This window comes from Psammomys obesus, unplaced genomic scaffold, assembly GCF_907164565.1.
Source record: "Psammomys obesus unplaced genomic scaffold, mPsaObe1.curated_primary_1811, whole genome shotgun sequence".
Lineage (NCBI taxonomy): Eukaryota > Metazoa > Chordata > Mammalia > Rodentia > Muridae > Psammomys > Psammomys obesus.
This window is the reverse complement of record NW_026585689.1, coordinates 11,016,757-11,088,845: the sequence shown is the minus strand read 5'-3', so window position 1 is coordinate 11,088,845 and position 72,089 is coordinate 11,016,757. Positions and strand designations below refer to the sequence as shown.

Sequence of the window (72,089 nt, the reverse complement as noted above, 5' to 3'; positions counted from 1 at the left end):
ACTCAGTAGGATTTCAAGCAGTTACCAAAAAGCCAAGGCAAATTCTTTGTTGGTATAGGTCTTGCCATGTACAACCATAAGCTAAAGCTTAGGCCAAAAAGTCACTAGTAACTTGGGATAGAGACCCTGAGAGAGTTTTCCTAGGTTTTCCTTTTATGACTGATCATGAACTCTAATTGTCCCCAAGGGCCCAGTCATTACCCATAAGAAGAGTGCTCTAGGCTTAGAAGGAGATGGTTGTTTGGAATCTCTACTTTTTAAAGTATTCCACAGGGCTTGCTTCCCACTTCTCTGATAATAGGGTAAACTGAAGAATATGGAGGTGGTATGGCGCTCTGTGGAGTAGGAGAGGTAAGATATTTTTTCTTAGCTCCTATTACCTGTTGCTTTCTCTTCAGATGTTTGTACACAAACAGAATCATCTAGTATGCTGTAAGTTAAAGTTTCTCTTTTTATTCTCTCTTAATGTAATCCCTTATCTTGTTAGAGGGCTATAATGGCTTGAATATAAGGTATGTCAGACCATTTCCCTTGATTCCTGCAAAATAAGTCTAGCTTTAGGACAGTGTTGTGATTTCAACTTCTATACATTCTCATACTTCCCCATCAATCAGCTTGTTTTGAAACCTAAGAGAGCAACAGGAAAATATTAGTTTCTCTCTCTTTAGATTCTGAGAATAAGGTTATCCCATCTTTCTTGTTGTTGCTGTTTTGTTTTTCAAGACAGTTTCTCTGTGTAGGAACTAAAGTCTCCCACTAGGTCCCATCAGTGTTGGGTCAATATGTGATTTTAGTGGTAGTTGTGGGTTGGTTTTGTTTGTTTGTTTTCATGAGCTTGAGTGCTCTCATATTTAAAATTGTAACATTCCTTTGGCAATTTTTTCTTTGAATGAGTATGGAATGTCCTTCCCTGTCTCTTCTGATTAGTTTTGGTTTAAAATCTCTTTTGTCATATATTAAAATAGCTATGCCTGCTTGCTTCTTGGTTTCATTTGCTTGGGATTTCTTCTCTCAATCCTTTTACCCTAAGATAATATCTGTACATGATGATGAGGTGTGTTCGTTGGAGTCAGCAAAAAATATGGATCCTCTTTTCTAACTAGGTCTTCCCAGCCTATTGGAGGCTGTGTAAGAAATCTGTGGACTTACTGTGAACTATGAATGGGGCAGGGGCAGAATGTGCTTCCCACAAGCTAACTTTCCAGAAAGAATTGCACTTGAAAGCACAGGCATGAAGAGAACACCCTGGAATATCCACATTGTCTCTGTGGGAAGGCAAGGGGCTGGAGGAATAGTCTTCATTCTTTTTACATAACCAAAGATGAAAGACATAACACTAGGTATATTCTCTCACTGTACTTGCCCTTGTTTAAGCTGGCTGTAAACATCACCTCATGTTTTGCTTTCTTCAATAATAAAAATGAGAAGTACTTTGTTTGTACTATTCTTGATCTCAAATGCTTGGAGTCCCCTGCTACCCTCCAGGTCTTTGGAACATTCTTCGATCTGCAGAGACTTAGCCTTACTGGCCCCGGGTGGGTTGACATTAGTTTGTGTCTTTATTGGGGAATTGAGGCAATTGATATTGAGAGTCACTATTGAATAGTATTTATTAAATTCCTGTTATTTTGTTGTTTTTTTCTTTTGATTAACTATTCTTAGATTATTTATTCCTTGTATCATTTGGATATAGTTAACCTCTTCAAATTGAAACTTTTCCTCTAGTGTCCTTTGTAAAACCAGACTGTTGGAAATTGCTTTAAATTGTTTTTATTATGAAGTATTTTTCTTTCTCAATTACTTGTGATTGATACTTTTCCTGGGTATACTAGTCTAGGCTGTCACCTGTGGTGACTCAGAATTTCTAGAACATCCATCCAAGTCCAAATGACTATGCTACAAGTGTTGTCCGAATAGAACAACAGGAAGAACTAGAAGGGTTCTTCTTTGTCTACACCACAGGACTGAATGAGTCCAAAGGGGATGGAGGTAGGCTGGGAGGAGGGGTTTAGGTGTGTGGGAAACAAAAGGTTTAAGGGACTGTCTCTGACACAATCTGATTGGCCTGCTCTTTGATCACCTCCCCCTGAGGGGGGAGCAGCCTTACCAGGCCACAGAAGATGACAATGCAGCCACTCCTGATGAGATCTGATAGGTTAAGATCAGAAGGAAGGAGAGGAGGACCTCCCCTATCAGTGGACTTGGGGAGGGGCATGCATGAAGAAGGGGGAGGGAGGGTGGGATTGGGAGGGGAGGAGGGAGGGGCTTATGGGGGGATACAAAGTGAATAAAGTGTAAAAAAATAATAAAATGAATGTAAAAAAAAAAAAAGAGTACTCTGGAGAATAAAGAATGGAGAATAGGATTCATACTTGAGTCGCAGCCAAATGTGGGGTTCCTGATAAAGAGTTGATCCATGGATCGGCAAAGTCACAAAAAAAAAAAAAAATTGAGCTGGACCAGAAGGAGCGACTGAAGGAGAGGCAAGGGAGAACTAGGGAGAGCCTCTGTTTTCCTGAATATCCAGCTTAATAACAGGTACAGGACCTTGAAATACATGAAATAGAGGATGTGAGCTGAGCACAGCATGCATCTATCACTATCCTGCCAGGATGAGCTGCTTCTGTCACGGTATTTCACACTGTACTGTATTTTCTCACTAGTTGTTTTTGGCATAAGTACGATGTGTATGAATGTATGTTATGTGTTAAATATCAGCCTATGTTTTGTTTTAGGAAATTTTCAGCATTAACTGAGAAAAAAAGACTGGATTTCAGCAGTTCCTTTCTTATCTGTACTGCCTCAGCTTCAGAGTGAGCAATATACTGAACCTGAGCAAGATGAATGATTCGGGAGTTACAACTGGGCAGGCAAACTTACAGGTTAGTTATTTCACTGTGTGAGTCCAGTCACTGTGTAGCTCAGACTTGCCTCAAAATCATGGTTATTGGGGTATGTTCAGGTTTTTTTTTTTTTTTTTTTTTTTTTTTTTTTGCTTATTGATTTGGAAAGAGAAAGAATGTTTGACTTTACTGGGTATTTGCAGCATTGTACAAATCACTTACTTTGAACTTGAGTTGTCTTGTTTGTGCTGGGGCTGTGACATCATATCCAGGGTGGTGAGGACTCTATGGGGTTTTATTAGCAGAGATCCCAGAGTTGTGCCTGTTCTGTGGTAGAATGTGATTAAAGATGGTAATCTCGAACTTGTCAGCTTTTCTTCTGGTCCCCTTGTCTAACGCTGAGGAAACAGGCTGTCATACTTGACCAACAGCAAGTGACTGTGGAGACAGCTTTTCATGGATGCGGCTGGTTGAGACAAACCCCAGAGCAACCTCCTTGTAATGATTCTAGGGAAATGTCTTTTCTTTTATGTTGGCCCTCACATAATAGGCAGAAGAAAATATGGATCTTTAGTGCTGACTTTTATTTCACTTGAATTCTGTGGCATCCTCCTCTCTGGACTTCCAGGATTCTGACAGCTGTTGTATACGTAAGGTCTTGCCACTGGCTCTAAATTTTTACCTGCCCCCTTTGACCAATCCATCCATCCATGTGTCTGCCACTTATGAACTGATACAGCTATCAGGTGTTCTAAGAGTTCAGGAGTCAGCAGTTAATAAATAGAAAAATAACTCTGGATTTCTGGGAGATTTGTTCTAGAAAGGGCATGGAATAAGCACAAGTAAGAAAACTTTGTATCATATTAAAAACACCCAAGCCCCTCAGCTTCCCAATCTTAATCATCTTAATCTTCTCAATAGTCTTCATGTTACTCTTTCTATTTGTCTTTGTAAATAAGCGTGTTGGAATGGGCTGTGATTACAGTAAAATGTTTCCACATTCCTTTAAAATTTTTTTCTCTCTCTCATCTATCTAATCACTTTACCTCTGGATCCCAGCCTCCTTCCTCCTCTCCTCTCAGTCCCACCTTCATGCTTCCCTCTCCCATTCCCCCCTTTCCTTCCCAGAGACGGCAAACCAACCCACTCTGGCATTTCAAGTTGCAGCAGAACTAAATGTATCCTCTCCCTCTGAGGTCTGGCAAGGCAGCCTGGCAAGGTGAAAGAGATCCAAAGGCAGGCTAGAGAGTCAGACAGTCTTTACTCCCATTGTTAGGGGACCTACATGATGACCAAGTTGCACATCTGTTACATATGTGTAGGAGGTCTAGGTCCAGCCTATGCATGCTCTTTGGTTGGTGGTTCAGTCTCTGTGAGTCCCCATTGGCTCAGGTTAATTTAATTGACACTGAAGGTCTTCTTACAGTGTCCTTGACCTCTCAAGCTCCTTCTATCTTTCCACCGATTCTACCACAACACTCCTATTTGGTCTATTGTTTGGCTGTGGGCCTGCATCTGTTTCCATCAGTTGCTGGATGAAGCCTCTCAGAAGACAGTTATGCTAGGCTCCTCTCTGCAAGCAAAGCAGAGTATCATTAATAGTGTCAGAGGTTGGCTCTTTCCCATGGGATGGGTTTCAAGTTAGGCCAGCCATTGTTTGACCATTCTCTCAATCTCTGTTCTAACTTTATCCCTATACTTATTGTAGGCAAGACAAATTTTATGTGGAAGGTTTTATGGTTGGTTGGTGTCTCCTTCCCTCCACTGGAATTCCTTCCTGGTTACAGGAGGTAGGGACTTTGGGCTCATTAACCCCCACTGCTAGGGTCATTCCCACAGACTCTCCAGAACCTTCCCTATAGATGCACGCCCCATACACACACAGGTTTTCATTTTATTTTCTGGTACCCCTCAACCCCTGGTCTCCCCACACCTGATTCCCACCTCTTTAACCTTCCAACACCCTCTTTCACCCAATTCCCTCCCTCCATCTACTTCAGATGTCTAATTGATTTTCTCTTCTGGGTGAGATTCAAGCATCCTTCCTTGGCTTCTTTGGGTCTGTGGATTGTAGCATGGTTGCCTGTACTTTATGGCCAATATCCACTTATAAGTGAGTACATACTATGCATGTCTTTCTGGTTCTGGGTAACCTCACTCAGGATGATCTTTTCTAGTTCCATCCATTTGCCTGAAAGTTGCATGATGTTTTTTGTTTTTAATATCTGAGTAGTATTCCATTGTGTAAATGTACGACATTTTCTTTATCTATTCTTTGGTTGAGGGACATCTGGGTTGTTTCCAGTTTCTGGCTATTACAAATAAAGCTGCTAGGAACATAGTTGAGCAAGTGTACACATTCTGCTGATTTCAGGGTCCTTGAACACGTCCTTGTTGGTCTGAAAATAGAAGGATGTCACAAGCTTGGTCCTGAGGGGTTTGGTCCCAGGTACAGCTATGTGCGTCACCTTCAAACTGGGAACAGATGCTGCTAGGAGGATACCTTGGGCTATTAGCATGGAGAAAAATGCAAATGCAAGTTGGGGTTTGTTTCTCGAGAATACCTGGTGACTGAGCACCTATCTTGTTTCAAGCAGCCAGCATGAAAATAGAAACCTTGAAATTAAGGTAAATGAGGATGATTTCCAAGAAGAACAAGAGGGAGAATGATGACTGAGGACAAAAAAGTGGGGGATTCATGACACAAGGGAAGTTTCCCCAGCTGTAGCTTGCCATTCAGGTTATGATGATTCTGGTTGCAAGCAAGGCCAACTTGCCTGTGGAAGAGATTATGGAACTGGAAGGCTCAGTCCTAGAGTAGAGTCTAATGAATGGCTCATTTGAGTCAGACACACCTGGCTTTTGATGGGGAAACCGAAAAACTTCCTTGAGCTACTGTGGGCAGATTGGCACACAAAGCCTTGCTGTTACTGCTGATAAGCATGTCTGTTCCTTTTCCCTTCTCCTCTTGTTTATTCTCCATATTTTCCTTATGTAACAATGGCAAAGAATACACAGGGTGAGGGTTGTTGTTTTCTTTATAGGTGTTTTAATGATAGTGGATGGTAGGCAGAGAGAAGGGATTCCCATTGATAACCATCTCCTTCCCTGTACCATTGAGTCATATGAATAGTCAGGTGCCAAATTCCAGTGAGACAAATTTCGTGGGTAGTGTCAATTATGCCCTTTCCAAGTGAAATGAAGAGCAACCTGTAAAACCTCTTCTGAATCTGAGAGCGGGGACTTCTCACATGAAGATCAGAGAAGAGGGAATCTTCTGAGGCAGGATTCGTTTTGTATTAAAAAGTAAACCTTGTTTTACAGAAGATCAGCCTAAAGCCAAAACATGACGAGATTGGTGACATACCTGAGGATGAGATAGTGGGAAATATAACAGTTCTTTTAATGTGATAGGGACCTTATACATCCCTAGAACCCTACTCGTAAAGGTAATGGGGCCAAGACTTTTCTTGCTGAGTCCATTGGCACAGCCATGGACTCATAACATTAAAGGAAAGAAGCAGAGGTGGGTGGAGAGATGGTTCAGGGGTTAGGAGCACTGACTGCTCTTCCGGAGGACCTGGGTTCAATTCCCACCACCCACATGGAAGCTCACAAATTTCTGTAACTCCTATTCCAAGGGATCTGACGCTCTCACAAGGACAAAAAGACGGGAAAAATACCAATGGACATTTAAAAAAATAAAAAAGGGTGGTGCTGCACCTCTGTAGTCCCAGCACTCAGGGAGGCAGAGGCAGATGAATCACTGTTAGTTTCAAGGCCAGCCTGGTCTACAAAAAGAGTTCATGACAGCCAGGGTTATACAAGAAAACAAATGGAGGAAAAAGAAGAAGAAGAAGAAGAAGAAGAAGAAGAAGAAGAAGAAGAAGAAGAAGAAGAAGAAGAAGAATTCAAGAGCAATGGTGGCAAATCTTCAAGCTGCTGTTAACTCATTTTCAAGCTCTGTTCATCGCTGTCAGACTAAAAATAAGCCAGAAACATTCTTTCAGTGAGTGCCAGAGTCCACAGGCTGCTTGTAAGATAACCAGTGAGAGAGTGAGGGTATGCTGATGCCATACCCATTCGCTAGGTGCAGCAAATGCAACTAGCTGTTCCTTCCTGGCTCCAAACTAATTAGCCATTCAGTCCTGGCCTTCAAGTAATTTCACTGAGAGACATAGTTCTCACCTCCAAAGGAGTAAAAGACACCGTTTATTCTGTGACCATGGCCCAGATCACAGAGTTAGGCTATCCAATTTTCCATGTTCCAATGTGAAAGCAGTATCATGAAGATTTTTATAGCTTTACGGAACAAAGAGAGTCCTAAATCAAGGCAAGTTTAAAATATATTGGTGGGTACGTCAGAGAAGCGGTTCATCAAGATTCAGGGAGCGTTTCTGTAGGCCTACAATGATATCTGATGACATTCTTAGCTTTTGGGTAGGTGGATCTGCTAAGTTAATAGATTCCAAAAGGCTTTTATCTATTAGTCACAAGATATTAGTTCCTGTGCAGAGGAAACTCATCACAGTTCATCTTAACCTTGTCAGGATATTTGGAATTTGTAGCCTGTGCCTTGGACACTGGAATCTTGAGAGACACCGTTATGGAACGCTCGAGTTTCTACTCACTGTCATGTTATTACAAACCACAGGACACGAAGCAATGACTCGTGTGTGTGTGTGTGTGTGTGTGTGTGTGTGTGTGTGTGTGTGTGTTTTCTGTGGCTCAGTAAACAGATTCTTTACATACATATTAGTGGTAACCTCTCTCCCCTGCAAGTTAACAATAAACAAAAATCTTTGGAAAGATGAAGAGAAAACACAAGAAAACTGTCCCCTCCAAAAACAATGACCCGGAAATATTTCTGCTACCTTAATGTGTGTTTGAGTCATTGGGGACTCTTAAAAGTTTTCATTTCTAACCCTCCTCGGTGACATTCCCACAGCATGTGATAACAGATTTGATGGAGCGAAAACTAAAAGACCGACTTCTGTCTTTAGGGAACAATCATGCTTCCCTTAGAAAATGCATGCATAGATCTCAGTGAAGTGTTCGATACAGACAGGGCGTCTGACAAATAGTCATTGCTCTCTCTGTGGCTGTGACCCCTGATTGTTAAGGCATGGAGAATAGGAAAAGTGAAGACTGAATTGCAATGAGGATTGAGAGATGCAGATGGAGATGGAGGCTTAAGAGCTCAGCCTTGCTTGTGATGAGCTATTTGGCTTGAGCAAGTTACTTACCCTGACACGGTCATGCCAAATATAAAATGGGGGTGAGGTCAGTTCCATGGAATTGAAGCATTCTGTAACTGGAGGATAGGTGATGTCCAATAAATATAGTTTTTTGTGTTATTCGTTTTAGACAGATTTCTGTTTGACACTTGGCTTTATTATTACACAATGCAAGGTGTATTATAATCTCTGTGGCATTAAGCTCTTAATTATCTTTAAATAATTATCTTTAAATAAGAGGTGGTGATTAGGAGCATTAAGTATGCACATGTAAGACATCTTGACATATGTTGAGAATCTAGTTGCTATCCACCCATATCTATTCTTATTTCCTTCATTTAGCAGTGCAATTGGTATGGACAACCAAACTTGCAAAGGAGGCATAAAAGAATTGGTATCTGAGAGTTTAGAAAGAAAGGAAAAAATAAAGCAAGAAAGAAAGGAAGAAAGAAAGAAGGAAAGGTAGGTCAGTCTCAGGCCTCACAAATGGAGATTTTGATTAATAAATCTGGGGTGAAATTAGACATTATGAAAATGCTTTATGACTCTTCAGAAGTTTGCATATGGCTCCTCAGATATTTTATTTACATGGCCAGGCTGAGAAGGACTACTCAAGCACACATCAAAGCCTTGACCACTGTTGACCACACAGCTTACTAAATCTTTCCCACTGGCAGCTCCAAAGACTGGTCCAACTTTCTGGGTTTTCGTCTTCTGCTTTATGCATTCTACCATGAGGAGAATTGCAGCTGCTGTGCTAATACTGCCCTTCCCTTGACAAACTGGAGTTAGCATTTCTACAGCCTACCTCAATGACACAAGGCAGAGGAGAATCTGTTCAGTGTCTCTCTATCCTTTGCTTCTTAATCTGGACCACATTTTGTTCCTCAGTCCCTCCCCTTGGAAAACTATACGATTTTTAGACAGAAACAGTTTTTGATTTTAGGCAATGACTATGTCACTAAATATGTTTGTATGCCTTCTTATCCCCAGCTGTACGAGAGAGTTTTTTTAATATCATTGTTCACATTTTTATAATGAGGTGAGGCAGCTTAAATATGTGTTCTGAGCCAAAATGCACAAGGATGAAGCTGCCCTTAAATGCAAATAACTAGATTCCTGATCTGAGCTCTTAAAGGTCTTTTAGGAGGGATTAAAACATTATGACTCCTGGATCCACCCTGAATGCTGAATCAGAATATCTGATTTGACTCAAGTACTGGCAGGTTTTTAAGTGCAATGTATATGTTTTTATTTATTCTTCTTTCATATATTATATCCAACTTCAGTTTCCTCTTTCTCTCTTCTTTCAGTCCCTCCTACCCACCTCCCTCAGATCCATTCCTCCTCTGTTTCTCTTCAGAAAAGAGCTGGTCTCTCAAGGATTCACATATCAAGTGAATATGTCATAACAAATTACAAGAAGAATAGGCACAAACCCTCATATCCAGGCTGGATGAGACAACCCAATAGAAAGAAAAGGGTCTCAAAAGCAGGCATTTTCCTATGTGCCACAGAATACTACTCAGCAATTAAAAACAAGGAAATCATTAAATTTATAGGCAAATGCTGGGAACTAGAAAAGATCATCCTGAGTGAGGTCTCCCAGAAGCAGAAAGACACACATGGTATATATTCACTAAAAGTGGGTATTAGACATATAATATAGGATAAACATACTAAAATCTGTACACCTAAAGCAGCTAAGCAAGAAGGAAGACCCTAGGTAAGATGATCAATTCTCATTCAGAAAGGCAAATGGGATGGACACTGAAAGAGGTAGAAAACAGAGAACAAGACAGCAGCCTACCACAGAGGGCCTCTGAAAGACTGTACCCAGCAGGGTATTAAAGCAGATACTGAGACTCATAGCCAAACTTTGGATAGAGTGCAGGAAATCTTATGAAAGAAGAGGGAGATAGAAAGACCTGGAAGGAACAGGAGCTCCACAAGAAGAGCAACAGAACCAAAATATCTGGGCCCAGGGGTCTTTTCTGAGACTGATACTCCAACCAAGGACCATGCATGGAGGTAACCTAGAACCCCTGCACAGATGTAGCCAATGGCAGCTCAGTGTCCAAGTGGATTCCCTAGTAAGAGGAGAAGGGGTTTTCTCTGACATGAACTCAGTGGCTGGCTCTTTGATCTCCTCCACCTGAGAGGGGAGCAGCCTTGCCAGGCCACAGAGGAAGTCCTGATGAGACCCAATAGGCCAGAGTCAGAGGGAAGGGGAGGAGGACCTACCCTATCAGTGGACTTGGAGAGGGACATGGGAGGAGACGAGGGAGGGAGAGTGGGATTAGGAGGGAATGAGGGAGAGGACTACAACTGGGATACAAAGTAAATAAGCTGGAATGAATGAATGAATGAATGAATGAATGAATGAATGAATAATGTGAGGGGCGGAGCTAAGTTTCAATAGCTTGGAGGACAGAAGGATCACGGAAGAGGAAAGAGGCACAGGAGGAGAAAGAGCCACATGGGTCAATATGAAGAGAAGCACATGGCTGGATTGGCATGGATGGAGGAAAGTGGCCCAGATGAGAAACATAAGGAAGTATTTATAGAATTACGTTCGGGAAGCAGTTCAAACAGAAATTATTAGAGTGATTGGCGTTGAATGGAGGCTGGGAGGATAAGGATAGTTGTTTAGCAGGGAATATCTGTCCAGCCCCAGGTAAAATAAGGCTTATCTAAAATCTATCAGGTGCCTGTGTCTTTTATTGATTTGATAGCGGGTTAAGTGAAACCGCTGTAATAATTATAGGCTTTAATAATAAACATTATTAGCCATTTCGGTTTACTATAACATCCTTGTTACTTAGCCTCCCAGGGTCTGGGGATTGTAACATGATTATCCTTTATAGCTAATGTCCACTTAGGAGTGAATACACACCATGTATGCCTTTCTGGATCTGGGTTATTGCAGGATTTTTTTTTCTAGTCCTATCAACTTGCCTATAAATATCATGATTTCATTTTATTTTAAACAGCTGTGTACTACTCTACTGTGTAAATGTACCACATTTTCTTTATCCATTCTTCAGCTGAGGAACATCTAGGTCGTTTCCAGTGTTTGGCTCTTATGAGTAAAAGCTGCTATTGTTATGGGTTCAGGACTAGCCACACACTGACCACTCAGACACCAGACTCAGACTGATGAAACTTTATTGAATGCTGAACGAAACTGACCGGTCAGGGTCATAATCTGGACTCAGGAGACTATGACACTGGTCTGTTTCTAAGGCTGTTTTTTGTTTTTTTTTTTTTTTTTTTTAAATACAAAAAAAAACCATAACCAGGTAACAACCAGATAACCAGGTATGGGAAGTGAGGGGAGGCAGCATTACATCATTTTGACTAGCTAAACATAATTGATTTTATTCCAAGTGTGTTGTGTTGTATCTAGGTAGCTAGACAAAGCACTTTAAGCTCATTGGCTGGGATTTAGGGTGGCAGAGTTGTTGGAGGCTTTCCAGCTTTCTGGGAGTAAGGAACACATCAAGATGTTTTGGTCTTCAACTCAAGCAAAGCATGCATTTAACATCTATTGTTTTGTTCTAAGCAGCAAGTATTGAACTGTTGAATTATCCTGGTCTCAGGCATGTAGGCCTGAAAACATGAACTTAATTTCACCGTATGATCAAAATGGAGACATGGAGGCAAAATGGCTTCTCATATGATAAAGGCTACAGTAGGTGTTAAAGGAGGTATCACAATTATGTGGAGAACTAAAGTAGGTCTCAACAGAGGGGCTACAGAGTTTAAACAGGTCACAGCACTATGAATATAGTTGAACAAGTATCCTTGTAGAATAGAGTGTCCTTTGGGAAGTGCAATATTTTTTATTAACTCTTTGAGAATTTCACATATATGCATACAATGCATATTGGGTCATATTTACACCTATACTCCTCCCCTTAATTTCTTCCAGATTGGGCCTTCAACACCAAACTTTGTGTTCTCTCTCTATCTCTGTTTCTATGTCTGGTTCTGTGTGTCTGGTGCTTTCCACAAATTATCCACAGTGACCAAGTTGAACATTCCCTATGAGTCTAGTGCCATCTACTGGAGTGTGGTTGATAGGCTAAGGTACATACCCTTAAAAAAACAAACAAACAAACAAACCAATCCAAATCTCTCTAGGATTAACAATGTCAATGACACCTCAACTAAGAGTATTCTATTCCCACTTCTTGCTGGAACGTTGAATAGCTTGATCCTGTGAGGTGATGGCAGCTACTATAAGCTTAGGGAAGGATCAGTCATACCATGTCCAGAAAACACTATTTTGTTGTGGTCGTCTCCAACCTCTGACTCTTAGAAGCTTTCTGTCTTCTCTTCTTTGGTGTTCAGAATCACAGGAGAATGGAGGCCAGAGTCAGTGTGATATAAATGTACTATTTATGGCTGAGCACATCAAAGACACTTAGTCTCTGGACTTTGATCAGTTGTAAGTTTCTGTATTAATCACTATTTACTACACAAAGAAACTTCACTTATCAAGTCTGGGAGCAGCATTAATCTATGTGCATATAGACAGGAATTTAGAGTGTAATTTTATACTGTGTCCATTCAGCAAAGTATTAGTAGAATATTCACTCCTGGCACCTGTGAACTCCCAAACCGTGGATTCTTAGTCAAATTTATACTTTGAGGTTGTTTCCTCCTGTGGAGTATGCTATAAACCCAATAAGATAGTGACTGGTTACCTCCATCTCATTTATGCCAGTATTTCCCCACGGACATATTTTGTCACATTGGCTTTTATTGTAGTTCAAAGCACTGCAGCTAGGTAATGTGGATGATAAATGTCCTCACCCCAATCTGTCCAATATTAAAAAAGAAAAGGAAATAATGGAGAAGAAAGTTTTTAAGCAGGGAGAAGGAAGAGTAAAGATGGGAAGAGGGATGGTAACTAATAATAAAGATGTTTGACAAAGCCTAATGGAAACCTACTATATTATAAGCTTCATATGTAGTTTGTATATTTGTAGAAAAAAAGCTTAATTGGAATAAGCCTACAGAGGGAATAATGCTTCTTTAAGAAGCCACAGCTCGTCAAATAAAAAGCCCAGTGCCATGTGTGGGATGCCCCTCCTGGAGTTACTTGTCAGAGCCCAACACACTTTAGTCATAGGACATGAAAAAATCAAGTTGATACTAGGAAGAGTTTTCCTCCCTCCATCTTTTGCTTAATTTCATCTTAACTAACTCTCAAAAGATCCTAATGAGAGCTGGTATTGACACCAGCCCACACAGCTTTTTTTTACCCCACCATATTAATTTAAAACTTACAAATCCACAGTGTGCTTCATTCCTGTTCTCAGCAATAAAAAAAGTCCTTATTAAAGTCAGAGATTCTTCCTTTAATTGGTGTTCTTGAGGGGAGCTTGGATGAAGAATGATACTCAAGAATAAGATTTTCTAAACTTTGGAAATCAGGACTAGGTTGCTTTGTGTGGTAGAAAGGGTTTTGCAGGTGGGATTAAGGATTTGAGGTGAGGAGATCAATGGTATCCAGTTGGCCCAATGTAATCACAAGGTCTTCATATGGCAGAAAGAAGCAAGAGGGCCAGTATCACAGGAGAATGGAGGTGGGGTTCAGTGAGAGAGGGCTGAAGATGCTGTGCTGCTGGATTGAAGTTGGAGGAAACACAGAAGCCAAGACATGCAGGAGGCACCCAGGTGTAGAAAAAAGATAGGGAAAGGGACTCTCCACTAGCGCCTTTAGAGGGATCCCAGCCCTGGCCACTAGACTCTGCCTTTGAAGCCTTGTGACTGAGCTTAAAGACAGTAAACATGAGTTGTACTTTATTAGATCAACAGTAAAACATTAAACCAGGAATATTTTTTGTTGTTGTTGTAGAAGGTACACCATTCCTCACCACTCTACAGGTTATATTTCCTTTTGAGTTACCATTTGTTTATTGGCTGTAGATGTCTGAGAAAATCATCAAATGTCTGTTAACTAAGCCCACGCCTTCCAGCAAACAGCCAGTACTGGAAGAGGGCAGAGCTGACCTCTTCTTTTCACAAATGCCCTCCTGAAGGCAACTCTATTCTTCGACACCACTCAGCTAGGCTCAGCACTTCCAAAGTAGCTCTCGGTTCTTCCTCTCTCAACCACACTGCCCTAGATTATTTTAGCCCTAGCTGAAATTTTCTTTTTCTTTATAATAACTCTTGTCAAAATCAGAAATCAGTCATTCCTACCTTAAGTTATTTTTTTTAATTAGTTAAAATAATTAACTGTGTGTGCGTGCACACGTTACGTGTCTGAGGGCATGCGTGTGTGCAACGATGTATGTGGAGGTTGTGTGATATGTTTGGGAAATTGGATTTCAGTTTCTGTCTTGTTGTTCTGCTGTTACATAGCATACTCCATGCTAGCTGGCCTACCATATTCTAGAAAATTCTACTGCTACCTTCTCCCATCTTGCCATGGAAATGCTGGGATTACAAATGCAAACCACTTGAGTTCCAGGGACTTATCTTGGGTCATCAGGCTTGTATTCTCTACCTAGGTAGCTCACTACACGGCCACTTAAAATTAAAAATAATAAATAAAACATAAATTTCCCAACACCAAAGGACTAAGAGATAATTTTTTAAACTTACACACCAATGAAAATTGACCAGTGTTGTGATACCAGCAGTAGAAATTTGACTTTCACTGTATTTGACATGTAAAGGTTCCTCTGTGTCCTCAGTTCTGTTGTTTGAAGCTACACACACAGCAAGGTGCCAATTAACCAGTTCTGTTTAGAAGTGAAAGCCTCTCCCCCAATCTTTACATGATTGTATGTAGGACAAATATAGTGAACAGGTATGTCATTCATTCAAAAGTTCTGGACCTCATATAAACTATATTGAATTTTAAGTGCCTCTTCATTATTAATTGTAACACTAAACAACAAACTTGGACATTCTTTGCAGAAATTTTTTTACTTGGGATTGTGAAATCATCATTTTTACACATTTTTTATATAAGTTGAAACATTTCTTTTTATATAAATAGAAATAACTGTTTGGAAAAAAATGCCCACAATCTTGGTTAGAATTACTGTCATAAACTACTTACCAACTTAATATGTTAAATTATTTAAAAAAAAAAAAAAAAAAAAAAAAAAAAAGTGTTTTGATGTGAAAAAAAAAATGGTTTTCTAAACCAGCATTTTCAAAGATTAAAAAAAGGTCTGGTAGATCATCATTTCTCAATATACAAAAGGAACCCCTCCAGAGGACATTTATTAATATATAGATGGTTTTGAAATAAAATTTACATGCTATGGATTGGTGTCCATTGAATAGATTGAACCAAGCTCTTTTAAGACTACACGTCTTTAAGGATTAATGGCCTCAGCTCTCCAATCAAAAAATACAGGCTAGTCAAATAAAATTTTCTTTGTGTTGTCTACAAGAAACTTATCTTAGCTTTATAGATAGGTACCACCTTAAGGTAAAAAGCATGGGAAAAAAATTATTCAAAGCAAATGGAGTCCTACCCTTAACCAAAGAATTTCAGGGAAAGTGTTTTGGGATCTAGACAATTCATTTAAGTTCTTTAAAATATGTGCCTCAATTTAAAATAGTAACCCTTTCCCAACATTTATGCTGACAAAATTAGGCTAGAGATTGCACATGAAACACTTGACAGGTGCCTAATATATGATTCTTATTGGCTGAAATTTTTAATTTTTAATGTGTTATTGCTAGCATAGTGAGATCTACTGTGTACCCATGGCTACCAGAAGATAGTTTGCTGTGTGGAGATGGGAATGATTGGCCAGGTTCTAGAACTGAAATCTTCTATTTTTTCTTATCTGTGCAGAGCACAGGGAATTTCCTAGGTCATGCTCTCGCCGGATCCTTCTTGATTATCTTGGGTCTTTGGTGGAATTCGACAGATATTCTGAGGTATGTTTGCAAAAAGAAAAAGCAGACTTACCATCATTTTAAAGCATGGATTCATCGAGCAGAACTTTTGGGTGGAATTATAGTAACTGTCCTGGTTTCAGTCGGTGAGTGCTTTTAACGTCAGAGTTCTATTTTCTTTTTGCGTGTATATTTTCATGTGTATAAAAATGATTTAATAGAAAATAAAGTACTAAAGACAATTTTGTTTGCAAAATACCTCTTTATATATTTAAATTATAATTTCAAGCTGTTGTTATAATTTTTCAAGAAGGTGATTGTTGATGTGTACTCAAAGGCCATTCATTCTTTAGTGAATTAGTCACTAAATTAGTAGAATTTAATTTACCCTTCCCGTTTTGGTGAATTTTCTTCATGAAATTATTGGAATCAGTAAAATAATTTTGTATCAATTGCAGTGATCCATGATTTAAAAAAAAAAAAAGAAAAACTGCTTGCTCTATCAAGTTCTTCTGACTCTAGGAAGGCTTCAGTAACATGTCAGTGCTGGAAGGTTTGCGAAAGGAGTCAGTGCTAGGGAGGGCCTTGCTTCATGCACTCATTTATCTTCTCTTATTTTCTGAATTGGAGAAGTAGTCAGACTGGATACTTGGTAAGGCCTTTGAGAATTAAAATCAAACAAAAACAAAACTGCCTTTGGAGTTCTGCAGCTTCTCCATCATAAAAGACAAAATATCCTATCTTCCTATTACACACTTCCTTCACACTTTATTAATGTCAATAGATTGTTGCTATGGACTTCAAATTATAGACTGGTCATTATTTGAAGAGAGGAATTTCTTTGTCAATTTCTGTAGAGCATTAGATAAGGCAGTATTCCTAACAATGTTAACTTGTTTATGGAACAGTCTGCATGCTGTCTGTCAGGGCTGATAAGTTGTCTGTAATTATGGAAAGCTGAAAGTACAAGTATTTTATTGAAAAGAAGAGTGGCCTTATGTTAATGAAGTAATATCTAGAAATCAAAGACTCAGCTGCTGTCAGGTTGATTTCTTAAATATAAACAACCTAATCTTTTGAGATTTCACTAAATTAGAATGGGTTCTTGAACCAAAATGATTGGTATTCAAGAACTGCTTTCCTAAGAGGACAATAGATTCAAACATGCATCAACACATCCTCCTGCATAATAGGAGCTTATGGAGAAGGTTCCTTGTACTGTGATATGCTCTTTTACAGGCATAACTGGCCTACAGTTATATGCTGGTCACTCAGAGACCCAGTTGTCGCGGCTCCTGCGCTTACAACACACAGTTATGTATGCCTTCTATGGGCTGCTTGGTGTGGTGAGAATCTTGAACAGTACCATTCATTCACTTTCGGTCTCCTTAACCACGCTGGCATTGTCAAATGCCTTCTTTTTACAGAGTAAGTATCAGTATGTTTTGGGGGTCATTATCAACTCTATCTACATCTATGTAGCTTTCTATAAGGCATATTTGGTGTCATGGTATAGCCTTGATTGAGGAGACCATTTCTATATGGGCGATAGTCAGATATTTGGGTGTCAGAATGTCAAAGATCTTCCTTCCTTCCCAGTTTATTTAATAGACCTGAGCCAGCAGAACCATTCAGTGTACTTCATGTTTTACCCCTATCTTAAAGGCTCCCCAGTAGTGGTCATTTATTCTTTGGCTTTCTTGGAGATTATCATTATTTCCACTTTTCATAATAATTATTAAACAAAACCACAAGTCCCGAACATCTTGAAATAGAAAGACTTTTAACATCTGGATATTTCTATCATTCGCTGACTAAAATTATTCATGGAGCAAAACTCTGTTAGTGTGTAATAATAACTCAAATATCCAGTCATATAGAAAGTGAGGTTCTTAGGGCTACAGATACAGGACAGTTAGGAGTACTTGCTGCCTTTGCAGAGAACCAGAGTGTGACTCCTGGTACCATGTCAGGTAACTTGCAGCTGCCTTCTTCTCGTCTTCTGGGACTCCACAGGTGTGCACGCACCCCCGCCCTGACACACATGGATTAATTATAAATAGATCTTCAGAAATGAGGTACAAATTTTGTTCAATGACAAACTGCGCATTGTGTCCACTTGGTCTCTCATCTTATTGTAGGGGGAAAGAAAGCAAGTGTGTAATGCCTTGTCATCATTCCCAGCATCATCATGTAGGAAGCACATTGATTATGGAAGCTTGCAATCCCCAAATTATCAGAAGGGAGCCACTTCCTACCTCTTCCCCTTGACTTCCATATCTGATGAAAGAATGTTTGCCTGTTACTCTGAGGACAAGATCCAGATAGAAGATGTGTCCCAACAACGTGATCCTGTTAGATCAGAGTGTTGCTATAGTATACATTTCATGAATGTGCTTTCCTCTTTCAGTGAAAATGTTTCAATGACTTTGGATTCTATTCATGGGATGAAACATTGCACTCTTTTACCACTTCTTGGGAGCTAAGAACATTGCAGACAACATTGCCATGGCTACTTAGATCCATGCTTGTGGTTTATGTATGTGCTTACATCTCTGAGTAGACTAACTGACTTGATGTGAGGCGTTTCCTTCAGCTAATTTATCTGTATTGTTGCATGACTTGCAGCCCCATTAGGCTTCTTATCCATCATTCCACACAGAGAATTCTTTGACATATAGGGAAGATGCCAGGTTGTGTAAAAGGCAAAAAAATAAATGTTAGAGGAGGGTTATCATTCTAACATTCAACTTTGAAGAAGCAGTGATGACAGCATGCATGAGCATGGATATCAGTTGGCACTTGTTTCAATGGGCCATTGTGTGTTTGTTTATAAGTGTTGTGGACAGAGAGAGGGAGACAGAAGCTATGAATAGCTTTTGGTTCCATAGGAAAAAGCAAACTGTTTTTTTCTCCTCTGTTAGCTTTTGTCTTGTACAACCACAATCATGTCGGGGCCATAGTGGAAGTTTATTTGCACAAAATACTGGGCCTCATCAGCTTTTCATCAGGCCTGGTTTCCTTCATGGAGGTCATCACAAACAATAACGTAACTTTGGGGCTGCTGCGGTCAAGTCTCACACTACTCCAAGGGACCTGGTTCTGGCAGGTAAGCTGGGACTATGAGGTGATGGTTATGTGCCTGCTTTTCAGCTTCTCTCATTTTGGTGAAGCATGCTGCTCTATAGTTCAAAATCTCCATGATAGATTCTCTGCAGTGCTAATGTCGACCTCTGAGAAATTATGTTTTTTGTGAATGTTTAGTGGTCCTGGGAAGGATTAGCAGAAGAGCTTCTGAGGAGGTGGGTGGCAGATACACAAACCTGAGTAGAAACTCTGAGATGATGCTTTTACTCAAAAGCTGCTTGTGATACTTAGACATTTTGCTGCCTGATGACCTGTAAGGTCTAGACATTTGCTGAAGGCAAGACATGGAAGAGATCAATCTTTGCTGTCAAACAGATAGATGGTGGATGTAGGAGGACCTAGGTCACTGCCACCTCTGAGCAGTTCTGGGTGGTGTATAAAATCAGGCTGAACAAGCCAGGAGGAGGGAACCAGGAAGCGGCATCCCTTCATGAGCTCTGCATCAACTCCTGTCCTCCCTACGTTTTGCTTTTGGTCGTGGGTGCTCTATCACCGCAATAGAAATCCTCACTAAAACAGTCTAAATTGAAATGTATTTGCATGTGGGGCCCAACCACATGCGTTGAAAAAATATTCTTTATTTTGAAACTCACCAAATTTCAGATCATGGAGCTTAAAGTCTGTTTTCTTGGGTTTTATAGTTTTAGATACAATGTTTGTATTTTAAGGTAATTTTTCACGTAGTAGGAACTAAGTTTCATGTCGTAGGACCAAAGTTTTCTTAGGAAATGCTCCTGGCAGGCTCATGGCTTCAATGCTTAGTCCAAGCTGGTCGCTTAATTTCTGCCATTGCATCTTGGAAATACTTAGTTTTGCTTTGGCCTTTTTTTTCTTTTTTAACTTTTATTAATTACACTTTATTCATTTTGTATCCCCCCGATAAGCTCCTCCCTCCTCCCCTCCTGGTCCCACCCTCCCCCCCTTCTGCACGCATGCCCCTCCCCAAGTCCACTGATAGGGGAGGTCCTCCTCTCCTTCCTTCTGATCTTAGTCTTTTTAAAGTGGCTTTCAGCTAATTGCCTGCCTTGAGGTTCACAAAAGGCTATGAGTTTGGATTTTCACAAAAGATTGTGAGTTTGGACTTTCAAACGATATTGGTACTATTAAAAATTTAGGGATGCCAAGAGATAGTATAAATGTGTTTTTTTACTATGAGATAAATGGCTATGAGCCTCAGGTCCCCACGTAGTAAATGGTCAGCTGTAAAAAACATACATATAAGCAATGCTATATGAACCCAATAGGTTATATTTGGGAATATGTATGTATGTATGTATGTATGTATATGTGTATACTATATACAAATACATATATGTGTGCAGTAACAATAAAGACAAAAGAGATAAGCAGGGAGAAGTAGATGGGAAGGTTTGGAAGTGGGAATGGAAAAGGAAAAATGTTCTACTCAAAATAGAATCTCAAAAATAAACAATAATAAACTCAATTAAATATGTCTCTCACAGGCTCATGCTTTAAATGTTTGGTCTGCATATGGCAATATTATTTGGGAGAAGCACTGGAAACTTTAGGAAATAGGATCAAGTTTGAGAAAATAGGTCTCTAGGGGCAGGGTCTTGGTAAAGTCCTGTCTTTAGTTCCCTCCTCTGATTTTCTCTGCTTGCCTTCCACGTGAGGCTCTTCTCTAGCATGCCCTCCTGCCCCACTGTGTCCTTCACAAGTACATGGACTGAACTCCCTAGCTCTTCTGATTAGTTTTGGCTTGACATCTACCTTGTCAGATATTAAAATGGATTCATCAGCTTGCTTCTTAGGTCCATTTGCTTGAAATATCTTTTTCCATTCCATCTGGAGTGATGTCTGTCCTTGATGATAAGGTGTTTCTTGGAGGCGGTAGAAAGATAGATCCTGTATTTGCAACCATTCTGTTAATCTGTGTCTTTTTATTGGAGAATTGAGGTTATTGATGTTGAGAGATATCAATGAACAGTTTTTGTTGATTTCTATTATTTTGTTGTTGTGGTGGTGTGTATGTGTATGTGTGTGTGTGTGTGTTTCCACTCTTTTGATTTGCTGGAATTATCCATTCATTTGTTGTATTTTCTTGGATATGGTAACCTAGAAAGAAATAAGGGAAACAACACCCTTCAGTTGGAATTTTCCTTCTAGCACTTTCTGTAGGGCTGGGTTTATAGATAGATATTGCTTAGATTTGGTTTTATCATGGAATGTCTTATTTTCTTCATAGATTGTGATTGAAATTTTTTCTAGTTATAATAGTGTGGAATGGCACTTTTGGTCTATTATAGTCTTTGGAACACCTTTTTAGGCCTTTCTGGCATTTAGGCTCTTCATTGAGAAGTCAGGTGTCATTCTAATATAGCTACCTGTTTATGTTACTCAATTCTTTTCCCTTGGAGCTTTTATATTATTTCTTCATTCTGGATGCTTAGTGTTTTGATTATCATGTGCCAAGGGAAATTTATTTTTTGGTCCAGTCTGTTTGGTGGTTTGTATGTGTCTTGCATTTTGATAGGCACCTCTTTCTTTAGGTTAGGGAACTTCTATAATTTTGTTGAAATATTTTCTGTGCCATTGACTTGGGATTTTTCCCCCTCCTCTATTCCAAGTATCCATTTCTTCTATTGTGTCTTCATTGCCTGAGATCCTTTCTTCCATCTCTTGTACTCTGTCTGTGAGATTTGCCTCTGAGGTTCCTGTTCAAGTTTCTAAATTTCTCATTTCCAGATGTCCCTCAATTTTAGCTTTATTTATTAAATCTATTTCTACTTTCAAGTCAAACTGTTTTATTCATTTCTTTTCATTGTTTGTGTTTTCATATATTTTAAGGGATTTTTTTTTACTACCTCTTTAAGAACCTCTGTTTATTCATACAGGCTGTTTTAAGGTCTTGTGCTTACCTGTGTTGCTATTCTCCAGAATTAGCATGGAAGCAATGCTGGGCTCTGGTGGAGAGATGTTGTCCAGGATGTTATTGTACTTTTACACTGGCATCTGCACATCTGGGGCAAGGATGATTGTACGCTGATATCTGCTCTTGTTTTGTTGGGTGGGTGTCTTGTTTCTTGGTTTCTGTTGCCTTGGTTCTTAGTACAGCTTGGTGCTGTATGCCTGGTAGGAAATTCCTCTGGGATCTTGCTAGGTGTGGGAACTAGGGCTTTGGGGGGTGGCAGGCTGTTTCTAGGTGTTGAGAGCTGGAATTTAGGAATAAAGATGGTTTAGGAGGGCTGGGTGGTTCATGGGAGGCATGAAATTGGGGTGTTCCACCATGCTCTGCTTAGTCCCCTGGGAATGGGGTAGAGAGTGAGGAGAGGCCAAAATAGGAAGTCTTCCTCAGAGCTGGTGTTGAGACTGGGGGGTTGGGTCTGGAGGAGAAGAGGGAGAGCTACTATCTGATGCTTGCCTACCCTTTCCTCTTGGTTCTCTGTCAAGTTTGGCTGGTAGTTTCCCAGGGAATGCCTGCTGGATCTGGGAGCTGTTATAATGGGATGAGTGTGGAGGAAGGGTGGAGAAGAATTGTGTGATCTGCTGGAGATAGGGACTGAAAGGAGAGGGAGGCCATAGCAGATTGTCTGCTATGGAGGTGGGAAAGAGACTTGGGGATTAGATTTGGAGGAGAGGAGGAAGAGCTGAAGATCTGCACTTAGCCTATCTGCTTTCCTGGCTGGACTCTATTTTACAATCTTATGTACTCTAACTTTGAAATAATAGAATGAATCTGTATATGTGAACTCTCTGAGTATCTTCACATAACAAATAATGCTTACCATTCATATCTTGAAATTTAATCATTAAATTTCCTTAAATTCTTTTATAAAAACTGCCATTTAATAAATATTGTCTTTGTTACTAAATCAGGTCAAAACGTGGTTTTTATCTGTGGCATCTCAGATAATGGAAGTTATCTTAATCACCAAACATTTTTAAATGTGCCATTGTTACCAATATGTTTCTGTATTTTAATTTTTGGGGTTTTGTTTTTGTTATGTTTTAACTTATAGATAGGTTGTGTTGTATATTACCCAAGAGAACATCTTGAATGGGATCTGATGGATCATCACAACAATACTCTTCTTTCCATATACTTTTGTTGGCATTGTTTATTTGCCCATATCATCATTGGAGTGAATTATGCTGTTATCAGCTGGTAAGTTAGTGATTTTTATTTGTGGATGTTTCTTTTTTTTTTTTTTGGCATATGATCATTACGTTTTAATAATACTGGAAGGAAAAGCTTGAAAAGGTCATCTTCTTCCTGCCACAGCTCAGTGGATTTCCTGATGGAGATCACAGACCTTGTGGTCTGTCAGAGTACAGCTCTGACTGCAATGTTCTGTATCTATGGTGTTTCTAGTGTTCCACTTAGTAGCCACTAGCTCTTGAGCACTTTAAAAGTGGCAAGTACCACATTCATTTCTGTAAATATAAGTATCTAATAAGGCATAACCTCTTATTTAATATTTTTTCTAAACTACACATTTGCTTTCCAGTCAGTCCTCATCCCTAATGCATTTCATTCTAGACTTTCCAATCAGGCACTTCCTGCTAGTCAAATTAAGTGGTTATTGCTTCTTTCAAAGTTCCTGTGATTCCTCTAAACTTATTCATCCACCAGATGTTTAATCAGTCAGCGGTGCTGGACATTAGTGCATTTATGGGAGTCGTCCCCACTATCTCATGGGGTCAGAAGGACACACTGCCAAACATGTAGCAGATACACAGTCAATTGCTTGTTTGCTACTAAAAGATCGGTGTTCTAGATAAAATTAAATAGAGCACACAGCCTTCATTTGTTTTGAAAATGTCTTGTGTGCTTTTTAGTTTTGATCTTATATTGATATTGGAAAGATAATATCAAGGTTCAATACTAACCTTTATGTGATTGAATGTCTGGCTAATTTGGTAGTTAGGATTTCACCAGGGGTTTGAATCTCATCCACATGTGATGAAGTATCAAACATTGTGTAATTGGTTTGGCACAGCACAATGATTATCATATAGTCTAAGCAGAATATAAAATTGCCAGTCCAAAGATCCTTAAATGATGAGACTATCTGTGCCAGTTTCCTAAAGTAATGGTTCAAAGAACGCCTCATCCTATCTCATACCTGCAGTCTCAAACACAATGGCTAATATCTGGGAGTTATCTGCTCAGAAATCTTGCTATGTGCTTAATATGTCTTTCTTCTACTTAAGGTCCACTGTTGTGGGTTATTAATATTTATTATTGACTTATATTTTACTAAACTAGCTGTATAAACAAATCACCACACAGAGACTAGGATATTTTTAATTAACCTAGAGCACAATGCTGGGCAATGATTATTCCATCCTAAATCTCTAAGCCCACATAGTTTCTTACCATTCAGATTTTACCCATTATACTTGCTTTTAGTCATATCTTAGGTCCAGTTCGTCTCTCCACGTGATTCCAAGTCCTGTCCTGCCAACCTCTGTCTCCTCCTTTCTGCTTCCTTTCTCCTCTCCAGTTGTTTAATTGACAATATAGAGAACACATGGTGGCATGTTTACACAAACTTTCGACAGGTGATGCTTAGAATAAGCATCACAATGCAATGTCCAGATTGAAACCAGATAGTGGAGTAGCGAAATCAGCAATTGAATGAACAAGGGTAAACTGTATACATTCCAAAAGAACGTTTATACCAACAGTCCACCTTCACATAGAACTAAGATCTCCTCTATATACAGAAATTTAACAACCAATTAAAAACAGGTTTTCCAAGTGATGACTAATTTTGATGAGCAAAACAGAGATTCTCCAAGTGCCAGACATATGATAGTTAACTGACAGAGTGGCTCTTCTCTTTCTCATATATGTGAAGGGAATATATGGAATCAAAAGAATATATCCGCTCTGATTTTAGCTCCTAAAATTTGCCCCCTTCTAGTGACTAGTGGTTATTTTGCCATTCTTGTTTGTTAACTTTCTCTTGGCCCCCTGAAGGCCATTTCTCTAAACTTGGAGCTACTAGAAGCAACTAGAACCTAGAAAGGTGTCTGAATGTGACTGAGTCTGGTGGCTTGTGATAAGGGCACACATAAAGCAGAGAGAAGAGAGATAGGGTCACTAGGGATATGTTAATAATTAACTCACGGGCTAGAGAAACGGCTCCGTGGTAAAGAGCACTTACTGCACTTCTAGAGGAATCTAGTTTGGCTTCCAGCACCCAAGTCTTTCAGCTCCTGACCACCTGTTACTCCTGTTCTAGCCTTCAGGGTGCCCTCAGACATGGTATACATACCCAAAGAGACATAAATTTTTAAATTTAAATTTAAAAATTTAAATAATTTGCTATAAGCAACTGCGTGTACTTTAATTCTCCACAAGAAATCTCAGTAATGGAACTAGTCAGCGAACAAGGCAATCCTTCACATTTTATGTGTTACAGGTGTGCAATGAGGAAACACTGTGTGGTTTGAAAAGACGGAAGTTCTCAGGCTTTTCACACGTTGCTGCGTGTTGGCCTTTCATGACGAAGTAGTTTGAAAGTTTGAGGACAGTGAGGACAATATTAGTATTCAATAATCAAGGTAAATTATTTTGAGCCAGTGTCCTTGGCTCCGGAGTTAACAGACACTTCAGAGATTATTGAATCATTGTTTATTGGAGGAGTTAACAGCGATAGTCAGCAGAGGGTAAATGCTTAGCTTCTATTCACAGAGAAGTAATGTGACGCCCTGTCAAAGTGTCCAAAACGTTACATGCCAGAATCCGTTCAGGCTGGCTGGGTTTAGGATGACAGATGGGATGAAGCCTCTGCTCTGCTGTAGCTTTAGTGGGACTGAGAGCTCAAGTAAAAGCACGGAACGCTGACAGGGGTGGGCAGAGCTCCATCAGAAGGTGGGCAGAAAGGGAAGGTCAAGTGTGGGTGGCCTGGTGAACTTTCTCTTAAAAGAGTGATCTGGAGCACTTGTTTTGACAAGCATCTTTCCATGGTCTTCTGTGTTGTTAGAAATCTTATTCATGTGATCAAAGCCACGGTGTCCTTATGAAAATCGCACACGTGAGAAGATTTGCATATGTCTTAATACCTTTTCTCAGCAGAGGCTCAGAAAACCTGCTGCGGGTGAGCCCCTAAGTAGCTTCCGTTCTTCCAGAGTAAAAAATTCATCATCACTATTTCCCGCTGAGGTTCTCTTGAAGTGAAAATAGTCACAGGAGCGAAAATAGTTCTCCAACCTTCTGAACTCACCATGGACAGGGCAGCCACCCAGTCCTGAGTGATCCCTGCCCTGCACAAAAACATATTTCTGCAGAGGCAAGAAGGGATTAAAAATCAACACAGAAATGGCATAGGGCTCAACTTGGGCCACCACCCCTAGAGAGAGTCACAGATTCGTGTACTTCCTTTGTAGGAAGTGAATTTTTTTTTTTTTTCAACCCATGGGTAGGTTGTGATTTTGATGCCGAAACTCCACTGGTCTCAGTTTCATCCCCCCTTGCTACAGCCCACAGATTCTTTCATTTGTTTTAGAAACAATCAAAACGTTCTGGTGTGTAGTGAAGCACACTACACTATGTAATTCATTTCAAAGCCATACTCACCTGTTTCCTCATACTCTGCTTTAATCTATACACATTTCCGGGAATCTCTAACACCAACCAGAAACAATGTGCTTTTTTTTGAGTAGCCTCCTCCAAGTACTGAAACAATATAGTGCTAGCTGTATTCTGTGCTCAGCTATTTTAGATTTCACATAACCAAGATTATTCCCCTAACCTCCCCATCCAGGTTGGTGAAATGGAAACTTAGGAAGATCTGCTTCACAAAAGTTCCACTCCTGAAACAGACTGAGCAAGACTCAGAAGAGATGTGAGCTTGATGGAAAGCCATTCTCTCTACACAACCTTTTCTTTATTGTCATCAGCGCTGCTTTCATTTTGCTTTTAACCTGAATTCCATACACAAGGGACCTGTACTGCTTATTGCTCCAAGTTTGTTAAAGTACTTAAATGTAACTATTTTATTTTTATCTTTGAAAGTACTTTTGGTGACAAGTTTATTTCACACGCATGGTATTATAGTCAGAATCATATATAAAAATATTAGCTTTAGCTTGCCGTAGTCTTCAGCCTCCTGAGCTTGCTGAGTCTTGTAAGTCACTAAAATTGAGGCAATGAAAATAAATAAATATAGAAATCTCAAGTCTTTGTTTTCGTCATTGAGCCATATCACATTCTCATGTGATGCAAAAAAAAAAAAAAAAAAAAAAAAAAAAAAGTGAGTAATCCAGAAATACCTTTTTGTGATGCACTCCTCATGTCCTCATGGAGAAACAGACACAAACCAGGTTAGCCCAAACTGTTTACCCTAGCGCCCCTGCTATGAGATTGGGAGCATACATAAGGTAATCTCTGGAAGCTCTCAGGCCATCTCACCCTATCTACACACGGTGACCATCAAGGAGACTCTATCTCCAGGTGGAAGGTTGTCTTTAGACATCCACACACGGGCCACGGTATGCACACAGCCATGTCCACCCACATACATTCACATGTATACAGACACACATCACACACACCCAAAGGAAAGTATGATTTGCAATGAGTTCTTTTTTTTTTTCAGAAGAAATCCCTTGTGTGAAAATGTAGCTACATGAGTTTAACTTTTGACAGGATTACAGTGGGTGAATTTGGACATTCTTTATAAGGTTTGTGACCAAAATGCTAAAGGTTGTATTGTCGGGAGCCGCTCCCGCCATTACAAGATGGCGCCGGCTTCCTGCTTCCTGGTTCTTCTTGCCAGCATTTTCGCGCTTCTTGTCAGCATTGCTTCCCGATTTGCGCATGCGCAGCTTTATGTTGATGAGGGTTTAGGCTGCAATCCAATTGCCAGCCATATACTGATGAGGACTCGAGCAGAGCACCAATTACAGACGGACAGGTCGCCTTGCTGGCTATTTAAACGGGGCGCTGCCAGGGGTTTGGGTCCTTCACCATCTACAAAAAAGAGCTGTTCAATAAACTTGCTGCTAAAGAAATCCTCGGTTGTTGCGTCGTCCTTATCGGCAAAGGCCGCGCGCGACATTGTATGTTTTCTTAAAACACACACACCACAGGAAATGATGACACATGTAAGAAAAGCATTCTCAGAGAATGCAGATTACATGCTTTAAGCTGTTTTTTGTTTTGTTTTGTTTGTTTGGTTTTTGAGCTAAGGATAGAGATGTAGGAAGGGTTTCATTAGAGGCAGAATGGATTCATTAACTGTTTTCCTTAGAAAAGCCTTTTTTTTTTCTCTTTTGAAACTGCATGGTCTGCTCTCTCATTTGCAACAACCAGGTGTCTGAGGTTTGGGGTCAGCTGCTCTTCTTTTGAAGTCTCCAAGTCACTAGCTTCCAGGAACTTTGACCTCTCATTAGGGTTTTGACTTTGGGAGAAAGTGTTCCTTTCATTTATGGGAATCATCTAGTCCACTAAGAGCTTGAATGAAATAAAAAGTTGAAGAAGTTTGCCTCCTTTTCTTATCTCATGAATTGAGCTGTGCTTTAGTCAGTTTCCATGTCTACGACAAAAGCCTGAAGAAACTGTCTTAAAAGAAGAGGGGTTTATGTCCATGCTTTCAGATGTTATGATCACCTGGCTCTAATAGTGTAGGCTGAAATGTCATGGCAGGAAAAAAGAATGGTTTACCTCATGGAAGCAAGGATCCACAACACAAACAAGATTCATCCTTCAACGACACACTCCTAGTAACTACTGTTTCCAACTAGGCCCCCTATCCCATAATACCTTATTCAGCTATAGACTCATCAATAGACTAGCCCATTGATGAAGTTAGTGCTATCATGATACAGTCACTTGTCCATGACTACTGTGAGCAGGAAGGTCCTTGCCCCCACAGATCACCAGGGAAACCAGGAATGTTAAGCACACATACTATTGTTTTTTTCAAAGGAAAGGCTGTGCATCTTGTTTTTCCATCCAGAAGGCTGGGAATTGGAAGTCATTGGCCTGGTGATCTACATTACCTGCTGGGCCAGGCTGTATCACACTTCCACAGCCATGACCAGAGGTGGATCATAGGTCAAGTGACCTATACACTATTTGTATGCGTGAGACCAGGCCAGATCCTTCCTTAGGCCCTTAAGCTAACACACATAGCATCTCTCTAGAATCAATCTTCTTGAAAGAAATGACATGTACTTTGACTTGACTTTTTTTTTTTTTTTTTTATAATGCTGGCTGATCTCTTAGTGATGAGATGAAATCTGGAAGGTCTGAAGTAACTTTTGTACTTATGATCTTTTGTCCTTCACCTGACAGCTTTAAGAGCTCATCTGGAATTCTTGTCCTTGACAAAAAAAGAAAGTTCCTACCTAATGGATGGTCAGATAGGCGGGAACTCAGGCTGTACTTTCAATGTTCTACAATAAAGCTTTGCTGCTTGCTAGGAAAAGAAAGAGCCTCAGACTCCATATGAATAAGAGAAACTCTCATAGTACAATGGGGAGAGTTTCTGATTGTGATTCAAGAAGCCAATGCGACTGTTTGATGAGTCAAAATGTCTCCCTGCTCTTCACAAGACAACAGGGCTGTAGAGCCAGGTGAAGAGCTGGCACTCAGAAGCTTGAGGAACACTTTTTAAAAAGCATTTATTCTGTTTCATGTATTAAGGAAAGTCTCACTCCAGGCAAGATTCCAATGTTATAACCGAAGAATCACCTTGGAGCCAAGCATGGTGGTACTCACTTTTAATCCTACCTGATTGCCCGTCTGATATAGGAGGGCTGCTAGTTTGAAGCCATTGACTTGACTTTTGATGTAATTATGCCTCCTTGTGCACTGGGGATTCTATTACACCAGGAAACTTTTATTTTTCTAAATTTTACTGTGTTTAAATATGCTGACATCAGACTCCTGAAGTTTGATCAAGCCTGGCTGAACTGAATTTCCACTCTCACCTCTTCACAAATCGTCTCCTTGCCAGCCATGATACCTGCAGGCATCCCTCATGCCTGGCATCACCAGCTAGGAGCAAGCCTTCAATAACAAACTTTTCTGTGGGATGTCTCATTTCTAAACCACAGTAAGCTGGGCCAATACATATTATTGCACACTATGCTTGTTTGTGCTGATATTTGTACCACCATAACTCTCGTGTCCATGCCTGTCAAGTTAGACTGAATCATACCATTGGATTTAAAGCTCTTCAGCTTGTAACTTGGCCTGTTTGGGGGAACTATAAAATTCTCCAATCTCTCTCTCTCTCTCTCTCTCTCTCTCTCTCTCTCTGTGTGTGTGTGTGTGTGTATGTGTGTGTGCAGACATAAGGCTATTGTGTAATTCAAATGCTGATTTCTGTACCTCCCCCATATCTGGTTTCAATCCTTGTTCTGAAAATATCCTGTTTCAATGTTGTATGAACACTGCTTTCTAATTGTTCTCTGATATGCCAATAAAGCACCTTACACTCAATAGATGAGCAAGGGAGAGACTAGGCCTGGAATTCCTGCCAGGGGAGGAGGAGTTAGAAGAGTAAGTAGGGGGATTCAGCCATGGGATTGAGCCACTATCCGATGTCCAGGAGGGACTGGAGGAGAGAGAGCTCATCAAGGAAAGTGACAAAGTGCAAGTATCTACAGGATGCTCGCTGGGAGGAAGCCAAATTAGTTTAAAGGGTTAAGAATAGAGCAGACACTGCTCATGTTTGTGCTGTGAAGCTTGTTAAAACCAATGTAGAAGAATCTTGATTATTTGTGTGATACCTGAGTTAGTAGAGAAACTGAGAAACAGACATGATTTTGTAAAGACAACTTTAAAGTGTGTGAATGTGTGTATAAGGAGAAGCATTGACTCAGGACCCACAAGACCAGGATTTCAGCTCAAAGGAGATGTATTTGCTCTAGAGGGAGAGAGGGCAGGGAATAAGACAAACAAAGGAGACAGGCCAAGAGGGGAAAAAAGGAAGAGAACAAGGGAGAGGGAGGAAAGATATTTGTCCTGGAGGACAAAAGACTGCCTCTTGATACACAGGAGACAGACATGACACATAGGAAAATGCCAGTTTTTAAAGGTACAAGGAGGAACCTGTGTTAGAATGAGGTGTTTAATTTTGATTGGGCACGTTAATTAGGTGAACCAAAGGGGGCTTTTGATTGCTAGACTTGAATACTTTGATAGCTGAGCCTTGGTAGTTGGTAGTCCTCAGGAGGAGGAAGAGGAGGAAGAGGAGGAGGAGGAGGAGGAGGAGGAGGAGGAGGAGGAGGAGGAGGAAGTGGCCAAATAAGGAAAAAGCTGTTGAGGGCTAGACTTAGAAATGTATTCTAATGGCTTTCAGTAAAGGCAGCAGGAATTGGGGATAAAGACAAGGTCTTCCAGCACCATGCTCATCACTCTCAAGCTGGCCAGAGTCCCTTCAGTGTGTCCGTGTAGGTGTGTGTGTGTGTGTGTGTGTGTGTGTGTGTGTATGTGGGTGTCTGTGAGGGTGGGAAGGGGGGAGAGAGAGAGAACTTTCCTTTCTAAGTGTCTCCTTCCATTCTAACAAACTTGTTCTAGTTGTTTTATAGAAAGTCTCAAAGTTACTTAAATATTAGCTCTGTTTCTTCAGAGAACCCTGGCTAGCACAGTGAGGGCTGTAACAAAAAGAGATATAAGGTCAATGATGTCTGTGTCTCTTGGTCAGTAAAGATGCACCAAGGATGAAGCTGTCTACAATCCAGTTGGAGGTGCCTACCAGAGACTTGTGGTTCTGGTGCACTGACCTTGGATTTCCCAGATACCTGAAATGTGCAAAATACAGATGCATTGTTTAAGGCATTTATTTCCTGGCATTTTTTGCTTAGCATCCAGAAATGAAGAAGACCTTCTTTTTGCTGAGCACATATGGAAATTTCAGATTCCCAGAATGGAAGTAGACCTTTATAAACACATTTTGTGCACAGTGTAGGCCACGTGAGCCATCACTGTCATTTAGAGAGAGTTTTACTTCACCTAGTATTAAGCAATCAAATTCCCAGTCATGCTAAATGCCAAAGGGAAAGTAGGGCTTTTTGAATATAACAGGCTCAGGCTTGTGATGTCATTTTTCCCCTGCACATTCTTTGATAACTTCCTTATTAGTCTGTCTATAAAAGGAAGGATTGGCCCTCTACAAATCAGACATTACTAAGATTCTAAATGTCCCTTTTATTTTCTTCAGTTAGATAATATCTCATCTGGTTTTGCAATCCTCTGCCATTAAGAGCACCCACCTACCCACCCACACACAAACCCTGAAAAAAAGGATGTTCCTGGTTGTTTGATGTCCTGTAAGTCATGTAACAGTTTCCTCTGAGACTGAAACATTCCATTCTGAAGAGAATGCCCTTAAGCAAAAAGGTAAATAACTCAAAAGGACTTCAGGAAGTTTCTGAAACTGACCAGATTCACTTGCCCCTCCTTATCAGAGTAGACAATAAAGCAACAAAGAAGTCTCTCAGAGGAGCCAACAACAAAGAGGACTCTGAGGATATTCCAGTGGCCTAGAAGAAGCATACTAGCTGAACTCCTGGGAAGAGGTTTTAGACAAGCTGAGGCGCTTTGAAAGGACGCTCTCCGACTTGTTGAGCTGCCTGAAGGCTGTGCTCCAGGTTCCCAGCCTTGTGAGCTGTCATCCATACTGGGGGAAACTTTGGTGATGCAGCTTTGAGACATTTCTGCTCTCATAAGTAACTTCTCACCCATATTCTTGTAAGTAACCCCATAAAACTCACTGGGTCACCAAGTTGGACAGTAGTGTTATTTGTACTTTGATCTGTTATAGGCTCTCTATCTGGGTTGAAGAGATGTGTATAGAGAGTAGACAAACATGGCCCATAGGAAAATGACAGTTTATAATGGTAAAAGAGGAAATTCCATGTTAGGATGAGTTGGTTCATTTTAATTGGGCATTTTAATTAAGGTGGCTAAGAGGGGACTTTTTATTGTTGGACTTCAACACACTGATAGCTGGACCTTGGTAGTCAGCCTTGGTAAGGGGAAGTGGCCAAATAAGGGAATGGACCTTGGGGGCTAGCTTTAGGAATGTAATCTAACAATTTTTAGCAAAGCAGAGGGAATGGTGGAGAAGGGCAAGGCCTGCCAGAACCATGTTTGCCATGCTCAGGCTGGCTACACCTTTTCCTTTTATTATTGTGTAACTCAGTGTTGGGTAAGTGGGGGTTGTTTTCTCTGGCTGCTTCCTGCTGAGACTGGGTCATCATTGTTAGAGGACCTGGGGAAGCTGGGTTGCTGGTCAAGGCTGGAAGAACAGACTGTTTTCCTTGTTGTACCATAGGGAACTGTAGTCAGTGAGGCTAGACCAGGGTTTAGAAGCCAAAGGAACAGCTTGGCTGGAGTTGGAGTAGCTAGAGTAGTCTGTAGTTAATTTAAAATCTGCTGGGTCAGACAGACTAGAGACCAAGGTAAAGTTAAGGAGTTTAGAAAAAAAAAATTCTTGAATGCACATTTGAACTTTTAGGTTCATGGTCCTACTAGTTAGGAGGAAGAGTCCCAAGGCCAGGGACTCTTCCTACCTTTAGGAATACGCAATATGCAGGAAAACTTAGGCTGTTGGCTGGCAGGAATTTTTTTTTTAATTTTATTTTTTTCTTATCAGTTACATTTTATTAACTCTGTATCCCAGCCGTGTCCCTATCCCTCATTCCCTCCCAGTCCCTCCCTCCCTCCCTCATCTCCACCATGCCCCTTGCCAAGTCCACTAATAGGGGGGACCTCCTCCCCATTCATCTGATCCTGTTTTATCAGGATCTTCAGGACTGGCTGCAAAGCCCTCCTCTGTGGCCTAACAGGACTGCTCCTCCCTTGGGGAGTGGGGAGGCCAAAGAGCCAGTCATTGAGTTCCTGTTAGAATTAGTCCTTGTTCCCCTCACTATGGGAAACCAATTGGTTACTGAGCTACCACAGGCTACATCTGAGTAGAGGTTCTAGGTTACATTCATACATGGTCCTTGGTTGCATGTCAGTCTCAGAAAAGACCCTGTGCCCAGATATATCTGGTCCTTGTGGAGCTCCTATTCTTTCCTCATCAGACTAACTCCCCTTCTCTCTTATGATTCCCTGTACTCTGGCTGGCAGGAATATTTATCTGGAGTCTGAGAGTTCTTGAGAGGAAAATTTAGATTGTCTGTATAAGGTTAATTGGGGAACAACTGTTATATGAAAGCAGGGTCTGGTCATTTTGGGGGAGAATATAAGTAGAGAGGCTTCTGTTACATCAGAATAGACTTTCCTGGGGTTGGTCAAGTGGGTTCTAAAACTGAAATATTTTAGGGACGTGATGACTGGGGAGGTTCTTGTTGAGCAGTGAGAGGATGGTATGCAATAGGTTTTGGGGGTTGGTGTGGAAAGGTTGAGAGAACTTGCCTTTGATTCTCAAAAGGGGGCTTGGATGGTCAGTGGGACGAGCAGTCAGTAGTGGGAATATGGCATTGGTAGTTGGGGTACTGGCAGCAAGAGGGACTTAGACTAATGGAGGACTTTGAAGAAAGATGTAAAGAAAGCAGTGGGAGGCATTGAAGGAGGCATCAGTGAAGTTTAGGAGAGTTTATTGGATGACCTTGCTCCATGTGAAGCTTTGGCCATGAGTGGTGTGTGTGTGTGTGTGTGTGTGTGTGTGAGAGAGAGAGAGAGAGAGAGAGAGAGAGAGAGAGAGAGGGGAGATGGCTTAGGTTTAGCTACATCTTGTAACTGGGAGGATTTATTTCGAGTGTTTGATATCTGAGAACATCTGGATAGTTAATGAATTTGGGGAGTCAGTTGGTGGTGGATGTTTGGAAATCATTTGGGCAGAAGGAGGGTAGAAGGGAGGTTAAACTTATTTTGATTGAAGTGGTCAGCAGTGGGGAATAGGTGGTCTCGAGAGAACAAGGTAGGGATGAGCATGAATGCACAAAACGGTTGTTAGATTATTCTGTGCTGAATCGAGGTTTAGGCATGGTGTTATCTGGGTCATGTAGTAGGGTGGCCCGGAAGGAATGAGTGGGATGAGGTACTCGCCTACCTCTCCCTCTGCAATCCATGGCCATTCTCTAGCAGCTAGTCTGCCTTGTATCCCTGGGTTGCTGCTGCTGCTTCTATGAAGCAAACATGAATTGGATTCATCCCCCAGGAGTTTCTACACGATTATGTTGCACAACTTGCTTTGGTTCAGGATCAAGGCAGAGCAGTGATGCATTCTTGCCTGCCATGCCTGCTACTAGAACTGGCTCACCAACAATTCTAATGAAATGCTTAAAAACTAGCTCCATTTCAACCTGAGTTTCAAACTATGCTGCTGTGTAGAAAAGAAAAATCTGGGAGTCAAGAGGACTTTATTCTTTTCCTTTTCTTCTCTTTTTCTTTCTTTTTTCTTGTTTGTTAGGTTTTTGTTTTTGGTTTTTTTTGGGGGGGGGGAGGAGCAGGGTTCCTCTGTATAGTACCGGCTGTCCTAGACTCGTTTTGTAGACCAGGCTGGCCTCAAACTCTCAGAGATCCGTCTGTCTCCGCCTCCCTGAGTGCCTGGATTACAGGCATGTGCTGCCATACAAAGTTTAGGACTATTTTTATCCTAAGGATTGCTAACCACAGGATGTCTAGATCATGACCCTAAAGGCAACCTCATAAGTAGTTGAGTCTTGACAACAATCTAAAGAGTAAACTTAGCTCAGAGCTACAGTGGTTCACTTCCTAAAATTGTACCCCCTTTCCCTTATTGTGTAATCCTTCCTCTCAAATATTAACCAAATGCTCATTATGCATTCAGAATCTTTCTCATAAAAACAAAACAAAGGCAAAACATGATAATGCCTAATGCAGTAGAAAAATGCTCAGAGTTGAGACAATTGTGATTTGTGCCTCTAAAGAGCCTGCCTTCACCTTTTGCAGCAGCTCTCAGGTTGGTAGAGGAGGCTGTTTGTCACAGTGTTGCTATAAATAAAATAAATCTGTTTTTTTTTTTTTATTTTTAGCTTTTGAATTGAAAAATGTTTTGTTTGATGGTTTTTCTCTGAGGTCTGCAACAAAACGGTCTCTAGGCCAGTACCTTGTTCTTTGAATTTCCATCAGCCATTCTTGGTTGTAAAATGGACCCCTATCCTGAATAAATAATCTTTACGTCAAGCATACCTTCTTGAAGGGAAATATAGGACACACACACACACACACACACACATGCTCTGAGGCAAGATCTTTTATCTGCATTATTGGATTATTTGTGTCTTCTCTGGACTGTTGGACAGGCTTTAAAGCCTTTCAGAACCCCGGCTGTCTGTTTTCCCCTCCAGGAAACATGACTCAACCCAAATATTGTCACATTTACCTTTGAGTGACCCTGACAAACATCTTTGCTTGTGTTGCCTTTTTTCATCTGTGCTTGCTTGCTTTATTACTGTACAAACCCAATTTTTATGCCTATATAAATCCATCAGATATGCCAAAGGCTCTCTCATTTTTTAAAAATAACATCCCAGTATGGGGCTCAGTTTTGTACAGGGTGATAAATATGCATCTATTTGCACTTTTCTACATATAGATATCCAGTTAGACCTGATGAGACCTGATAAGCTAGAGTCAGAAGGAAGGAGAGGAGGACCTCCTCTATCAGTGGACTGGGGAAAGGGGAATGGGAAGAGAAGAGGGAGGGAGGGAGGGATTAGAAGGGAATGAGAGAGGGGCTACAGCTGGGATACAAAGTGAATAAATTGTAATAAATTAAAAAATAAAAAATAAAAAAGATTGCAATATATACTGTAGTCTATCAACAACTTGGGAGAATTTCTTGTATTTGGCACCATAGACACCATTCATCAAGAGGGTATTGTTTAGTTGGAACCCTTGCTCACCCACCTATACTCTAGGAAACCCTGTCTGTTATCCTCCCCTCACACCATCAGCTCCTACTCCCACCTTCATGTTCCTGGCAACCCACCCAAGAGTGCCTGTCCATTTATAGGCAGAAACCCAGTTCTTAGCTGACACAGCATCATCCCTCACCTAAGATCTATAAAACCGCCTTGCATTACCCTGTGATTTCCCTGGCCCTGTTCCTTGGGACCAGTGAACCCATCTGGGAGCAGCATCTAATAAACCCACCTATCTATTTTTAATCTGGCCTAATCTGGCCTATATTTCGTCTAAGGAAAACCAATTATCTTGGTATCAAAACTAGGAAGGAGTTGCGTTTTCAGCCTAGTGGGTTGGGCACCCAGCTGCCTCCCCCAGCCTCCCTGCCTGATATGATAGACTTTTGACACCAGGAAAATTGCCTTTTCCACTTGGATACTGAGCTACCATGGGCTACAGCTGAGCAGGGGTTCTAGGTTATATCCATACATGGTCCTTGGTTGGAGAAACAGTCTCATAGAGGACCCCCTTACCCTGATATATTTTGTCCTTGTGAAGCTCCTGGCTTCTTCCGGTCAACAGGAGCTATTTCTGACATGAACTGAATGACTGGCTCCTTTACCTGCCCCCCTCTGAGGGAGGATCAGCCTTGCTAGGCCACAGAGGAGGACATGGCAGACAGTCTTGAAGATACCTGATAAGCTAGGGTCAGATGGAAGGGGAGAAAGACTTCCCCTATCAGTGGACTTGGAAAGGGGCAGGGAGGAGAGGAGAGAGGGAGGGTGAGATTGGGAGGGAATGAGGGAGAGGGCTACGGCTGGGATACAAAAGTAAATAACCTGTGATTAATATAAAAAAATAAAAATTAATTAAAAATTGCCTTTTCCAGCCACTATCAAGATGCTCTTCCAGGTCCAGGGTCCCCAGTATCCCCTGCCAAACCATGGCTGCACCAGAGCAAGCACGTCCATTCCGGAACAGAGACAGTGTTTGTTCCAGGGAACCTTAGGGATTTGGACATATCCTTTCCAAGGCTAACCCACCTCCCACTGTTTGACCCCAGGCTATCGTGTGGGATACTGTGTCATAGTCTTCAGTCCGAAGCGCAGGCTTGGAAATAGGCAACACTGAGTCTAAACCTAATCCACAGTCTCCTTTGGGGTTCCTGATGCAAAATTTATTAAAATTGGGTTTTTTTCAGATCTTATGTCTGAAACTTCTGATTTCCTTTATTCTGTGATCTAGGTACATGCTAGATAACCAGTTTAAATAGCCACCAGAGGGCACTCTTTTTTAATATAGTTTTTATTATTTATTACAGTTTATTTACTTTGTATCCCAGCTGCAGCCCCTCCAACAGTCCCTCCCAATCCCGCTCTCCCTTCCTCTTCTCCTCCCATGCCCCTCCCTAAGTCCACTGATAGGGGAGGTCCTCCTCCCCTTCTATATGACCCTAGACTATCAGGTCTCATCAAGACTGGCTGCATTGTGTTCCTCTGTGGCCTGGTAAGGCTGCCTCCACCCTCAGGGGGAGGTGATCAAAGAGCCAGCCACCGAGTTCATGTCAGAGACAGCTCTTGTTCCCCTTACTAGGGAACCCACTTGGAGTCTGAGCTGCATGGGCTACATCTGTGCAGGGGTTCTCAGTTATTTCCATGAATGGTCCTTGGTTGGAGTATCAGTATCAGAAAAGACCCCTGTGCCCAGATATTTTGGTTCGGTTGCTCTCCTTGTGGAGCTCCTGTTCCAGAGGGCACTCTTAACTGTAATACCCTAAGTGATACTGAAATTTTCTGTGGGTGAATGGACAAGTGGAATGAACTCCCTTATGCCCAGGCTTTTGGGGAGCTGTGCTCCCATTCCTCACTTTGTAACCAGTGCTCAAAGACCCAAATCTTACTGGTCAGGGTTGCAGAGCTTCCAGATAGCCTTTCATTCAGAGCCTCAGACCCTAAATTTTCAGCCCTTACTGAGTCACTGGCACCTCCTTTTCCTCAAGCACCTTCTACCCCTCTTTCTTCTACACCACTACATGCTCTGCTTCCTTGATAAGCTAGGGTCAGATGGGAGGTGAGGAGGGATCCCCCTTTCTATGGACTAGGGGAGGGGAATAGGGTGAAAGAGGGAAGGAAGGTGGGAGCAGGAGGAGATGAGGAAGGGGGCTACAATCGGAATATAAAGTGAACAAATTTTTAAAAAATAAGTTAAATAAATAAAAAGAAAAGAAAAGTGGTTAGGCTTCCTTTCTAATAACCCATCTGCCTAATCAAAGAGTTCTGCTGCCTTTCCCAGGACTATGACCTAACAGGGCCTGACCTTTATGTCATCCAGACCTCCACTTTCATGCCCAAGGAGTGCAGACAGGTTCAGGCAGCAGCCAGGCAGTATGCAGCCCAGACCCATCTGGTGGATGATATGGTCCCTGTGGGTGACACACTCGTACACTGGTGACACACTATAGAGCCTAATTGAAATTACCAACTGGATCAAAATGGCCACTAGAGGAGGGGCCTCATGGTCTAACGACTCCTTCAGGGTATGGAAAATGTCTCAAACAAAGATGTTAACTTTGATAAGCTCTGTGAAATTACACAGCGAGCTATGAAAATCTGGCCAGTTTTCTAAATCAATTACAAGAGACCATGATCCAATATACCCATCTTGACCCAGCCCTCCCAGCGGGAGCACCGGTCCTGGTTACCCATTTTATTTCCCAGTCATAGCCAGATATTTGGGGGAGGAAAAACTAAAAAACGGCTGAGGGTGGTTTCCAAACTCCTGTGCAAGAGTTGATAAGAGTGGTCTTTAATGCCAGACAAGAGATGGCAAATCTTCCCAAAAGGCAGAAGGCTACGCTCCAGGCCCAGGCCTTGGCAACTGCCCTGAGGCCAACAGCAATCCTGCACATGGAACAGGGTTGGTCTGCCAGGCCCCCTGCCGTCAGGGTCCAGCCAAAGTCAACTTCGCCAGGATGTGGCCAGGAAGGCCACTGGTACTGTGGCTGCCCCAGCTCTGGACAACCCACCCTGTCTGCTAGCAGCCTAGCCATTAGAAATTAGAGTGCCTCCAATGTGGGCTCGTCTTCCATGCCATGTCACAAAGGTCCAGCCCCATCAGCGTAGGCACCTCAGACCCTTGGCCTTCTAGTTCCTTGGCCTGGCGAAGGGTTGATGGTGTCCATACTTGGGGACTCCCATCATCCTTGTAGAGCCCGGGCTGCTGCTCTTATCACCTGGTGGACACAGAGGCTACCTTCTCTGTTTTGAGCTCTCACTAGGATCCCATGGTCCTGTTGCCAATTTCTGTTGCCAATTTCTTTCCAACTAAGACTCTGCCACTTCTCTGCATTCTTAAATGACAATTCTCCTGCCCATCATCAAAAAAGGCAGTGAGAGCAGGAGCTCATGCAGGCTAGCAGCTTGGAGGCTGGAGCTAATGCAGAGGCCACGGAGGAGTGCTGTTAGCTGGAGCATTCCTCATGGCTTGTTCAGCCTACTTTCTTTTATAACTCAGAACCACAAGCCCAGGGATGTCACCATCTACAATGGGCTGTGCCCTTCCTCATTAATCTCTAATTAACAAAATGTCCTGCAGGTTTGCCTACAGCTTGATCTAAAGGAAACATTTTCTCAATTGAGCTCCCACTCCATGATGACTTTAGCCTGTGTCGAGTTGACACACAACTAGGTAGTACACCACCTCATACCAGAGTGAAAGGTAATCATGTATGTTTCACCCTCACATGAATGTCTCAGAATACGTTCCAGGGGCCATGCAACCATTCTCAACTCAGCTTTAGTTCAATTAGGCCCTGTTTTGGTACCAATTCTTCTGTCTTAACTTTACCATAAGAAATGTAAACATCTAGTCAACACAGATAAACATTGATGTAACTCCAAAGAAATTATGGTACCAAGTAAAGCTTAGGGAAACACTGAGTTTATCAGTTCTTTACAGGAGCATGAGTGAAGAGTTATGAATAGAGCATGAATGATTCAAAGACAGCTGTCAATAGACCACTGAAAAGCCCAGCATGAATGATGACTCATGAAAGTTTCGTCCATGGAGCTCCCTGCAATATTCACAGGCAGATTTCCAGCCAGAGACTGCTCTTCCTAGTAATGGTATTTTACTGATTTATCACCTTCTGCAAGGACTTTGAAAATCTTATGACTTTGAGGGGCTTCCTGAGCCTTGTAAGTCCCATGTACTTCCTGAGCCTTGTACGTTTTGTTGACTTCCTAAGACTTATGAGCCTACCTCATCTTCTAGGGGGCAACATTTCACTTTCAAGTAATGACTATAGAGCATTTACCTTAGGAAGAATCAAAGAAAGATCCATCCCAAAATCACATAAAAAAAAAAAAGCTCTAGGAATATTGGCATATCTTTCAAGCCCATCTTCTTTTTCAGATTCAAGAAGGACTTCCATGTGGCAGCTAACTAGGAATCCCTTTTTCTGAAATTGCAACATTTTCTCAAATCTCTTAGAATATCAGCAGGATGATAAAAAGGCTCATGGTTTAAACTTGGCCATGATGCTTAGCAGTAGCTCAAATTTGGACAAATGATGTTCAGTGTGAAGCTCAATTTCTTTACATACAAAGTGTGATGTATGGCTCTCAGTTACAGCATTCTTATAATGAAAATTACATTTCTAAAATATTTGTATTTATATATATTGCACAGTAAGAGTTCTGTAAATGTACCATTTTTAGAAAGAATAGGAAGACTAGGGGATTATAAATATGTGAAAGCTTTATGAACAGAAGCCAAATGTAGTAACCCTTTGAAAGTATTATAGATTGGAAGGGGTTAGAAGGAACTTTCTTGAATACTGAAAATGTTCAGTAATTAGCCAGTTACAGTGGTAGCATAGCAGTATACATACATACAATTTTATTAAGTTGTAAACTGAAGATTTGTATATTTTATATGTATATCCACCCATATCTATGCATATACAGGTAATACTTAGATTTAAAAAGTATCCAATTTGACCTGGAGTCAGATTTTTTCAATGTCATTTTTATTTATTAGAAAAGCATCTAGCCTTGTATCTGACATGCCAAGGTGGTGAGCTGCAGTTGTCTGTCTCTTGGATGAGGACCTATTTCAGAGCCAGCCTGGAGCTGACAAGCATATTGTGAGGGTCACGCTTCATCACCATTGACAGCTGGAGATGCCACCACATGCCTCTGGCAGAAAGGCTCAGCAAAAACCAGGCAGTGGACTGTGCTGCCTACCCTTAGGCTGCAAGGCACAGCCCTGGAAACAGGAGGATTAAAAAGCCTCTCAATTTAAAGAGACAAGGGGGAGGGGAGTGTGGGCTGCACAGTTTATAAATAGACATTGCTCCAGGCTGCCTGATGATGAAGTCGTTGTTTGGTAAATTTTTCTTTTTTAAGGATGCCATTATCAGAGACCATTTCAAACACCAGTTTTGTTTAGTGTTCGGGGTGGATTTCATCAAATCTTGGGTCATATTTCTGCCAGTTTCAGGGGCAGGCCTTTAATATTTTGAGTCACATTTCCATGGAGCACAGAGATGATGATGATGATGATGTGTCTTTTGCCAAATGGATGAGCAGCTTTTGGGGTCACAACTGGAAAGACAAGGATGAGCGAGGACTCCGGGACCACCACCGACCACAAGAAGCAAGCTACAGGAAGGCTTCTCTGCCCTGCCCAGTGAGTTATCATAAAGTCAGGGAAAGCTGGAGTGGCCGGGAGGAGGGGGGGAAGTGGGGGTGGGTTTCTTAGAGAATATTTGAAGAGTTCTTTGGCTTAAATTAATATTTCCAAAGCTTTGTCCATTCTTATAAAAATCTTTTTATCTGTTTGGATTTTCCCTAAGAGGTCTGGTTTTTAATGTTTTAAGTAATGGTTTCTTCATTTTCAGTAACCTAAGATATTTTGAACTACTCTTCATAGTTCTTGATAAATCAAAAATCATACTACCAAGTGATAGTATTTGGGCCAAAGGAAAGGAATTAGTAGTTGTTCTGTGTAAGTGTTATGGGTCAAAGTACGATTTCTAGTTGTCTTTTTGCAATAGTGATATTAGCTCGTGTATATGATGGCCTTTAAGGAGCTGGAGATTCCACATAGCAAATCACTGCCTTTTATAAGTATGATACTCTTTTTCTTTTGGTTGCCATTGCTTTTAGGGTTGGAGATGGAACAACATTCAGTACCTTCCCAACAGCCAGAGACAGGGCGCACAATGCCAGAAGGAAGCACCCAGGTGGGGGTGGGCAGCCTGGGCCAGATGAGGGCTCTCCTGCAGATGCCAGCGCATTCCCTTCTTCAGCTGCAGCGCTGGAAGGGTCCACACACATCGTCACCTACTCCACAGGAACAGAGCAATAAGAGTAGCATTTCATTTTCATAAGTCACTTACTTTGAACTCCAGCTAGTAGAAGCAGCTTACCAAAACCCCTTCTTTGCCAACCCCAGAACCAAGAAAGCTTGTGGGTAAACCTAGCCAAGGTCAGCTCCAGGGTCCCAGATACGCAAGGATTTTAAAGTGTTTGAGGAAATTATTTTTAATGCCAAGGGTCAATAGCTGGAGGGATGAGATGTGTCTGAGACATAAATATTTCAAACTAAGCCCTTCACCACGTGGATGTTCAAAGGCAAAGGGAGTGGGGGTACTTCCTCATTCCATTACTTCGGATGAAAAATGAAGTTGGACTGGATGCTCTCTATGAGACCCAGCTCCAAGGTTCCATTTTCCTGTTTTTAAAAAAACATGCCTGCGTGGTGTGCTCTTAGCTAATCTCAACACAATCAAATGTTTCAGACCCGATGAGATTTTCAGAACCTGTGAACCAGGAGTACAATTAGCTTAAAGCTTCCAGGCAAAGCTAATAAGAGAAAACTTGTGATTTGCTATCCATTTTGGTGGCTTTCTAGTGTCATAGGAATGTGAAAATAAAGGGAAAAACCCACTTTACAAAATGTAGTTTCCCGAATAAACAGTATTTTTTAAAAATACTTTTAAACATATAATCTACTCTGTTTAGAAAATTCATGCATAGCTTCCAGTATTCTTTTTTCGTACCTTAAATTATTGGGGAACTACAGATTTATTACTATTGAGGAATAGTGTTCCTCAATGGTAAACATATAGAATATTTTCTGCTTGTCTCTAATTTGAACATTTTCTTAGTTAAACTGGCTAGTCTCCAGGTAAATAATCCATCTTATAACTAACAGATCAACACACTTGTATTTACTTAAAGAGACAAAATGTGGAATAAAATTGAAAATCTGGGTGATAGAGAAGTGGATGTAGGAACAGATCAGAGGACACATAGTCATAGAAAGCAAGCAGTCTGATTCTCCATTGCTTAAATAAATAACACTATAGATTTGTGAATCAAATATGCATTTTATTATCAAAACGGGCTAGAATCTTCCTTAATTTGGAGCAATATTGTTTTCAGTTTTATTTCTAAATCAGTTCTTGGAGAATTTCACACAACATGTTTTGATCATATTTTCCTTTCTTTCCATAACGCCTTCCAGATCTGCCCACACTTGTGTCTCTTTTTCCCCCATCAAGACCAAGCTGTAGCTTGTGCTGCTCACATGTGCGTGGATGTGTGGCTTTCCACTGCAACTTGGTCAGCCTATCAGAGGCTACACTTTTAGGGAAAACTAACCTTTCCTCCTCCAGCAGCTAAGAATTGCCAGTGCTCGACTAAGGGTGGAGCGTTATGGCCACTTCCCCTCTTTATCCTGAGATTGGGTTTATCTTGAGCTTTTTACAGGTTTCTGCGTGTTGTCATAACTGCTGTGTTCACATGTGCAGTTTCCCTACTGTGACCAGAAGACACTCTTTCTTTGTGGTCATATACCACCTCAAGCTGGTGTTAATATAACCTCTTATATTATTTCTCTCTCCTGTCACGAGGACTCCTGAGCTTTTGGATGGGGAGGTGTGGTGTGTATGTTCCATTTAGGGCTTGCCATTCTGAAGTCAATTGTTTTCTGCACTTCGGCCAGTTGTGGGTCTCTGTGTTGATTACCACCTAGTGAAATGAGAAGCTTCTCTGATGAAGGCTGAGAGGTGGGTTAGTATAGGGATATAACGATAGGACTTAGTGACTAATAGTGTGAGGTTCTCTTCTAGGGCCTATGGTCAGTCTAGCAATAAGTTCTTGTCCGGATAATGGTGCCAGGCATGGGTTTCATCATGTTGATCTGGGTCTTAAATCCAATCAGAAAGTGGCCTCTTACCCTGTGACATTCATTCTACTATTGTAACCGTGGACATGTCTTGCCAGGTCAGGAGTTATTGCAGCTCACAGGCTCCACACCTGGATAAGATTAATGATTATTTGTCTTCTTTGGTAAGCATGCTTTCCAGCACTGTGGAAATTAGCTGGTAATGATATAGCTTCCAGGTAAGGAACAGCTTGATATCTTCATGTTCTATGACTCAAGATTGTGGTGTCATGAGCAATAGGGCCTCACTGTCAAGTGATGGACAACATTGGTTTTTAGTTTTGTGTTTTGTTTTAATATCAATGAAAATGATTAATAAGGGAATGCAATTCTCTCGTTCTTATCTTTTCTTTCTCATTGCGCTAATTGAAGCCCTTTCCTGCTCCAAATCTAAATAATACAGATTCACTATTAGTAAAGGAAGAGATTTCTCCTTCTTTCTAATACATCTTTACCTGCCTTATAATGCAACAACACAGTAATAGATAATTAATTCATTCAAAATATTTATTAAATACATATTTTGTCGTGGGTAATTTCGCCAAACATGGAGATTATAAAGTAAAATCAGGCACACATGGCCAAAAACCCTTATAGAACTTTTAGTCTAGTACAAAGTATAAACTGGCAGAAAAAAAAAGGTATAATGGGGGGAGGGCATCAGTACTTCTCAGAGAAGATGACTTTTTGTTCAGATTCAATCTGCGATTGCTGGTTTAAAGACTTGGAGGAATCTGGCTTTATCCTATCGTCCTAGGTAGGGAGGAAGGTAAGATGAAGCCTGTTAGGAAGCATTCTGCCTTCTCTTTCCATCATCCCAGGCATGCAAAACAGAAGTAAACCAGTTTTCCTTGTTAACCACTTATTCTGTACATTGTATGAATGTGTTTCTAATAGCATAATGGATTCAGTTTTCTATTCATTTTCACGGCTTACTACGATTCTTGTAACCTTGTTCTGCATCCTCTGAGCCCCATGTGAGAGGACATGGGGCTTGAACCACTTGAAACATCACTTGGGGAAGAAACCGAGTGCTCTGACCCCTGAAGAATCTTAAGTTTCCTTCATGCTCCAGAATAAATACCGTGTCATTTGAGGGGAACAAAAATGTTTATATCCATCTACAGTCAGCATGCTCTCTCTTTCTTTCTTCACATCCTATTTTTTATTTTTTTTATTAATTACACTTTATTCATTTTGTATCCCCCCATAAGCCCCTCCCTCCTCCCCTGCCGATCCCACCCTTCCTCCCCTTTCTGCATGCATGCCACTCCCCAAGTCCACTGATAGGGGAGGTTCTCCTCTTCTTTCTGATCTTAGTCTATCAGTTCTCATCAAAAGTGGCTGCATTGTCCTCTACTGTGGCCTGGTAAGGCTGCTCCCCCCTCAGGGGGAAGTGATCAACGAGCAGGCCAATCAGATTATGTCAGAGGCATTCCCTCTTCCCATTACTATGTAACCCACTTGGACACTGAACTGCCATGGGCTACACCTGTGCAGGGGTTCCAGGTCATCTCCACGAATAGTCCTTGGTTGGAGTATGAGTCTCTGGGAAGTTCCCTGTGTTCAAATTATCTTGTTCTGTTGCTCTGCTTGTGGAGTTCCTGTCCCCTCCAGCTCTTACTATTTCCCACTTCTTACATAGAATTCCATTCACTCTGCCCATCAGTTGGCCATCAGGCTCAGCATCTGCTTTGACAGTCTATACTGCAGAAGCTTTCAGAGGCCCTCTGTAGCAGGTTTCAAGGTTGTTTCCTGTTTTCTTCTGGCTTTCAGAGGCCCTCTGTAGCAGGTTCCGAGGTTGTTTCCTATTTTCGTTTTCTTCTGATGTCCATCCTCTTTGCCTTTCAGGATGGGGATTGAACATTTTAGTTAGGGTCCTCTCTTTTGCTTAGTTTGTTTAGATGTACAGATTTTAGTGGGTTTATTCTATATTGTATGTTTATATGAGTGAGTATATACCGTGAGTGTCTTTTTGCTTCTGGGACAACTCACTCAGGATGATCCTTTCCAGGTCCCACCATTTACCTGCAAATTTCATGATTTCCTTATTTTTCATTGCTGAGTAATACTCCATTGTATAGATGTACCACAGTTTCTGCATCCATTCTTCAGTTGAGGGGCATCTGGGTTGTTTCCAGCTTCTGGCTATTACAAATAAAGCTGCTACAAACATGGTTGAGCAAATGTCCTTTTTGTGTACTTGCGCCTCTTTTGGGTATATGCCTAGGAGTGGTATGGCTGGATCTTGAGGAAGCGCTATTCCTAGTTGTCTGAGAAAGCGCCAGATTGATTTCCAGAGTGGTTGTACCAGTTTACATTCCCACCAGCAGTGGAGAAGGGTTCCCCTTTCTCCACAACCTCTCCAGCATGTGTTGTCCCTTGACCTTACACCCATCAGAATGGCCAAGATGAAAATCTCAAGGCACATCCTATTTTTTTAATTTTATCTTTTGACATATTTAAAAATTAAAGTAGTAAGTTTTCCAAGTTTTAATCTTTGTCTATAATGATCCTAAGGGTGGTTATATATTCATTTCTGCAGTGGTTCTCCTGTAGTTGTTCACTAAAGAGGTAAATTAGAACTGGACCCCAAAGGTATTTGTCCAAGATAGAAAGAAGAGCTACTGCAATATTTTATGATTGGCAGTGAAAGACTTCTCATATTTTACATCATATTTGTATTCAATTTGAATACATAGCCATTCTGTAATTCAAGGGAGTGAAAGATTATAGGGCAGCTTTTAGCATAGTGCCTTTCCTCTCTGAGATGCTATGTGGGGGAGCTGCTGCACAGGAAAGAGGGTGACAGGTTTGGAAGGGGCTCTTGGTGCTGCTCTCTGCTTCCACGGGCAGCATGGCTCTAAACAAGGTCCTTGATGTCTTTGCTCGGAGTCCCATAAATGGGACTGGTGGTCATAGTTCATCCCTCACAGATGTTTCACTGAGTAATGTACACAAATGCTCAATACAGCACCAGGTACCAAATAAATACTTACTGTTATTAGAGATCATAAAACATTGCTGGAGAAAACTGCTAGAATACTAAAATAAGAAAGAAAATAGCCCCACATCACCCAGCAAACGTTAGGCGGTTTAGGCTGCATTACCACTGCCAACCAGCACCATGACCCTGCTGGAATCCCATTATACCTTCACCCCAGTCTTCTTTCCCTTCTTAGTGCCTCTTTACTCCCTAGCCTGCCAGCGAGCCTTTACCCAAGTGTGGGGCTCATCCTCAGGTCTGTGCTCCCCACTCAGCTTCTTCAGATAATTCAGTCATCACACATTTGCAGAAGTCTTCCTAACTCCCCCCATCCAGGTTCCCAGCACAGTGTAAATACAAACAGTTGATCTTATTCTTGCTCCATGTAGCTGTATTTGTATCTTGTTCTTTTCGCCTGAATGTTCTGGCCTGAAAATGCAGCTGAGTACAATCATGAATGCCATCCAATACAAAAATTGTAAATTTGCTTAAAACGTTGAGACATTTATTTTCCACTTTTTTGTTTTGGTAACTTGATCATGAGATTCCCAAGCATAAACTCTGAAGATGATGCTATATTGCGAAGTCAAATTTTATGGCATTCAGATAGAAGGGAGTCATGTGCCCTGCTTGTACAATCTGTCTCTTAGGCACACCCTGATGGAAGAGGCTAATACTGAACCTACCTGTGCTCCACCTGTTCTACAGCACCAAGTACCATGTCTGACCCACAGCAAACAGACTAACAGAGTTACCTCAGGGATTTCAGCAGCTTTAAAATTCTGGGTTTTTTGTTTGTTTGGTTGGTTGTGTGTGTTTGTGTGTGTGTGTTTCTGATTGAGAGTGCTTTAGCAAGGGTTTCCATTGCTGTGAAGAGACACCAAGACCATGCCAACTCCTATAAAAGAAAACATTTCGTTGGGGCTGGCTTGCAGTTTCAGAGGTTTAGTTCCTATCATCTTGGCAGGAAACATTGTGGCATGCTAGCATTGTGGCATGTTGCTGGAGAAGGGGCTGAGAGTTCTACATTGATCCAAAGACAGCAGAAGGGTACTGTGTGTCATACTCGCGGTAGCTTAAGCAGAGGAGACCTCAAAGCCTGCCTCCTCAGTGACACATTTCCTTCAACAAGGCCACACCTCCTAATATTGGTACTAACTATGGGCCAAGCGTTCAAACACATGAGTCCATGGAGGTCATACCTATTCAAACCACCACAGAGAATAAGATTCCAGATAGGTGAGTTGCTTGTTAATTGTGCAAACTGGGTGGCTTAGACAGCAGAAATTCATTTCCTTGGGGTGCTGGAGCCTAGGAAGTCTCTGATTTGATCTCAGTGGTGCATCTTTATTGGGTCTTTATAAAGTTTCTCTATGGTGAGCAAGTTCCTGATATTTTTCTGTGCACGCAAACTTCTTCCTCTTCAAAGATACCAGTGAAATCAGATCTGTAGGGATCTCAGAGTTGGCTCTAGATACCCCAAGACCAAGTTCTCAGCACAAAGGAGATTTATTTGTCCTCAGAAAAACAAAGGGCAAGGAATAAGAGACAAAGACAGGAGATAAGACAGGAGAGAAAAGGGGGAAAAGAAGAAGGGATATGGGGAAGAGATGTTTGTCCTGAGGGACAGCAAAGGACTGTCTCTAGATACAGAGGAGACAAATATGGCCCACAGACAAATGGAAGTCTATAAAGGAAAACTGTGAAACTCCATATGAGGTTGAGTTAGGTAATTTTGATTAGGCATGTTAAATCAGGAGGCCAAAAGGGGAGTTTTGATTGTTGGATTTCAATACTTTGATAGATGGGCATTGACAGTCCGCTCTAGGAGAAGGAAATGGCCAAATAAAAGAATGGACCTTGGGGGCTAGCTTTAGGAATGTGATTTAATGTTTTTTTGTTTGTTTATTTGTTTGTTTTGTTTGTTTGTTGGGTTTTTTTTAAAAGCAGAGGAAATGCAGGAAAGGGCAAGGTCTGCCAGAGTCATATTTGCCACACTCGGGTTGTCTAGAGTCCCTTCAGGATCATTCTAAAGGCCTCATTAAGGGAATTGCTTCTGTAAAGGCCCTATTATTAAATACAGTCACATTCTGAGCTCCTGGGAGCTTTAGGAGATGAGCTTTGTAACAACACAACTCACACTGTAACAATGCCCAATGGCTAGGTCTAAGCAGGGCATATTTCAAGTTTCTTGACACTAGATTCCAAGGTTTTCAAGGAATGCTCTACACATTCATAATCCTATCTACAAGATTCTGGTTCCTGTGTTCTTACCAGTGTTGGTATTGTTTAAATATTTTTTTAAGACTAACCTGAAGGATATAATTGTTTTTTTATGCTGTCTTTGACCATTTTATACAATCTTGTTGAATACCATAAAATTTCTGTCATTAGATATTTCATTTTTTTTATTTTAAAATATCACTTTTATTTTTGAGATTATAATATAATTATATCATTTACCTCTTCCCTTTCCTCCCTATAAATCCTCTTATATACCCTTTCTTGTTCTCTTCAAATTCATTACCTTTTTGTCATTAATTGCTGATACACATTATATAAACATATGTAATATAATACAATATACATATTATATAATATATAAAAGTAGCATATATATAAAATTGGCAAGTTGTACTTATGTATAGGTATTTATATATATTCCTAAATATATAGGTACAACTTTCCAATTTTCTCAGTTTTTTTAATGTTACTTTTATGTCTATTTTAGACATTTGGTAGTGGATAACGAATTGATGTGCTCATCCTTAAAAGAGACCATTTTACCATTTTTTTTCCTGTGTTCTCAGCATTCTTTAATTGCCTGTAATTCTTGTGTAGGGTCTTTCCCCTGTCCACATTTGCATGTCTATTAGTGTTGCTCTTGTTTTCTCATATTTAGGCAGCTATACTGGTAAGACTTTATATGTATAGCTTCTGACTTTCTTAGGAGACACAGTCCTACAGCAAACTCCTGGTACTCTGGCTCTCTCATTTCTTTATGCATCCATTCATTCAGTATACATCTTAATCATGATATGAACAAGTCAAGGGGCCAGGTACTACACCATAGCCCTTGATGTGATAAAGCAAACAGCCTAATGGAGAAGAGATACACTGAGCGCTGTTAGCCAGATCACTGGTTAGAGTTGTGTAGCATCACAAAAGGGAGGGAAGGAACCTAGGACAGCATCTGCTCGAGACTTGATGCTATCATCGTGGCTAAAAAGGCTTTATGTTTCTTCAGAGAGTGAAAATGATTACCCAGGTCAAAATTGAAACAATGGGTGAAAAACAGACAACAGCACAATGAAATTTTACAGTCAGAGGAACTCAATGGCAGGCTTTTTGACCTCCCCACCCCCCAAGGGAGGAGGAGTCCTGCTAGGCCACAGAGGAGGACTTTGCAGCCAGTCCTGAAGATACCTGATAAAACAGGGCCAGATGAAAGGGGAAGAGGTCCTCCCCAATCAGTGGACTTGCAAAGAGGTAGGGAGAAGCTGAGGGTGGGAGAGTGGGATTGGGAGGGAATAAGGGAGCGGGATACAGCTGGGATACAGAGTTAATAAAATGTAACTAATAATAATAAACAATAATAATAAAGAAATTCTACAGTCAGCAATGAATAAACTAATTACAGTGTGGGATCCTCACTCTGGCAAGTCTCAGGTACAAGTGATGAGGGAAAGAATCACTAAAGCTTTTATTGACAAAAATGGAGAAATTTGCATGGCCTGGTTATGTACAAAGGTCTTTATTTTTGAAGACACAAAGGAGGTGTCACCATCTACTTGGTGGAAGTGCCATTGTTGGAAAGCATCTTGTCAGAGTTGTTACAATTGTGAAGAAGTGTAAACTCTACACAAATATGGATTTGTGTAAGAAGTGTGAAAGTCCCATCCTTTATACATGGGACTTTCTGGTGGTTTTTGTACCTTTGGTTGTTTTGTGAAGAAAAGTCCTGAGACAATCTGTCAGGTAGGCAGAGGATGAATGCATCTCTCTCCTGCTTTGCTTGCTGAATTTTGTCAGGGTTTGGCATGATAGAGGGCATCCTTGTTGACCTCTTTGTTTCACTGAGGAAGGGGCCTCAATATGCAACTCTTGGCTGGCCTGGAATTCACAGACATCCACATGCTGTGCCTCCCAAGTGCTGGGATTAAAGGTGTGAGCCATCATACCCTGCTTTTATCAGTGATTTTCACAGCCTTTAGGGAAGTAATGAGTGATGATGGTAGATGAGAGCACTGTAGGGAGGACTCCCTCCATGGTACTATCCTGGGCATGCAAGGAGAGCTGGAGCACTCACCAAAGACCATCAAGGCCAGGTCACTCAGCGGAGATGGTGCGAAATGAAACGATGACAGATTTGAGTTTGTTGTTGTTCTAGCTATCTTATTTGCTTTAGGAAAAGGAAAACAAACCGTGGAAGGAGTCTGCAGTGGGTGACCAATGCCTTAAGCTAACAACAGATGATAATGATGACTAAGAAATGATTGCTCTTGAGACACACTTGAGAAAGGGAATCTGCTGACTGCACATCTGGGTACTGAGGGCAATCTCTCCGTGTCCTGAAACCAAGTGAAAGGTACTGTCACCCACTGAGTGTGGGGACACTGAAGGACACTTGGGACCCATTATGATGGGACCTATTTAAGAACAAAATTATAGGAACGTGAAGATTTTGACTTCATTTTCTGCTCTAGAATTCAGCAGCAATTCAATTCATAAAGCAAAATTTATTAGTTATATGAAATGATAGCAATTGCCATCTTTGAAAAGGATAAGAAACAAGTATAGAAATATGTTCTAAAGCAGGACCTCTGCATACTCACTCTGTTTATGTATAGTTTCACCTGTGATGCCCCTTTCACATCTCTGTATGCAATCTCCCTTTCAGCTTATTGATGTACTTCTTATTATGTTAGTTCTTTGTCCCACCAAACATGCTGATGGGTTTTACACCATGTTTAGAGTATTAGAGCATGCTCAACTGGTCTGAACTGTGAATCTTAGCATCTAGTGTTTTTTGTTGTGGTCGTTTTTTTGTTTTTTGTTTTTTTTTTCTTTCTTGCTCATTTGTGTCTTTTTCAGTTTAGGGAACTCATTCTTCACAATTTTTAGGAGATATTCAGGAAAATGAATGGACCTGGGTTTCATTCATCCAGGATTGCCTCTATCTCTCAGTCATTTCCAAAGAAGTGCTGTGCTCGGCCCAGTATTTTTGGTGGGAGGGTTTGATTTTTCCTTAGTACTGTGAAAACGCCATGCCACTCTTCCCCTCATCTAACTTTTCTGTCAGGAAATAAGGTGTGTTGAATACGCCTATGTGCTATTTGTCTCTTGTTCTGAGTTTACAGTCTTCTGTTATAGCTCTCTAACCTTTGGAAATTTTGTTTTAACTCTGTGGTGTGTTTGGGGGAACTGACTCTAAGTTACAGTGTATTTGATTGAGTGGAGTCTGACTATGACTTTTGACCAGGGTGCTGATTTCATCTCTATGTCTGGGGAGTTTTCTCCTATAACTCTGATAAGCTTTCCCTTTGATATTCACGAGTTTTTCCCAGAGACCCGGTGAGCTGAATATTTTCTCTGTTTATGGTACCCGTCGGATACCACAATCTCTTTTTTCTTCCTTCTTTTTAACTTCTCCACACTTCCAAGTAGCCTGTTTTTCCTACATTTATTCTATTGGATCTCTTCTGCTCTTGATGCCTTTCATTGTGTTTTAAGTTTTGCTTAATGTATTATTTACCCTAAATATTTTAGTTTTGTTTTTAAAACTGCTACAGCATACAGCATGGATGGTTCAGTGGTAGAATTCTCTCCTGCCACACAGGAGGCCTGGGTTTGATTCCTGGCTCATGCAGAGTCCAGTCCCTTTTTAAAAACCGCTTCCATGTTTCTGTGAAATTTCTCTCTTAGAGTATTTAATTTGTTTCTCTGTGTTTTCTTGAAGCTCATTGCGTTTCCTGAAGCAGCTGCTTTGAGGTTTCCACTAAGAGTTACTGCATAGTCTAATGTAGTCAATTTCTGGCACCATTTGTTGAATGCTGGGTGCCATCTTGGATTTCTTCTGGCAGCTCCTACTGATGTGTAATACTGTATGTGCACTAAAGGGTTATTTGTACTTATATAATCTAGTTTTATTTGTGTCTACTTGTTTTCCTAACCTAGAGTTACTTCTGCTATTTTATCACAAGATAGCTCCAGTAAATTGTTTAAAGCCTTGCTGTTGGTGTGTTATTATATTTCAACACTAGAGGGAAATCCAAGTTCGGTTTTGTTCCAAACCCTAAATTGGTATGCTGTATGGCATGACTCAAGTGGCACTTTTAAAAAGGTGTTCTGTTCCCACAGCCTCTCCCTTGCCTGAGGTAGATACAGAGGGTTTGTTTGTCCATAGTCCCTGGCCCTGGAGTAACACTGTGGAAATCTGCCCAGTTCCTGGAAAACTTACTGTGGAAGGACCAGCTTCAGGCTCTCATGCCACAGCTTGGCTCTTGCCTCCCTTTACATTCACTAAGTGGAAAGTGTTCTCTCTGTATTATGCTGTTTGGACTTTTGGAAGAACTGGAGTGAGCAACTGTGCGATGGCCGGTACTAAAATGTTAGCTCACACCCTCAGTACAAGCTTAACACCTATTGGGTTAAGCAGCACCCATGCAAGACTAAGGGCCGCACTGCTAGATACTGCCATTTGCTGAGGTAGACTCGTGGCTCCAAACTGTTGTAACCAGCCACAGATAGAGACAGCTGGCTGACAGCTCTTTCTCTGGCATTGGGACTGTTGAAGAGGTTCTGACTGTGGCATTGGCCTCATTACGGGGGTCACAGGTGTGTCACTGAGTTGTAAGGCAGTCCTGTTTTCACACCATCCATACCCCTGGCAAAGTCACACCTCTTACTCCCTGTTGTGCTGTCTGAAGTTGTAGGTAGTTTTGTCTATAGGGTCCCTTGGCTTTCTAGACTGATGCTGAACTTGGTATCTTAGCCTGGTTTCTACAAAGATCCGAAGTCTCGGATACATGCCTATCCCATGCCTGGTAAGGACATAAGCTGAATCATACATCTGACCTGTCTGTGTATAGACCTTCCCAGCTGCGAGGGGATGCCTAGAGGCCTAGTTTGTACGGTTGGGCTTAAGTCTAGAACCTCGTTTTTTTGTCTGGTGCATCACTGTACCAAGCCCTGGCCCTGAAGTATAATACAAAGCCGTACGGCAACTTTTATGTCCTCCACAATGTTCAGTTTTCTCCCTCTGCTGCTCAAGGGTAAGGGAGGGGTAGTGCTGCCTTGGCTGCCTGTCCAACATGGTTCTAGAACTTTAATCTGTGGGCACTGTCCTGGGTCAGGGATTGTCCAGGACTCAGGGGCTGTTGGGCTCCCAGCAGTGGATTTCACTGTAGTGGGTCTGATACTGGGTTTGTAGCCTAAGGCCCTGACTTAGTTCCTTCTTCTCCCGTCCACAGGCTGTGCATTGCTTAGACCTGGGCAACAAGAGAACTCTTCTTGTCTTCTTCAATGTGTCATCCCCTCTTACATTCTGAAACCACACACTACAGTACTCTTTCCTGGCTCCCTTATCTCCTGAGACTTGGTGCATGAATATTATTCAAGTTGATGCATTTATTGGGAAGAGATTGCTAGTGGATTCATCACTGTGCTCGTATCTGTATTCTACATAGCGTAACACGTGTTCTGATGGGCTGAGATTGGTTTTAAATTCACAGAGAGAATGAAAACAGGAGAAATAAAGGGGGGTGGGAACTAGATCATTTCCAAGTTCTTTTTCTTAAGAGGTGGGATAGGGTGACAAAACAGTAGGAAAATGGCTTTTTGGTTAATGTGAAGATACTTCAGGTCTCTCTCTTTGCATAAGGATCAAATCAGGGCTTACTTCATCAGCATGCCTACTAAAACTAGCCTGCTTGGATGGGAAATTCAGCTGTCTCATTTTTCCCATGTAGAGGAAATTTAATTCAGTAATATGGCAAGGGGTCACATCCAAAGACTTAGGTCTGTGTGATACAGCTAGAATACAAACATACCCTTAGTGTGTACCCTAAGTACACACCTTTAATCCCAAACAATGACATCTAATTGAGGGGCAGACAAAGTGATGAATCAGAGAATGATTTGACAGAATGACTCAGAGATAGGATATGCCCAACTCTCAGGAGAACAGACAGGAGAGAGAAGTGAATATCATAGAGAGAAAGCAGGGAGTTGGTGGAAACAGTTTGGGAGTACAGTATTGTTTGGTGCTGTTTAGTTGAATGTAGTTGAGTTTGTGCAGTTCAGTTCCTGGAGTTTAGAGGCAGTTTTTCCAAGGAGAGCAATGCAGTGAGAAGTAGAGAAAAGCCAGATTGAATCAGTCAGCTTGGAGAGGAGTTTTGATCCAGAACAGCTGAGTTGAACCAGCCAGCCAGAGTCCAGAAAGAACTAGAAAGGGTGAGCTTATTCAGCAGTAAGTCTCAGATGATGAAAACATTCTAGGCCTCGGTTAGCAGAAGTTAACCTTCAGGCTGGAAGCTGAAGCTTTTAAGGTCCGGGCTTGCAGAAGATTAGATTGTATGGAGGTTAGAAGCTTCCAGGCCTATGCCTAGGGATAGTTACATAGAAACACTTTTGATTCATATTAGTAATTTTTAATATAGGTTAAATTAATTGTTCCTCATAATTTCTCCATTATTTTTCTATAAGAGAGTCCATACATATCAATCTTTTCATTATTTCTGAAACATATGTATGCCACTAAATTTTTTGAAATTTATTCTGGCAATTTTACTCAAGGCTTGGAGGCCTTCACTGTCCTCCAGGGAGAGTAGCAAGCAATGACAGTAGACTGGAATACTCTGCTGCCTCAAAGGAGGAGGAAGCTCTTACAAAGACGATAGATAAACTGCTCCTAAAACATATGATTTCTTTACTTGTTATTTTATATGTATCCTGTCTCTGTGTTAGTATACGTACCCTTTATGAGTTAAGATTTAAAAAATTCTATATTCCTAGTTTCCTGCGTTTCCCAGCGTGACATCACCTGACTGCCACCCTAGAAGGCATTCACATGAAGACCAGGGATCCCAAGGCCACCTTCCCATGCGGTATCACAGAAAATGCTCAGCGGATGGGCCATTCAAGGAGCCAATGGAACCACGAAGAGGCGCTCATTCCAAAATGCAGGAATTTTCAGAATCCTTTGAGCAACACCTGTGCCTTCGAACCAAGCACTCTCCCTCTGCGGTATGTGGCAGACAGAACGGGTCATTGTTTAAGCCATGGGGCAGGAAGCCCAAAGCTCTCATTTTCTTCAGATTTTAGGGTGCCAAGTTTAACTTCTTCATTCATAGCTTATGATAAGCGCCTTGAAAAACACCACTCAGTATTTTTATGATAACTTAATAGTAAATATCTATTTTCATATCAGCCCTAAATAGAGTATATTGTAAAGCACCAATGCAAAATTAAAATTTTACAAGGCATGTTTTTTGTAAAATATTTTCCTGCTATGTAAGCCACATACTAGTGTTAACATAGCTACATCAAATTATTTACTTGTCAATAAATTTTAAAACATATATATTAAATGGTGCAATTTATCAGTAAATTTATACATTTGCACACTCAAAGGAAGAGGAAGGGAGGGAGGGAGAGAAGGAGGGAGGCAGAGAGACGAAGGGAGGGAGAAAGATTCTAAACCATTGGTTCTTGCAAAGATGCCAGGATACTAAAATTGGAGTATTCTCAAGTCTTTCCTGAAAACATGAACACATTTCCATGTAGTCTATCTCTAGGTCACTTTTAATGCCTAACACAATGTACAAGCTATGGAGGTAGTTATTGCAACATATTGTTTAGGGAATACAAAGAAAAGCTGTATATTTTCAGTACGAAAAATTCTTCCTGAGTATTTTTGCTAATTTGTTGGTTGAATTCACAGGCAAAGAGCTCAGGGTTAGGGAAGATCAACTGTGGTATCTCCTGTTTAAAGACAACATTTTAGTAACTTGTGGATGTAATATTTTTATAAACCTGAGCATGAAAAGAGCCAAAACCTGCATCTGTGGCCTGCTCGTTACCAGCAATGTTAGATTATAATGAGTTCCTCTCTTCCTTGCCTTGCCTTGCCTTGCCTTGCCTTGCCTTTCCCCTTTTCCCTTTCCCTTCCCTCCCCTTTCTCCTTTCTCCTTTCCCTCTCCTTTCCTCCCCTCCCTTTTTCTTCTCTCCCCTCCCCTCCCCTCCTCTCTCCTTCTATCTTCTCCTATCATCTCCTCTGCTCTCCTCTCCTCCCTCCTCTTCTCTCCCCACCTCTCCCCTCCCCTTCTCATCCTTCTGTTTGTCCTACTCTTTTCTCCTTTCCTTTTTGAAATAGAGTCTTGCAGTGAAGGTCCAGATATCCTGGAGTTTGTTACAAAGCTCATACTGGGCTCAAACACTTGATTCTCCTACCTCAGCCTCCTTAGTGCGGGAATTTCAGGCATATGTCAACATGCCTGGCTAAATGTTTCTATTTTGATATTAAAACTCAATTGAACTATTTTGATTTTCAAACAAAAGGAAAAATATCATTCATCTAGTTTTTCCAACCTATTTATTGATATATTATACAAACACCCTAAAATCCATTCAAGTAAAGGATATGCTCAATGATTATGACATATCAATAAAGCTGTATTATCATCAGCCAGTATTAGTCTTATTATGCTTTTGGTTTATTTTTAAAGAATTTTTATTGGTTGAGAATTTCATACATGCATAGAATATATTTTGTTCAAATCTACCCTCTCACTTACAAGACATTCTCTATCCCCAACCACTTTTTCCTCTCATTTTTCGAGTTCTCTTTCTCTCCAGCTGTTTGTTTGTTTGTTTGTGAGTCTTTTTAGTGCTGCTTGCCTCTGTGTGTGTATGCGCGCGCATCTTCTGCAGCAACAATCCCTTCCGGGACCATATCCCTGAAGAAAACTGAGTCTTCCTTCTCTAGCAACCATCAGTTGTCAATAGCTCATCACCTTGAGGTGGGGCCTTAAGAATCCCTCCTCCATCCATTGGCTGGCTTGATCCTGGGCTTGATGTTAGTCTCTGTGAGTTCATTATTGATGAGTGTTTTTCAGATAATCTAATTTCAGTAGGAGAAAAGCTAATCTGGAGAAAATCATTACTGTAATTTTCCTTTTTTATATTGCTCTACTAAGTACTAGAGACATTCTTGACTGCTAAATATAAATTTTGATTACATGAATATAAGTGATTGAGCTAATGAAACACATTTGTCAGAACGTTCCCAGAGCTGGACTAACGTTCAGTTTTTTTCTCTCTCTCTCTCTCTCTTTTTAATCTCAGCTTCATTTTCATCTTTCTTTCTGACCTTAATGAAGGAACCATGTTGGCTAGAAATACAGCAAATTTATTTGTTTATGCTGTAGAGTATCTAAGATGACACCACTTGAAACAGACACTTCCATAACTTTGCACTAGTAGGGCTGAGGCAGTCACATGACCACCACTCATCATAGCATATGTTCCACAGGCACTCAACTCTTTTTAATTTTCTAGTTCAAATAAGGGGAGAAGGGTTTAACAGATCATTATATAAATACATCAATATGCATAGATGTGGCAGCTATCAATGTCATTGTTTTTGCTCCAAAAGTACTCTAAAAGGCACTACAAACATCAAAATTGAAGAATCCTCTCCCCAAGTTCCCTGTCATATAACCCTATTGGAGTTATCATTGTACTATCAGCCCTTTTTAAAATTATTATTATTCATTTCTGTTTAGTTTTAGGTACTGATGCTTTCTTTCACTCCATGTAGGTGGAGTGTCTAGAAGGTAGATCTATTTAATGCTGTATTGTCTGATCCTAGAACTACAGCATATGTTCAATAAATCAGTGAAGTACTGAAAATGGTCCCACCACTTTCCTCCCAGCCAGTTTATGGGAGAATGATGATTTGGCTGTATGTCCTTCCTAAACACTGCATTGTTCAGACAGCTCTTACATTAAAATGTAGTAAAAACTCTTTTCTTTATGACTAAAATCTTTGTTGATATATTAAATTGGGTTGATGCTCATTTACATGCTAGAAAGTAAGACATGGACATCTGCTACCAAATCAGAGCTTTCTGTCTAGCTGTTGGGACAAATGTGGAACACAGCCAGCTGCTGGTGATTTTTTTTTTTTTAACCATTTTCTGATGCTCTTTTAGGGACCCAAAGGGAAGAAGGAGAGAAACGAAAGACATTGTCCAGAGACTGACATGAGATCCTACAAGAGACTGGAAGACAGAAGGAGCTCAATGAAGGAAGCACATGGAGATGCCCCCATGGCTCCCCTGCTTGAAAAGGGGCCTGAATAACGCTTTGTTTTGACATCAGCATTGCTGTGACAGATGTCACTGGTTGTTCTGAGACTCAGTTCTTCCTGCAGAATGGCAGCTGGGGAGGGTGTCTGCAGATGTTGAGACTGATAGTGGGCAGCTGGAGTGGCTGCTTGTCACGATGATTTGTGCTACAGTTCAGATGCCTCTGGCATCTTACTTGAGTGTGCAATCTGCTTTTTATGTCCTTTCATGGTAAGAAAAAATAAAGGCATTTGAATAGAATAAAAGAATTTCTGAAATTGCAAAATGTAGTTGTATCACCAACGCCTTTTCCATATCAACCTAGATCATCCTAAACAAAAGTCATTGCTGTCTTTAAATTTACTTCCTCATTCTTGGTAATTAAGCTCATGCAATAGCTATTACTTAATGAAACTTAGTGTTTAACAAGTGAAAAATACCCTTAATGTTTTACCATATTACCTAAGGCAATCCTTACGACACAGAAGTGAGACCTTTTATTGGGGCCCTCTGAAAGTCAGATCTGAAAGGACACAGCATGAGCTTTCTTGCCATTGTGGCAGGATTTCTGGCATGAACAACTTCAGTTTCATGGTTTAATAGGTGTCAGGTCTCCATGGCAAACAGAGCATGATGGAGAAGAGAATTTCAAATCATGGAGCCAGGAAACAGAGTAAGACATGAGTGGAAAAGGCAGAATATGGCCTTCGAAGATACACTCTAAATGACTTCCTTCAACCATAATTCACTATTCAGTCTTCATCACCTCTGAAAAACCACTAGCAGCTGAGGACAAAGCATCCCACATGAGCTTGTGGGATATAACACAACTTCAAATCTTGTGCAGGAAGGCACAAGAGCAGATTTACTAGGGGAGTTGGCACACATCATCTTGGGGCACAGAAATCTCGTGCTAGGCCTTCTGCAAGCTAAAGAACCAGACAGTATGTCCAGGCTAAGTTCCAAGCTCTTAGGACCAGGGATGCTGTTGGTAAATTTTCTTTGAGTCCGGAAGGCCTGACATTACCTAGAAGATAACTTCACTCTTTTTTCCCCTTGTGGCTCCCTCAAATGCCGCACAGCCATACTAGAAAACCGTCCTGGTATCCATGACTGTTTCGGGGTTTTTCGCTTCGGTAGTAGAAACTCCAGGCATGGTTCTGATCAACAAAGGACTGTAAGAACCTCAGTCACCTCCAATAAGATCCAAAAGGAACACCCTTCTCACCCAGAGACACTGTGCATGCCTGAGACCCTATTCCTTTATAAGAAGCAGCAGTCTCTAATTGCTGAGTAGTATTCCATTGTGTAAATGTACCACAATTTCTGTATCCATCCTTCAGTTGAAGGATATCTAAGTTGTTTCTAGAGCCTGGCTCTTGTGAATAAAGCTGCTATGAACATAGTTGAGCAAATGTCCTTGTTGTATGGTTGAGCATCTTTTGAATATATACCCAGGAGTGGTATAGCTGGATCTTGAGGTAGCACTATTCCTAATTTTCTGAGAAAGCACCAGGTTGATTTCCAGTACTACTCAGCAATTAAAAGCAAGGAAATCATGAAATTTGCAGGCAAATGGATGGAACTAGAAAAAAATCATCTTGAGTGAGGTAACCCAAAAGCAGAAAGACACACATGGTATATACTCAGTCATAAGTGGATATTAGACATATAATATAGGATAAACATACTAAAATCTGTACACCTAAAGAAGCTGAACAACAAGGAGGACCCTAGAGAAGAGGTTTAATCCTCATTCCGAAGGGCAAGCAGGATAGACATCGGAAGTAGGGGAAGACAGGGATCAGGACAGGAGCCTTCCACAGGGGACCTCTGAAAGACTCTACCCATTAGGGTATCGAAGCATATGCAGAAACTCATAGCCAAATTTTAGGTTGAGTACAGGGGATCTTATGGAAGAAGGGGGAGATAGAAAGACATGGAGGGGACAGGAGCTCCACAAGGAGACCAACAGAGCCAAAAAATCTGGGCTCAGGGGGTCCTTCAGAGACTGATGAATCAATCAAGGACCATGCATGGGGAGGACCTAGACCTCCTGCTCAGATGTAGCCCATGGACAGCTCAGTCTCCATGTGGGTTCCCTAGTAAGGGAGTAGGGGCTGTCTCTGACATGGACTCAGTTGCAGGCTCTTTGATCACCTCCCCCTGGAGAGGTGGCACTAGGACACAGAGAAAGATGATGCAGCCAGTCCTGATGAAACATGATAGGCTAGGGTCAGATGGAAGGGGAGGAGTACCTCCCCTATCAGTGGACTTGGGGGGTGGGCTTGGGGAGTGGAAGAAGGAAGGAGGGTAGGACCGGGAAGAAATGAGGGAGGGGACTACAGCAGAGATGCAAAGTGAATAAATTGAAATAAATAATAACAAAAAAGAAAAATAAAAAAAAATAAAACAAAAGCAGCAGTCTCACCCTTGGTCTGCTCTACAGCTGCTTGGGCTGGATCAGAAGTCTAAAGGAAGCCTCTCTTGGCTGTTTACATTTTGGTTTTTCTTGATTTCAGTCTCTGGCAAAGCAGGCTGTGCTAGTAACACCGGCTGCTGCTGTTTCGGATAGATGGCATCACAAGGGGAGCAACACTTCACTTTTTTTTTTTCTTGATTTTTATTCCAATTGAGCAAAGGCATCAATGGCTGCCTGGCAACATGGGGATGAATGGCCAAGCCTGCCCAGTTCTCTGAAAGTGAATTGGCCTTTCCACTTCTTTTTATTTTTAAATTTAATTTATTTTTATTTTGTTAGAGAAGGGAGAGTTTATTTTGGCTTAGAATTGCAGAGATAAAGGACAGACATGGGACAACATGGGCACAAGCATGGTGTCTAGAACAGGAAGCTGAGAGCTCAGGTCTTGAATTGCAAGCAGAATTGCAAGCACAGGGAGGGTGAACTGGAAATAGGGCAAGTCTACATAACTCTTAAAGATTGCTCTCTGTGGCATGCTTCCTCTAGAAAATCTGCCTTTCAGATCATGCCAGCAACTAAAGACAAAGTATTCAAATAGCAGAACTTATGGAGCATTGCTCATTCAAACCACCATAGATGGAGACAGACATGTTTCTGGTGCTTGCTTAGCAGCCGAACTGACTGTATCAGTTAGCTCCAGGTTCATCCAGAGACCTGGCCTCTATTTAATATCTTTCTCTTCCTCTCTTCTCCATCTCTAAAACAAGCACTCTCTCAACTACCTATGGGTTCAGCCTCTTTTGAGCTAAGAAGATGTTTCTGTTACAACTTTAATGCTTTGGTTTGTTTTAATTTTGATAAAGCTTTTTATATTATATAAAACACTAACATGAACAAAGAAAACTAACACATTGAAACTGACAGATTTCAACAGAAAATCAAAGGCTACTTACAGCTGCCACCGCTGAAGAGCTGCTACGGTAGACTTTTCAGACTTTAATGCACAAAGAGATGGTTGTGTCTACTCCACAATCACTCTTAACTGCGGAGTAATCTCTTAAGCCTCCTGGGATATTTTTACTTCCTGAACTCTACTCATTAGAATTACCTGTGGCGATTCTAATTACCTTTTAATTTTGGAGGCACATTTGACCCAGCTCTGTTTCTCTTACTATGACCTTAATTTATCCTTAATGTTAAAAAATATCAAAATGGAATTGAACAATAAGACCCTAACTAAGGCAGAGGGGGATGGATCATAGCATTGAAACTTTAGATTTAGATTTAGATTAGTTTAGATTCCAAAAATCTAATTTGGAATACCCAGATAATCCAGGAAATTAGAATGGGCCATTGATAGAAAATACAAACAGTAATATTGAAGGAGGGATAGTAATGTAACACAGGTAATATGAAGGAGACGGGGGATCATAGTGAGGGATGTAAGTGGAGAGAGGAACAGGAGGAAAGAGCAGAGGAGAAGAATGGGGGAGAGATAACTATAAGAATGTTGAAAGAGCCATGTGGAAACTACTGTTCTATACACTACAGACATATTTCTTTCATATAAAAGAGTTTATTGAGCCGTCTCATATACAGGGGATTATGTCCCTCCTAGAAGCCATAGGTTGCCAAAGAAAAAGCCAAGTACCAAATGTGAGATACCTCCAACCAGTTGGTAGTTAAAGATGTTCCAGGAATTTCCCAAATAATATAGGCTGTTGTGATTGCTCTTGTTTTCCCATCAGGACTTGATGGTAGATGCCACGTGCATTGATCGTGGATCATGGAAAAAATCATGATCTTATTGCATTGCTATGTAAGCTCTTGGGGGTAAATCTCCTCAGTAGTCTTCCCATATGTGAATCCTACGAACTGCAATAATGACAGACATGTCCATGTGTGCAGTAGTGACATGAATGGTATAGGGCTAACCTACCATCCTATGATGGCACTGAAGGGGTGATCTATAGGAGGAAACTTCCACATGGTACTGAAAATTTTGCCAAGAACCCATGGTTGGGGATCTCATGGCTCCAGGCTTGACCCACTATTGCTACTATGCTAAATGTACATAGTATCAAACTGCCCTCTAAGTTTGTATCTCTACATACAGAGACTAGGATAGCCCTCAGACTTCATCAGAGGTCTTTCTGTGAGCAATGAATGGCAGTTAACACACAAACTCACAACTGATCAAAGTGCATGGGAAAAGTGTCTATGGGCTGTTTAACCAAATGAGGCATTTACATTACAACTCCTCAAGGCTCAGGACTGTCAGGGAAGAGGAAGAAGAAAGACCGTAAGACCCAGAGGTTGCTGAGGACTGAAGAGAAACAACGTTTTTCTGGATACAGCTGGGTCAATGCACTCATGAATTCATGGCAGTTGCAGTTTCCTGACCAAAGTTAAGTCAGTTCACACTCTAGCATGGAATGGGCAGGGATTCATGGGTCCCCTAACTGAGGAACTATAGCCAGTTAATGGCTTCTGGAGGAGGGGGGAATCACTTTTCTTTCAAGGTGTGGCCCAGTGGATGGCCTCATATTCAGGAGTATATGCACAGTACACCTGGACTTGATGAGTCATTTAAAATAGAAATTAAAAGGCTGACACGAAGCTGCAGGGATGCTGGAGTTACGGAGGTGAGGGTGTATCGGGGTAAGAAATGGGAGGTTGACTGTGAATTGCATGGAATTTTTAAAGAATTAATAAAATATTCACAAATAATAATTATATTAGAAGTTTCTATATATAGAAAACAGAAATAAAATTTGTTACCCATTAAAAAACATAAATTAAAGTTATGTTACTATCCCTACTCAAACATAAGGTGCCTTGGTATATTGTCTTTTTACGGGTATTCACGAACACACTTATAATAAATGCTTCTTTTTTCAGTCACGGTCTCTATAAGTCAGCAAAAATTTATTAATATTCATTTAAATTAACAAAATAGCTTATTATATTACATTAGTGGCTCATTTCCAATAGACTAAAAGTGTCAAGTCCCTTGCATCACAACCTTTCCTCATGATACAACCCTGAAAACTGTCTCTGGTTCATCCCTTCCAGGGGACACTCCTTGAGGAATTACTTGCATTTTTCTCTTCAATTTTCAGTGTACTGCAGTGTGACTTTTGTTCTTACCTTCCTTAGACATTATTCTTTTCAGTTACAGATGACTTCCTAATCTCTACCTACCTTGCTTGTCTTTCTTGAAGCATTTAACACAGTTGACAATTCTCTTACTCTTGAAATTCTGTCTTTGGCTGTTGAGCATAAATTTTCCTGAGTTTCCCTGTGCTCCTCACAATGTTCCTGGTTGGTCTTCAGTGAAGGATCTTTACTCAGTAAATATTAGTTTCCTGTGCCCTCTTGCCACAATAGCTATCTTACTTCCTCATTCTCTCTGTAAAATCTAAAATGTTCCCTATAGCATCACCTCGCTGTACTAGGTACTCCTAAGTTCATTTCTTTGCTACATGCTCTCTTGAGCACCAGACCCATATGTCTAATCATGTTAGTCCCCTTCCCACTTTATGTGACAAAATACCTGGGGAAAACAATTTCAAAAAAGACAGGTTCATTTTGACTTATGTTTTCACAGCTTGTAGTCATGATTGTTTAGTCCCAACGCTTTAGGTCTATGGAAAGGAAAAATTTTATGGCAGAGGACATGCAGTGGAGCAAAGGTTCTCCTCTCAGAAAGCAGTGATGTTGTAGGGTCCTAATATCTCTTCCTAGTATACAGCCACCCCAAACTAATAGCCCTATTTCCTTCCATTAGGCCCATCTCCGGACATTTCTGCTTTCTTCCAACAGTGCCACAACTGGAAACCAAGTCTTCAACATGTCAGTTTTGGAGAATCTTTAAGATGTAAACCATAACACAGACAAAGATTAAAGGAGTGGCTGCAAGTGGTCGGTAGTGAGGGAGGTGGTAGAAATGTTTAGGTCAGAGTGTACCCTTGATTTGTAGGATGAGCCCAATTTGGAGAGATAAAATGCCACTTAAATGCAGAGGTGATAGAAGTGTACTGCATATGGATTCCTACAGAGTGAGTAAACTTTATATGCTTTTGCTACAAAACAAATAAAAATAAGGAATAATTGTGGGAGAAAGGAAATTAATTATTTTCTTCTTTATAGCCATTATCTTACTATCTTATACTATATTATAAATATGCCATTATCTATTATGTGTACCTTAAATATATACAATAGATATGTTTGTTGTGGATATAAACATTTTTGTTTTAATCCCAGGTGTGAGATTGATTCAGATAGTTTACAGCAGCAAACTATTTGCCTCGTGTGGGCTCTGAGAGGAGCTCTTTGACAGCTGCAGATAGTTTAAATATTAGAACTCTAGAGAGAAGATAAATGAGTATTGAGGAGCCCTGATGAAGAACAAGGCTGCTGTTGCTTTCCTCCTGCTGCTCCTGGTTGCTATTGATTCAGTAAGACAAGAAGTTCGAGATGTCCTGAAACTTGGACTGGCTCCAAGGAACCCAACAACCCTAACCAGCAGGAAGCAGCCAAGAGAACTGCACCCCCTCTCCTAATAACCCTTTCCTTCTCCTAGAGGAAGGGATTGAGGTAGAGTAGGGAGAAAGATGTAAAAAAAAATATAAATAAGAGTTTTTTATAAGTACACCAACATATCTTTTTTAGTTAGGGGTTTGGTTACAGAGGACAGAAAAGCGGTTTCTGTGAAGGAATATGTGCTAATGTATAAACCTAGGAAGAGAGGAAAAGGAAAGGGAGAAAGCAAAACTTGATTAAGTGTTTTCTTTTGACAGTAAGAACAAACTTCACTTAAAAGATAAGAATTTTGGTGGATTAAATTGATAGTGAAGGCATAGTTGGAGGAAGAAGAAAGCTACTAGGAAGAGCTGCTATACTTTGACCATGCTATGTGTCCCACTGATGCTCTTACATTGTAAGCCTGTCCCTGAACATGGCGGTATGAGAGGTACTAGATAAGTAAGGCTTTAATGGGAGTGTGGTGGTCTGAATAGGTATGGGCCCCCTAGGTTCATGTGTTTGAATGTTTGCCCCATGGGAAACGGCACTATTAGGAGGTGTGACCTTATTGGAGTAGGTATGGCCTTGTGGAGGAAGTGGGTCACTGTAGAGGTGGGCTTTGAGGTTATATATATGTATATATGTGTTGAAGAGCTTAAGATAACCTGAATATAACTCCATTTTGAAATAAAGATCTTGACTGGGAACTGAATTCAGGTACCAGGAAATACCACAGACTGTACACCTGGCAGAAAACAAAGTTAACTCTCCTAGTAACAGCCTTCAGGAAATATAACAGAATAAATGCTTCATAGAAAATAGAGACAAACTCCCTGGCAATAATCAATGGGAATTGGTTGAGAATCGGGTGGGAAAATTCTCCCCAATGTTTCAGATATGGTTTAGAAAATATGCCTTAGCCATTGTGATTATGTGCCTCAGAAAAGGTCACCCTGCCCTGCTAAACTTCACCCAATTCTGTAACGCCAAGGCTTGTGCCCCCCCTGCTTGCTGCCATGGAAACCCCCGGCTCACAGACTTTCCATTTAAAAATTCTGTTCACTCAGAGCTGGGGGTCCCACTTCTCTACTGCTGCACCAGCGAGACTTGGGTCCCAAGTTCAATTGCTCTCGTAATAAAGCTCTCTTGCAATTGCATCGAGTCGTCTCTTGGTGGTCTCTGAGGGTCCCGTGAACCTGGCATAACAGTGTGTGCATATGTGTGTGTGTGCGTGCACTCAAGCTCTGCCCAGTGTGGAAGACAGACCCTCTTCTGCCACCTTCAGATCAAGATATAGAATTCTTGACCCTTCTCCAACACCATGTCTACCTGGATGCTGCCATGATTCTACCATGATGATAATGGATGAAATATTTGAAACTGTAAGCTGGCCCTAATTAAATGTTTTCCCCAAACTAAGAGAGAAGTTGTTACCAGAAGTGAGGTATGATAGGCCTGATGGGAGGAATGTTTTGTTTAGAGGAATGTAGATTTTTGGACTTTGGATTAGGAAGGCAGAGGGATGCTTTATGTTGCACTTAATGTGCCATATTAGTAGAAGCATGGAACACAGTGGTTCTGAGAGTAATTTCAGAAAAGAGTTTTAGGAGGTTGCCTAGAGATCATTCTTGCAATATTTTGGTGAAGAATGTGGCTCATTTTTGCCTTTGTCTAAAGAGTCTGCCTGAGGCTAAGGTGAAAAGATTTAGATGAATTGCATTGGACAAAAAAATTTCAAAACAGCCTAGGATTTGTAGAATCTGTTTTGGAGTTCACTCATATGAAGAACGTTTTGATGAAATGTAGCAAGCTCAGAGAGCTTAGGGAAAAAAAGAAGCTTGGAAAAAATGTAGGATTCAAGGGTTAAAGGAGCACAAGGAAGTGGAATGGAGCTAAGCCCTGTGTTCAAGGAGATAAACAGATTAAAGATAATAAATGGAAGCTAGGACTGGTGGCACATGATTTTAATCCTAGCACTCACGGAGGCAGATCAATGTTAGTTCAGGACCATCCTGTTCTACAAAGCAAGACTAGAACAGCCAAGTCTATACAGAGGAACCCAGTCTCGAAAAAACAAAAACAAACAAACAAAAATTTTAATGGAATTAAAGGAGTGGTGACCTCAAGGCAAGAACCCACCCAGCTAAGCTTCCATCTTGTGAAAAGGAATTTTCACAAGGTTTAGGTGTGGTGGTACATGAATTTAATCCTAGCACTCAGAAGGTAGAGGCATGCAGATCTCTTAGTTCAAGGCTAGGCTGGTCTACAGAGCAAGTTCCATGACATCCAAGTTTAGGCAGTGAAGGAAACCATTGAAAACTGAAAGCTGGTGAAGATGTAATTGAAGAAGGGGACCATATTGTAGTCCCAGCAAGCAGCAAAACTTGTCAGCTTTGGCCATGTGGTTTTGTCTTTAAAGTCAAGGACAGAAGAAGAGTGTTAATGGAATCTCCTGCCATGACTACAAAAAGTTGCTGAGGCCCAGCATACAGCAAGGGTATACCTGCATGGAGCCCCAGAGAGGCCTTTGTGTGAAGCTGTGAAAGTGAATCCTGGGTTGCCTTAGAGACCCCAAGAGGCTAGAGATGCCAAACTGTGGGACACATGCCAAGGAAAGCTGCTAACAGGGAGGAGAAGCAGCCAAGAGAAAGAAGTGAATTGCAATCAACAAAGCTGAAGGGAATCAGAGATCTGAAGAGCATTTTGACATCAGGTGTGGAGGTGCAGAGTTTGGAGTTTGCACAGATGATTTTTGGTCTTGTTTTAACCCAGTAGTTCCTCTCTGTGCTCCCTTCCCTACATTTTGGAATGTAATATATATCCTGTGTCATGATATTTTGTAGGTATGTGATCTGCTTTTGACTTTGATTTTGTAGGGGATTACAGTTATACATTGCACGGATCTCAGAAGAGACTTTGAACATTGGACTTTTAAACAGGTTGAGACGATGACAGATTATGGGGACTTTTGAAATTGGGCTGAATGCATTTTGCATTATGTTACGGCTACCAGCCTATGTAGGCCAGGGAGTGGAATTTAGTGGTTTGAGCAGACTCATAGACTCATGTGTGTGAATGCTTGGCCCATGGGGAGTGGAAGTATTAGGAAATGTATCCTTGTTAGAGTAGGTGTGGCCTTGTTGGAAGTAGTGTATCATTGTAGGAGAGCGCTTTCAGGTCTCCTGTGCTCAAGCTTTGCCCATTGTAGTACATCGTCTCCTTAATTCTTGGCTTCTCCAGCACATCTGCCTGTACACTGCCATGCTTTCTACCATGATGATACTGGACTAAACCTCTGAAAGTGTAAGCCAGCCCCAGTTAAATGTTTTTATTTATAAGAATTGCCATGGTCATAATGTCTCTTCACAGCAATAAAACCCTAAGATAGGGAGGAAGGAGTCTTGAGAGAAGCCACCTTCATATTGACGCACTGAGGTGTCTTTCCTGGGATTTCTGAGCTCAGGAAAGACTGAGTTGCTTTAAGGTTAATACCAAATTCTGGATTGCTTTCTGGCTTTTTGTTTGGGTTTACCCCTATGGACACAGATAACATACATTGTTTCTTTATCTTGGCTATTAGGGACAATGCATCACAGGAGCACTCTTATTCAATATACATTAGGAGTATATGGGATGGGATTGTTGGACCACACACTAGCTTTATTCTTAAACTTTTTAGTTGAAATTCTCAGATCTCAAACTGTTCCCCATGAGACTGGAACAAATTATGCTAATGTAAACTAAGAGTTTAATTAGAAACTTGGAGTTTCTCACTTATTTTTGCATTCCTCATGCCTGGAATCCAGCTGCAAGCAAGCAGTCTCTAATTGTTGCGCAAATAAATGGACAGAAGAATTTGGTGACTTTCTATTCTCATACTTTTTCGGGATTTTTTTTTTGTATCAAGTGGCTTATTAAAACGTTCTTTAAGAATTCCTGTGAGATGCTGGAGAGAAGGCTTGGTGATTAAGAGTGCATTCTTCTCTTACAGAGGTTTCAAATTTGGTTCCTATTGCCCACATGAGGGTGTTCACAACTGACTGTAAGCCCAGTTCCAGAGGACTGAATACTCTCTTCTGGCTTGCACAAGTATCTGAATACAAGTGCACATAACTACACACAGGCACAAACTCATTCAACAAGATAAAAATAAAATATACCTAAAAAAAAACCATATGAATTTTATTCCCCAAGAGAAGTTCTGCTAAATGTAATTTCTTCATCTTTTCACATTGAACATTGAACATTAAGTGAGAAGAGAGGTTTACAGTACAAATGATATTAGAGAGACTTCAGTGTCCTACCCTAAAAATAGGAAATGAGTGAAGGCTCCAGTTCCAAATCATCCTAGCAACTATATCAAATACTATACAAGTTGATGTTATTATCTATCTCAACTATTTCAATAGCCTTTAGCACTTGCTCTTCACTAGTTTGTTTTGTTCTAATTTCATTCTATTGTGATAATAAACTCTGGCAAAAAAAAGAGGATGAAAGGGTTTATTTCAAATTTACAAGATTACAGATCATCACTGAATAAAGTCAGGGAAGGAACACAAGTAGAAGCCTGAAGCAAAAACCATGCAGAAATACTATTTTGGGGTTCATTTGGGCTCACGCTTAAGTAGCTTTTATACATATCTAAGAACCACCAG

At 41.0% G+C, this 72,089-nt stretch overlaps 1 protein-coding gene across 1 annotated transcript; it reads left to right on the top strand.

Annotated features, from left to right (window-relative positions):
- Nucleotides 1–42,333: 42,333 nt before the first annotated feature.
- On the top strand, nt 42,334–60,731 carry Lnp1 (leukemia NUP98 fusion partner 1). The gene is made up of 3 exons (XM_055594730.1): nt 42,334–42,602; nt 57,148–57,378; nt 60,348–60,731. Exons 1-3 carry the CDS (start codon nt 42,447–42,449, stop codon nt 60,495–60,497), a joined length of 537 nt encoding a protein of 178 aa, XP_055450705.1. The 5' UTR covers nt 42,334–42,446; the 3' UTR covers nt 60,498–60,731.
- The last annotated feature ends 11,358 nt before the right edge of the window (nt 60,732–72,089 follow it).

Excerpts from the sequence above, each read along its gene's own strand:
- Lnp1 (XM_055594730.1), top strand. The coding sequence starts at position 42,447 with ATGGAGCACAGAGATGATGATGATGATGATGTGTCTTTTGCCAAATGG. Across the intron at positions 42,603-57,147 it reads AGGCTTCTCTGCCCTGCCCA|TTTCCTGCGTTTCCCAGCGT; the intron begins GTGAGTTATCAT and ends CTATATTCCTAG. Across the intron at positions 57,379-60,347 it reads CCAAGCACTCTCCCTCTGCG|GGACCCAAAGGGAAGAAGGA; the intron begins GTATGTGGCAGA and ends ATGCTCTTTTAG.